Source organism: Macaca nemestrina, chromosome 1 (genome assembly GCF_043159975.1).
Source record: "Macaca nemestrina isolate mMacNem1 chromosome 1, mMacNem.hap1, whole genome shotgun sequence".
NCBI classification, from domain to species: domain Eukaryota; kingdom Metazoa; phylum Chordata; class Mammalia; order Primates; family Cercopithecidae; genus Macaca; species Macaca nemestrina.
In genome coordinates this window covers 154,782,357-154,854,445 of record NC_092125.1, presented here as the reverse complement: position 1 = coordinate 154,854,445, position 72,089 = coordinate 154,782,357, and the positions used below count along the sequence as shown (strand labels likewise).

The 72,089-nt window shown below is 36.9% G+C and overlaps 1 pseudogene; it reads left to right on the top strand.

Annotated features, from left to right (window-relative positions):
* The first annotated feature begins 11,866 nt into the window (after positions 1-11,866).
* On the top strand, positions 11,867-45,398 carry LOC105482844 (SNW domain-containing protein 1-like; annotated as a pseudogene).
* The last annotated feature ends 26,691 nt before the right edge of the window (positions 45,399-72,089 follow it).

The following is a 72,089-nucleotide window of genomic DNA, read 5'->3' as shown; positions in this document are numbered from 1 at the left end:
TTAAGTAGGGTATGGAGGCAATGTTACCTTATTATTATTTTAAATAATTCTACTCTTACACAGGGATTTACCAAAGGATTGGTTTGACCTTTAAAAGCAAGAATTTTACATATTTCTTAAAATGACTTGCCCCTACGGTAATGAGCTACCCTAAGGAAAGATGATCACAAGGCAAAAAGCAAGGAAGAGAAAAACATGCCAGTTAATATATTACCATATCAACCCATCTTAGCACTTTTAGGAGATGAGAAAAATAATATTTCGACAATAATGGTTTAAAGTAATAAGACTCTTGTTTTCAAGTATTTTCACATCATCTTATTTAATTCTCACAATGGCTTTCTGGGGCTGGACTCATTTGCTGATGTGGAAGTGTGGTTATATTTTCATTTAATATGCTGTGTCTCCTGGGACTGTTTCTTTAGCAGGGTTAGAAAATACAAGTATACATGTTGCTGAAGTTTCCTTGGAGAAAATCCTCCATCTTTTTACATATTTTTTTTTCTTAATTTTAAATTTTAAATTGTTAGATGGCATTGTACATTTCATGAGGCTTTGCCAGGTATATAGAAAGATATAGATATAGATATTTAGCTTTGCTCAAAGAATCAACACCAAAGGCTATTTAAGTTCACAAGAATACCATTCTTTCTTCTCTACTTTGTGTTTGCTCACAATATTAGCTTATACAATGGGGTGCTCCAGCTGAGCTTAAACCTAGATTCAGAGCTGCTGGTCAGCTGACATATTGGCCCAGGGCTCCGCAGCTCCATTTTGCCTGAATTGATGTAGGATAAATAAGGTACTTACACCTTACACAGCACTTATGAAACTTCTCAGAAGGAAGCTTCTACAAAGAAGCTTTATAAGAGCTGGGGGATAGAAGTAGGAGAGACAGGAAAATGGAATAGGATGAAGCAGTAAGATGAAAGGGATTAATTACAAGGTGCTGTGTCTATTACCCAGTCCTGCCCTTTTGAGTAGTTCTGAGCCTTAGAGAAAGAGAGCTGTCACTAAATAGTGGAAGGAGCTCTTGTCAGGAGGGACTTTATAAGATTCTGCTCCAGGTCTCAGGTGATAAAATATATGGAATGAGGAGAGGGTGTTCCCTCAGTATCTGCCTGTAGCAGCCTGGCTTTCTCTTAGACAACACTCAGAAGATGCAATTGTGAGCGCAGCTTAATAGTTTTCGTCGAAGTCCGTCCTGGGTTCAGCGTCTTGCCTAGTTATAGAGGCTGAAAAGGCTGTGAGGAAAAACAGGAAGAAAGGCTCATCATAGTTTCACAGAAAGGGAAGCAAGTCATTTTCTTTTCTTAAAAACTGAGTGGATCATTTGAGGTCAGGAGTTCGGACTAGCCTGGCCAACATGGTGAGATCCCGTCTTTACTAACAATCCAAAAAATATCCAGGCATGGTGGCAGGTGCCTGTAATCCCAGCTACTCAGGAGACTGAGGCAGGGAATCACTTGAACCCAGGAGGTGGAGGTGGCAGTGAGCCGATATCACGCCACTGCACTCCAGCCTGGGCAACAGAGCGAGACTCTGTCTCAAAACAAAAGAAAACAACAACAACAACAACAACAACAACAAAACTGTTGTTTAATAGAGCCTAGTTCAAATCCTGTCCCAACAGTATGTTAACCATATGACCTTAGTCATTAACCATGTGATCACTTTCTGTGACTCAATTAATAGTTATTTCTAAATTGTAATAAGGTAACTTCAGCAAGATGACTGACTAGAGGTGTCCAATGCACATCCCCTCCACAAAAGGTGACCAAAATAATGAATAAACAACTACATTTTGACTAGAGTAACTAAAGGAGACTGCTAGAGTACACCAAGGGAATGGAAGAAAGTCTTTGGAGCACAGAAACTCAGGATGGCTCTCCTGGTACCAGAGTTGCCGCTATGCACCAACAGTCAAATTGTAGCAGTGCCCCACTCTCCAAGGGACTGAGCCTCTGGAACACTCTTTCTTTCCTGGAACCTCGCCAGTGTTGTGCCCAGATTTCCAGGATTAAAATCATAGCTACAGCCCTGCCCTCTGGGTCTGAACTACTTACAAGTGCCTCAGAGTCACAGTCTTCAGACTTTTAGAGGGGCTGTCTCCACTCATGCCTCAGAGAGTTAGCCTGTGCTGATGTCAAAGGTGCCACAGTAGTTCACAAGACACTGAGCCCAGATCCAAAGCCACTCTGAGCACCTGTGTCCTGAAACACAGTACTGCTGTGGCTGCCTGGGCCTGTGTCAGACCCAACACCAACTGGGATCCCTTCAGCTATGTATTCCTACTGTGCGGAAAATGAGAACAGGAGGATTCTTAAAGCCCTTGCTACCAAGGACCCTAAGAACCTACTCTACCACCAATACTGCCATAAACTCCTGCGGCCTCGGCCACTGAGTCATTCAGAAATTGGAAATTTGGAAATTGAACAACATGCTCCCGAACAACCAATGGGTTGAATACAAAGTTACAGTTAGATAGGAGGAATAATTTCTAGCCTTCTATACCACTGTAGGATGACTATAGTCAACAATAATATATTACAGAGTTTCAAATAGCTAGGAGGAAGATATTGAATATTCTCAATGTAAAGAAATGATAAATGTTTAAGATTATCTATATGCTAATTATCATGATCTGATCACTACATGTATTGAAACATCACTACATATGCCATAAATACATGTTAATTAAAAATAAAAATATATTGAGATAAGCAACAATAAAAGCACAACATATTGAAAACTATGGAATGCAGCAAAAGCAGTTTTAAGAGGGACGTTTATAGCAATATGTGCTATAAAATTTGGAATGTTTCCATTTTAATGTATTTATAATATGTTATATTATAATGTGTTATATTATATAGTAATACATGATTATTATGTATTAGTATATTATTTATGTATTGATATAATTATATATTAATTAATATTCTATATCATTGATATATATTATCATACAATAAATATATAATACGTTAAAGAAGAAATATTCCAAATAGATAGAATAACAGTACATCTCAAGGGACTAAAATAAACCAAATTAAACACAAAGTTAGCAGAAGGAAGAATATAATGAAGATCAGAACATAAGTAAATCAAATAGAAAACTGAAAAAAAATCAAAAAAATCAGTAAAACCTATAGTTGGTGATTTGAAAAATTTAAAAACATCTACTAACCCCTAGCTAAAATAATCAAGAAAGAGAAAATACTCAAATAAATAAAATCAGAAATGAAAGTGGAAACATTACAAAGGATGCCCCAGAAATAAAAATTATTTTAAGAAACTATTATGAGAAATTCTATGCCAACAAATTGGATAACAGAGGAAATAGTTAAATTCTTAGAAAAATATAATGTATTATAGCATGAGTCATTAAGAAATAGAAAGCATGACCAAATCAATAACAAATAAAGAAATTGGAGGATTAATTATAAACCTCCCAACAAAGACAACGCAGGAGCAGATAGCATCATGGCTGAATTCTACCCATCATTCAGAGAATTATTACCAATACCTCTTAAACTCTTTTAGAAATTGGGATATAGGGAATACTATAAAACACATTTTATGAGGCCAGCATTGCCTTGATACCTAAACCAGACAAAACACCACAAGAAAACTACAAGCCAATATCTCTGATGACATTGGCAGAAAAATTCTCAAAATATTAGCAAACCAAATTCAATAGTACGTCGAAAAGATTATATATCATGACCAAGTAGGATTTATTCCTGACATGCAAGCCTGGTTTCCTATATGCAAATCAATCCATGTGACACATTACATTAACAGAAAGAAAGATAAAAACCATGCGATCATCTTAATTAACACAGAAAAAAGCATTTGACAAAGTTCAGCATTCTTTCTTGATAAAAATTCCTAATAGTTTATGTATAGAAGGAAAGTTCCATATAATACAAGCCATTTATGAAAAACCTACAGCTAGCATAATCAACAGGGAACAACTGAAAGCTTTTTCACTGAAATCTAGTACAAGGCAAGGCTGCCTACTTTCAACACTTCTATTCAACATAATACTGGAAGTGCTGGAAAGAGCAATTAGACCAGAAAAAGAAAAAGAAAAAAAGGCATCCAATTCAGAAAGAAAGTAAAATTATCTCTGTTTGTAAATGACGTGATCCTATATGTAGAATCCCCAACCCCCAAAGATTTCTTTAAAAACCTTAGAACTAGTGAATGAATTAAGTAAAGTTAAAGGATATGAAATCAATATCCAAAGAATTAGTAGCATTTCTATACATGAATAATGAACTAGCTAGAAGAGAAATCAAGAAAACTATTCATTTATAACACAATAAAAAAACTTAAATACTTGGGAATAAATTTAACCAAGGAAGTGAAAGATTTCTATACTGAAAACTATGAAACATTGATAAAAGAAATGGAAACAGATACAAATAAATGGAAAGATATGTTCATGGATGGAAATAATTAATGTTGCTAAAATGTGCATTCTACTCAAAGCAATATACAGAGTTAATGCACTGAATTTGTTGATCACTTTGGATATTATGGACATTTAATTCCAATGGTGTACTTCACAGAAATATAAAAACAATCCTAAATTTATATAGAACCATAAAAAACCCAAATAGTGAAAGCAATACTTACAAAGAAAAAGTTGGAGGAAATACATTTTTAACTTTATTAGAAAATGCAAAGCTATAGTAATCAAAACAATATGGTCCTGTATACAAACAGAAATACAGAGTAATGGAATATGTTAGAAAGTCCAGAAATGAATTCAAACATATATGCTCTACTACTTTTCAGCAGGGTCACCAAGAGAACACAATGCAGAAACTATAGTCTCTTAAATAATTTGTGTTGGTAAAACTGGATTTCTGTATGGAAAAAAATGAAATTGGCTACTTATCTTACACCCTAGACAAAAATCAACTCAAAAGGGATAGAAGACCTAAATGTATGACCTGTAATCACAAAACTCCTAGAAAAGAACACAGGAGAAAAGCTCCTTGACATTGGCCTTGGCAACAATTTTTCGAATATCACACCTAACCTCAGATTACAAAGACAAAATAAATAAATGGGACTACATGAAACTCAAAAGCAAAGCAAACAATTAATAAAATGAAAAGGCAACCCACAGACTGGGGAAAAGGTATTTTCAAATCACATACCTAGTAATGTGTTAATATTCAAAATTTGTAAGGAACTCCTAACAACTCAATAAAAGACAAATGACCCAATTTAAAAATGAGCCAAGAGCCTGAACAAATATTTCTCTAAATAAAACATAAAAATGGCCAACAGATGTGTGAAAAGGTGATCAACATCCTAATTATATGAGAAATGCAAATTAAAACCACTATGAGATATCACCCTACACCTGTTAAGATGACCATTATAAAAAAGACAAGATTGGTATAACCATTACAGAAAATAGTATGAAGTTTCATAAAAAAAAATTAAAAATAGACCTGCCATATGACCTAGCCATCCCTTTTCTGGGTATATATTCAAAGGAAATAAGATCACCACCTAGTAAGGATATCTGCACTCCCAAGTTCACTGCAGCATTATTCAGAATTATCCAAGGTAGGAAATTAATATAAGTGCCTGTTCATGGATGAATAGATAAGAAAAATGTAATACACACACACACACACACACACACACACACACACACACACACACGAAAATTAATCAGCCTTAAAAAAGAAGATCCTGCCATTTGCCACAACATAAATGGACCTGGAGGACATTATGCTAAGTTAAATAAGCCAGACACAGAAAGACAAATATTGCATTATCTCACTTATATGTGGACCTTTTTTATAAGGTCAAATATACAGACATAGAGAATAAAATAGTGGTTACCATGGACAGCAGGGAGTTTGGGTGGGAAGGAAATGGGAAGATGCTGGTCAAAGCTGTAAAGTAACTGGTACATGGGATGAACAAGTCTAAAGATCTAAATGAGGACCACAGTTAATTAAATTGTATTGTATTAGAGATTTTTGTTAACTAAGTGAATTTTAGCTGCTCTTGTCACACACAGAAAAACTATGTGAGATGACAAATATGTTAACTTGCTTCACTATAATTACTATTTTACCATCTCTATGTATCCCATAAGACCACGTTGTGGGCCAGGCATGGTGGCTCACACCTGTAATCCCAGCACTTTGGGAGGCCGAGGAAGGCGGATCATCTGAGATCGGGAGTTCAAGATCAGCCTGACCAACATGGAGAAACCCCGTCTCTACTAAAAATACAAAAAATTAGCTTGGCATGGTGGTGCATGGCTGTAATTCTAGCTACTTGGGAGGCTGAGGCAGGAGAATCGCTTGAACCTGGGAGGCGGAGGTTGCGGTGAGCTGAGATCGTGCCATTGCATTCCAGCCTGGGCAACAAGAGAGAAACTCTGTCTCAAAAATACATACATACATACATACATACATACATACATAAATTTAAAAAATCATGTTGTAGACCTCAAATATACACAATAAATTTTATTTTTTAAAATAGTGGTAAGAACACCCGCCTCATTGTTTAGTTAAGATTAAATGGGTAAATACAGGAAATAAACCAATTGTGAATTTAGGGAAAATACGGCATCATATGGCTGTGGGTATCAGGAGTTGGAACCATTTCCTTGCTTCCTTCCTTTCTTTATTCCTTCTTTACTTATTAAGCATTATCATCTTCCACAATTTTTTGATAAAATAAGATTGTTTTATGTTTTAATTGACCCAACATGCCCCCTCTTCAAATATTACTTATATTTCTCGATTTTTATTTCTCTATTTTAAAAATAAACTTTTCATTTTGGAATACTTTTAGATTTTCCGAAAAGGTGCAATGATTGTGAAGAGAATTTCCCAATGCCCTTTACCCAGTTTCCCCTAAAGTTAATGTCTTTCTTAATCATGGCACTTTTCTCAAAACTAAGAAAGAGAGACTAACGTTGGTACATTGCTGTCAGTTAAAGGAGAGACTCTATTTGGATTCCACCAGTGTTCCTCTAGTGTCATTTTTCTTTTCTAGGCTATCACATCACATCTGGTTATTTCCATTTTTAAATAAAAATATCTTCAGAAAATATAAGTCTTAGGAAAAATAAAAACAAACTCTGATATCAATTTATGTATAACACAATGATTTTCATAAATTAGGCAATTGAAATGACAAGAAATTAGAAAGTTTTGATTCCTAAATCCCGTTAATACAACTGTATACTATGTGTGTAATGTCTGAATCAGCTTTTATCTTTCTAAAATATTAGACAAAATAAGCAGAGCAAGTCCAGAAAATATACTTGTTTATTCAGCCAGGATTTTGTAAGGTAACCTTCAGAAGAGATATGGTGTGATTATAAATGCTATTTATTATGTAGAATCATTTAAGTGTTCGGATTTCACCTTAATTGGGATAAATGTTATTTTTTACTTTTAATTTATCTAACTAAATGAGTACTAAAAATAATATATACATTCTAATATTACATCATAATTTGGCTTTAATTTCATTTTTGGTACTTCAGTATTGGGTGACATTGGTAAAGTTACTTAACTACCTTTTGCTCAAATTTGCTTATATAAAAATTAAGAGATTGATATAGATAGTCTCAAAGGTCCAATTAATTTTAGAAATCTCCTGGATAGGTAAAGGCTACGGTCCAGTGGGGTTAAATGATGCATCTAGGTAACTCAGTGAGTAAGTGGCTGATTCTGAGACAAAATAAGGACTTAGGACTGCAAGACCAGTGTGTTTTCTATCCCATGGAGTCCTCCTTTGTGAAATACTCTAGGAATAGGAAACATACATGTAGCTCATTAGAGATGGAGAAACACACTTACTTGAAAAATCAAAATGAGCTTTGGATTACCTGCTCTATAGCAGCAATTTTACTTCATTTCCTCCAAGTTTTGAACTATTCTAATGGTTTTATTGTTGATAGTGTTATTTCTATGGCTTCTTTTATTCTGAAAAAAGCAAGCAAACTTCCATTAAACTCAAATAACTTTTGGCCATTTGTGGCCTACAAGAAGACACCATATGACTACCTTTTTGGAAGGGGAAATTGAATACTGGAGAAAGTTAAATGTGTGCATACCATCACCCAAGAGACTACTGCTTTGCGACTGATGGACGGCAAGTCTCTAAGTTTACTCCTGTGTAATTGCTAATGCCTCTCCGCTGAGAGCAGTTGTCTGGTCTCAGCACTCTAGTTGCAAAGCATTCCATGGTTAACTGCTTCTTATTTTTTTCCCTGAAAGTAACATATGCAATAGTGAGGCACTCCTATTACTGACAAAACAAGGAACTAGCTGTGTTTTCAAATGCCCATGGTCTTGACTCTCATTTTTCACAAAGGCAAATGAAGATCTAAATTCTGAGGTCTGTGGGGGATGCACTTGGGTTTCATTAGGGCTGATGTACAGAGGCATCTATGCAATCTGTCTTTCTTATAAAGATGTGCAGTCCATCACAGGGCAATGGCACTAATGAGCCTTCCAAACAATCAGGATCATACTTTTTAATAAGGATTGGAAAATGAGATCTGCTGTTTATTGCCTGTCAGAGAGGAAAAGGAATGTGAAAGATATACAAAGTCTTGCCTCATGTAAATTGGTACTTGCCTTTCTAAATGACATTTTTTTGCTAGCAAAGTATACAAAGATGCCTTAACAGGTACTGCAGAGAGCTTTATGGTCTGCGGGTTTGAAGCAAGTAATCATAAAATATCTGAACTTGGGGTGGGATAAAGTAGGGTCAGGAGAAAGTAAAAACTGCTGTTGTTTTGTCTTTTCACAGACTCCTTTATTGCCATAAGAAACTGTAATTTTGACTGAGAATGCTGCCAACATTTCAGGCATTCTGTAGAATCTGCCCACTATTTACTGGAATGAACTAGAGCCAACTTAACCTGATAATTAATTGTTTATCAACAGAATGGAGCTTGATAAATATGGAGGTAATGGGACACCCAGAAGTTAGGGGTCATTTGTCCAGATGAAAAATAACAGATCAGAGGGAACCACATTGCCAGTACCCAATTTCATCCTCATTATGAAGACAAGCTTTGATCTTAGCTTAAAAAATGCTCTGGGCAAACTGTGCTAGAGAAATGTGAATTGGATGTCTAACATCTCATACAGTGGGTATGAGTTGGTCAATCTGACAAATGGAGAAGAATATTAAAAGAAGCAAACACAGAGTCGAATTCCTTTAGAGATCAGGAACTAGAATTATGTCCATTTACTGATAATCAAAATACAGTTTTTGTAGCACAGAAAGTCCCTGAATGCTTCAGGGTAACTCTAACCAGTCCCAATTACTGATGGGCATTATACTTTAAGATTAGTTCCAGGGTTAGGAGTAAAAAGTTGGTATGTTTTTCTCTTCTATGCTGGGAAACATGAAAGAAAAAATGCAGTATTTTGAGTAGGCTAAGTATAAAATACTTCTTACAATGAAATATTAAGCTAATCATCTCTTGTTTCTTTTCATCTGAGTATGAGTTTAAAAGAGGATACTATGATTATATTTTTATATAGGAAACAGGTGAATTTCTCAATAATCTTATGCTCAACTTGATTGCTCTATTGATAAGAAAGGAGGACTTATGAATGTATATTTTATGAGTAATGCATTTGTTAAGCACAGGCTGTCCATAATGCATTAGGTTTTATGTGAATTGCACTGGATTTATCATTCTTTTAGAGCATATTAAAATATTTAAAATACTTTACTACCTCCATTATTACCCCTTTGTAGCTGGGGCATTACTCCATGGTAAAAGTGCCTTGGAATTGATCAACTTTTAAGATGCTGTGCAAGGGGGAAAATGGTCAGTATGGCATGCACAATCATTAATCAATGTTTCTAGCCTCCGTTTTCTATTTTTTTCCTTGAACAAGTTTTTTTTTTCATGTAGTCTTCTAGTCATTCAAGTTCAGTGACAGATATGTGAAGAAAGCAGGATGATTAGAAATTAACAGTAAAGGAAATAAACAGACCTAAAAATAGCTTGTAGAGGTAGAGTCAAATGTCTCCCAGACAAAAGTAGTATCAAGCTTGATAGGGTGACATGTTCCTTGAAAAAGTGAAGCACCCTCCTGATTGTTCTTTGATGAGCACAAACAAACTCCTACAGGCAACTGGAAATGGCTTCCACAGTCAACCTTAAAAAGGGGACCATTCTGGAAACGAAGCACCAGCCACCTGTTTTTCCTTAATAATTGCCTGCATATTAGCTAACATATTAGCTCTAATTTTGTTTTAAGTTTATTCCTACGGATAAACCCTTTGGAGTTTTTGAGAGTTTTATAAACTTCTAATTAAAATTTCCTATATATTTTCAAATCTGGCACCACATTTCTCAGTTTTAGCATTAAGTTGACTATGCGACTTTATTATCTGCAGCCTGAATAAGCCGTATCCTTTAATCTAAATGGAATAATATGATTAATCCTTCCAATAAAAAAATCTCAACTGTTTGGAGGTTTATCAAGGTGTAGAGAAGAGTATTAGAGCCTTCATTTAGATTACGTTTGCATAACTAGAATGTGCAAAGCTTCCCTGATATTTTTTCCTGGCTTTTCTATTTATGAGAAGCATATTGCATATGAAGAAAGCTTAAAACAATTTAAAACAATCCAAATTACACTACCAATTTGGGTCAAGACTCCCAGCATCATCTATTTGCGGAATTAAGTGATATTGATGTCATCGTAGAGTTACAATTTTCTGACTGATCTGACCGGAAGGTTTTGAAACATCATAAAATACCATATTACTCCAATATGATGTCTGTCATACACAACGTAATGTTGAGAAAGAGATGTCTAGAAAACATTGGTTCTCCTTGCCAGATCCTGAGTCATTTCATTCGCCTGCCTCTCTTCTCTTCTTCCCTTTATTGCAGATTTTGAACAAGGTTGGCATTGTGTCTTCCTGTGCACAGAAAGATTTGATTGCCAGGGGAGACATATCACTATGTCTCCATAAAAGAAAAGATGACAGCTCTTTCCATTACCATTTCCATATCAATGACTTTTATCTGAATTATTCTAATAATTGCCACTGTGATAGAATATCAGACTGTTTATAGGTCTGCCTATTATGAGCACATTCGAATGTTTTAAATTCCATGGGGGCCCGAACTGCCTGTTCTATTTACCATTATACAGCCATTGGAGGCATAGTTACCGGCACATCTATACACTTAAGAAGTGTTTGTGGAAATGTATGAATGAATGAATTATGTAGCTGTTCTTTGCCATATTTCCTCAATCAGAGTAATTGTGTGGAGTAGACATCTCTGTTTCAGTTGCTATGACTGCACCACAAACCTAAAGCTTAGTGATTTAAAACATCATGTATTTTGCTTACATCACAAAAACTGGCATTCTGGGCAGGGCTCTGTGAGGATATCTTACTTCCTTTTCACTCATCATGGCTGAGGGAGTTCATGGTTGAGTGCAAGAATCTTCTGAAAACTTCTGACTTACCTGTCTAGAGGTTTGACTCAAATGGCTGAGAGCTAGAACAACTAGGGCTCTCTGGGCATTTCTGTCTCAAAGTGGTCTCTGCTGCACCAAAACTTCATTATAGCTAGACTTCTTACAAAGTGGTTCAGAGCTTCAAAGGTGTGTATTTCAAGAAACAGATGGAAGCTGAATTGTATTTTGTATCTTTGCCTTGACAGTTATCACATCATTTAAATTCTGTACAATATTACACATAACATCATTTTAGCTCTGTACAGCAGTGCTATACTCGGCTGGTGGAGGCAGATACAAAAGTCCATGCAAGATAAAGCAGAAGACACAGAGATCCCACCACTCAGTGGAGGAGCATGACGTTACATGGTAAGCAGGGCCACATATGAATGAGCCATCTTTGGAAAAATGCAATCTGTTATAATTATCAACCTCATGTTGTTATTTTACTTGGAGATAATACAAGGATTCTTAGTCAGAATTCCAGAGATTCCTCCTTTTATTCTAGAAATGGAAAAGCATTAAAAGCTTAAGTGAATAATAATTTTATTTTCACAAGACCATTTTGGATACTAGCCAATGTGAATTTCTCACTTTGTATTTCTAGGGAGATGCAAGATCATTTACATTTTATTAAAACCTTCACATTTTAATTTTTGATAAATTTTAGCTTTTAGAAGAATAGAGAAAATGGAATAAAAGCATTCATATTCTATTTTACTATTATCTAAAGAACATATTATATAAGAACATGAAATAGAATAAATATCTGAAGAACATGACAATTTGATGGCAAACTTTGAAATCATTTTCTGCTATATTATTAGTCAAGTGCTCATCCAATCCTTTAAAATATGTCATAGTGCTGTGATAGTATGCATTGTTATTATACCCTTGGGCTTTAACACAGGTCGAATTGTACTCTACAGATAGTGCCTCTGGCCAGAAAAAATAATCTTCACCACAGTTGTAGGATATAGAATAGCATTTGTCAAACTGTATTTAAAAGAAATGTTTGGTAGCTCATGTCTGTAATCCCAGCACTTTGGGATGCGGAGGTAGGAGGATCACTTGAGCCTAGGAGTTTGAGACCAGCCTGTGCAACATAGGGAGAGACCTCATCTCTACAAAAAATAAAAAATTAGCCAGATATGTTGGTGTGTGCTTGTGGTTCCAGCTACTTGAGAGGCTGAAGTAGGAGGATCACTTGAACAGGGGAGGTCAAGGCTACAGTGAGTCATAATCAAACTGCTTCACTCCAGCCTGGATGACAGGGTAAGAACTTGTCTCAAAAGTAGATAAATGAATAAAATGAATAAAAAAGAGAAATGTTTGTTGAATTTATATGCTAGTCATACAAATTAGTGTGCCAGCTTATAATGGAAGAGTTCACTGACACTGATTGTAGTAAAATCAGAAAATAATTTTTAAAGGCTGCCTATCTATAGATTGTTAGCTTTTGCAACTTTAGAATTTTCATGTTTAATTGACTTTCCACATTTTAAATAAAATAATTAAATGTTCTTCAATTTAAATTTTAAGAAATAATAATGGAAGTGCAAGAATACTTGCATGATGGCAGAGAGTTAGCTTTACTTATGCCTCTACACCAAACTTCAAACTCTGCAATCAGGCAAATCACTTAACTTTTTATGTACTTGGGTTTTCAGAGTAACTGAATGAATGGATGAATGAATAAATGAAAGAAGAGTTAATGAGCAGTGTATTAGTACATTTCACTTTGCTATAAAGGAACACCTAATGCCGGGTAATTTATAAAAGAGGTTTATTTGGCTTATGGTTCTGCAGGTTGTACAAGAAACATGGAGCCAGTATCTGCCTCAGGCGAGGGCCTCAGGAAGCTTTCAATATTGGCAGAAGGAGAAGGGGGAGCAGGCATTCACATGGAGAGTGAGGGAGCAAGAGAGAGGAGAGGAGGTGCCAAGCTCTTTAAACAACCAGCTCTCCTGTGAACTAATACAGTAGAGAGCTCACTCATTAACACAGAGAACCCCAAGCCATTCATGACAGATCTGCCTTCATCTATGACCCAAAGACCTCCGACTAGGCCCCACCTCCAACATTCAGGGTCACATTTCAACATGAGATTCAGAGGGGGCAAATGTCCACACTATGTCAAACATGCCAGGGGGATCACAGATCTAATCCATAAGAGACTATCCAACATGGTTAGGGAATAGAACCTTAGTGGAAAAAAAAAAGAAAAATATGTTTTATTATTTTCAGGGAAAAATTGAATGTAAATGAAAGGAATGTACTCTGATCATTTCTTTTGGGTGGGGCATGAAATCCAACTAGACCTTGAAACCGAATTGTTTTCTAAGATGGCAGGGCCTTGGTTTCATACAGTAAAGGTGATGAGAAGGGACCAAAGTATTCAATTTTGGAGCACTTAATAGAAGAGAAGTGAAGCTCTCTACCATGTAAATTTCATTCTTTACTTTTCCTTCAGTGATGTTTGGTTTCCCCTGTCTCCCTCCCTACATCCTCCCTCCCTTTTCCCTTTCAGCTAACATTTCTTGGTCATTTACCTTGTGCCAGGCACTGTTATCAAAACTTTCCATAGAGTAACCCATTTATAAATAAACACTGGACACTTACTTAATGAATATTTGTTAGCCTGCATAGGCACTGCGCTGGAGCAGTTACATCTGTTACCTCATTTAGTAAGAAATTTTTACTTTTGTCTTGCTCCTGGTCTGGTCTCAGACTTACTAACATCTTGTGCTGAATGAACGGGAACTTCTCTTAGAGCTCAGCTTCCTCACTTCTTCAGGTTTTCCTTGACGACTCATCTTTTAGGCCCTTGACAGGCTAAATTTCCAACAAAAACACACAAACACATTCAGGTACCAATAGAAGAACAATGACAGATACCATTACCATCACCAATACAAGGAGGACATTAGTTTCTTTGCCAGCTAAGGCATTATGTAAGGTGAGATATAATACATGTTCTGGCATTATGGCCAGAACCATGACAAAAGATGAGACAAGTGAAACGTCAAAATCAAAGACAAAACTAGAGTGAAAAATGAGCTATTAATTGGTGCTGGGAAGTTAGGAAAGGAGTGGCAGAGATTAGGAACCAGAGCTAATGGGAACAAATTATTACCATAGTATGAATGAACATTTGTTAAGGAAAATACAATAAATATTTCAAAACTACACAGACTTTGGATAAATTGTTTTTAGACATATGTAAGTATAAAGTTGAAAGTTAAAATGATGTTCTTCATGTTTTTCAAGTGAAAAATATGTCTCTTGTTGAGACAGGAGCCTCTTCTCAGTTTTTCTTTATATTCCTAGCATCTAATGTATTCTTGGCATGCAGTGGAAGGTTAATAAATATTTGGGAAGGAATAAATGATGAAACTCATTTGTACAAGGATTAAGAATACATAGGATAACATTAAAATCAGGAATAATTAAAATTTAAAGTATTGTCTATTAAGATATCACTCTATTTCTCAGTAGTTGATACGTATGAGTAAAATATGGACAGTATTTTCTGATTCTTTTTGTATATTCATATTCCCCTTTTCATTCATTTATTTCAAACTCTCTATTTTAGCATTTGCCATTATCTCTGGCTAGAACAGTGATTGTTAACTGTGGGTTCACATCAGAATAACAGTATTTAAGTTTTATAAGGTCCATGCATCCTCTGTATTTTAAAAAGGATTATAGATCATTGTCATAATCGCTTCTTGTTAAAAACCACTAGGCTAACACATCTTTTCCCAGTTCAAACATATAGCTGAGTCCTACTTGTTTTTTTCTTTCTTTCTTTTTTTTTTTTGAGATTTAGCAGATGGCTAATATTCAATGTAATCAAAAATTTTAGATATTTTTCTGTTGGTGTTTATGAACAAACACAGATGAACAATACCAGTAATAATAGACATATTCAAAGCATAAAAGAAGCCTCAGGTGCATTAAAATTTTCAATGAACGCTATCTAGTATTAAAATTCAGGTAGATAGGGGCAGATACTGTCCTTTTATTGCACATTAACTCCAGCATATTAATGTGAAGCTTATGTGTCCTAAAGAAAAAAAAATTCTTAGTTTTACAGCATTAAATATTGCATTATACAGCATTAATATATTACAATACACTTGAAAGTAAACTATGATACTTTGATAGTGAACTTTCATTTTCAAGAGAAAATTATTTAAAAATGGAGAAGTCTATAATATTCTAAGAGATCTTACTACCTTACAAATTGTAGTCATATGTGGCTTAATTAACTAGTTTCAAGTTCCTTTTTTGTAGAAGACGATAAAGACAATCCACTTTCATATTCAGAATTACTTATCAATATCAGCATGATATCCAAAGTTAAATGGTAATTCAATGATGCAAAATATATTTTTTATTTTCTGGAACAGAAGAAGTAGTATAGTTGATAGTATTATTTCCAACAAACTAAATAGCTGTAATTATACTTTTGTTATCTGGAAACATTTTATAAACGCCTTTGAAGTAGAGAGTCTAATTTTATAGTCAGGACTCTGAATAAAATCAATATGCTTGATAAATGCACTCTACAGTTGTCAAGAAATGGTCCAGTTAAAGGCCAAATGGTATACAGCAGAAATTAATCCTTATGATCATTCATTCCAAAAAAAAAAAAAAAATGAATAAAGGGTTTTAGTTAACTAGTGAAAAACAACAGTCTCTAGCTTTTGAATAGTACAGTACAGTTGATTTGTATTTCTAATATTATATGTTATGGTTCCTATTGTGAATTTTGAAACTTTGATAATAGATGTAAGTTTATGGTCATGCACAGATATATTTTTAAACCATCATTAAACTAGCTTAATGTTTATGATGGATCAGTAAATAGGTACACTAGGTCTTCCAGTTTAAACCTAGTTGGTGTTCGTATATTGTTCCTTTTATTTACATTTTAATCTTTCATAAATGCATGAGTTCCTAAAATTGACATGCTCTCATGATAAAATATGAGAAAGTTGTGGATCTCCCCTTTAAGGAACCGAAGGACTGGTAGCTTGATGAGAGAATTTAAACAATAATTACAAAAGAATCCAATGGAAATATATAACAACCCTGCCATATGCTTTGCATGGTCTTGGTAGCCAGATGAAGGACATTTTGAGCAAGGGGCAGAGAAGATTCAAGTAGAGACACATCACAGATAAAAGTGCATGTGTGTAGTTACCTGCAGATCAGACCATCTGAACTATATGAAGCAACAAGATTGCCAAACTGAATTGTTAACTTTCTAGTCAAATCAAAGTATTTTTTTTAAGGATAAGGATAGAACATAGGCAGAGTACCAGTTCATCTGAGTTTTGATATTTTTGTACTAAAGGTCAGCTGTTCTCCTATCCACTGGCTCTTGAGTACAATATGAGTCATTGTGAAAGTGAGCACCTCTTGCATCTTCTTAAAGAATCAACTTGTTCACAAGCATTAATTTTCAACCAAGAATTAACTCAAACTTTGGTAGGAGAGGTCAGGCATTGGTGAATTTAAATATATCACAACAAATTAAATGATTTTAAATGTTCATTCTTTCCAAACTCCTTCCTTTGCCAAGTCAACTAATGGGAATGATGATGGGTTGGGGATGTGGGCAGAGAGCAATCTATGTTGCTCTTTCCTTGCCTAGCATCCATGCAGACTTCTGGTTTTGCTGTTTTTAAATAAACACTTTTTATCAAAATTACTTTTGGAAAGCCAATTTTCTTCCTCTTTTGTTATGCACAGCAATTCAGCTTTATTCAGCTCCTGAGATTAAATTTAGCTGCTCAAGTCTCCACATGGTGGTCAATGAAACACACAATTCTACTGGTTACCTGGACCCACCCTCCTAGGAGGCAGTTTAATCATCACTTTTTATTATGTGATCATTTCTTTGGTGGCACACTACAAATGATATTTATTTAAATAAACACATTTATTTAAAACAATTAAATGCCTGTTAATTTCCTTTAAATTTTAATGTTCTTCTTAAGAAGAATTTTGGTGCATGACATTTTGTCCATCTTATTGCTTACTGCATGCATCTCAAGGACCTACCTGTGTCCTCTCTTACTATATTCACATAGATCTAACGGTCCCCTAAGTTAGGAACTATTAATATGAGCAAATGAGCACTTCTGTTTCCAAAGGTACTTACAATCAATGCAATTAATTAAGTTACTAGTTTAAGTCAGATATTTCTGTGTGGCTAACATGTGTCAAACCTAACTTCCCCACCAAGAAAATAGATGTACAGTTCTCTTTGCAAAATCTGTGTTACATGCATGCTTATATGGTGTGGGTGTGTATTCTAGTAGAATTTATTTAAATAACGGAATGGAAGTAAAAGTATGAGACCTAGGATCTGATGTTGTACAGTATTAAACAGGACTGAGAGAATAACCCAGTGGGAAGAAATATGGGGAGCAAACTAAATTCCTCATAGAAAACTTTCTCAAGTTCCCTGACATTCTCTCTGTCCCTATCATATTCCAGATTACAAGGCTACTGGAAGGCATTTACTTTAGCTTGTTTGACACCAAAATCTCTGCTTTCCTAGAAACTCACCTTAGTGTTTAGTACATATAGCTACTCTGTATTTATTTACTGAGTGAAGGAAATATGGTTGAGATGGGAGAGGCAGGTAGGTAAAAAATGCCAGACTCTTGGAAGTAAAAGAGAGATGGGGACAGGCTAGGCAACAAGTGCCTGGAGTGGAGGTGGGATGGAAGACTGTGGGATGGAAGTGGAGCCAGAATTGCCATCTGTGGGCAAGGAGAAGGAGATTACAGGAGACTGCTCCATGCCTGGCTAATTTTTGTATTTTTAGTAGAGATGGAATTTTGCCATATTGGTCAGGCTGGTCTGGAACTCCTGACCTCAGGTGATCTGCCCACCTTAGCCTCCCAAAATGCTGGGATCACAGGCATGAGCCACTGTGCCTGACCAATATAAGCTCCTTTCTGATGAAAATTTTACATAGCTTTTATTAATCACTGAAATTGTAATTCTATTTTACTTCTTCTACAGAAATTAATTATAATGCAAATTTTATTCCTAAAATTTCTTAATGACCACTCAAATACACTCCTCTGCAGTAAGTATACATAAAAATAATTGTATTTGATTTTTAAATTCTTTTAACCAAAAACTTTAAATATTGAAACTTTCTGCAAATTGAGATTTTATAATTATTAATAGATAATGAATCAAAAGCATATATATAGAGGTTCAAATGTTGATGAACTATTATTAAGCATAAAAAGTAAAATACATCTCTTAATGAGATACGTAAGGCCTTCCTCCAATTATTTTAAGATGAGTGATGGATATGCTGTTTTATATAAAATGGGGAAGGACAATTGTGAAAGAGGAGGTAAGAAAGAAAAACTAGGGACAAAGAAACTCTTGGGCAAATGATTTGAGAGAGGAACATTATATATAGAAATTAAAGATCTGGAAATGAATTTCTTAAATCTTTCTGTAAAAATCACTCCTCGGACAATTTTTACATATTTCACTTTGAAAACATCTAGATCTCAAACTTACTGGTCATGGCACACAATCAAATGAGGCAAAAGACTCTGCAACCCACACATCTTGCCCTGTCCTAGTGGGGCTGTGGGTGTCTAAGTATGGGCACATACGCAGGCACATTAAGAGCTTACTTGAATTCCTTACTGAACTCTTAAAATAACAATGCTCAGAAAATGTTAGAGATACTTAATTTGGTATATAAATACCAAATTTAGAAGTAACATATTTACTGGGAAGTTTCTTTAATCATACAAAAAATGAATGTTTGGAATTGTATGTCTTTCACTATTAAGAATAAAAAATGGACTTGCATTTTTGAATTAATCTATGGCTCTGCAGGAGGACATCATCATAGCGAACAATGATCCTCAGGACAAACTTTGAAAATTACTGATCTATTATAATCGATGGACTGCATGGTTGCCAAACAATCCTTTGTAAATATCATATTTTTTCCCCTTTAAAACAGAGTTAAATAACAAGTTGACTCAAAGGTCTGGTCTCTAAGTATTTTCCTTTTTCTCTGATTCCTCACTAGTACACTAAAGGCATTCTAAGGCCATACCGAAGCAAAACAATGACTCAAAAAAGGATTTCCTGAGATCCAGAAACTTGCCAACAGAACTTATTTTGTCAGCTCTCATAAACCATATAAAACTTGAATTACTATAGACCCTAGACATAGACTTTTTTGGATTTTAATCCCAGCTCTTCCATTTATTAATTCTGTGTGACTTTGTGTTAAGTTATTTGTGACTCAATGTCTCTATCTGTAAAATGAGACTTAATTGAGTTCATATTTATTTAAAGACAAATGTGTAGAGTAGTTCTCAGTACATATTAAGTGGTATATAAGGGTTTATTTATTTTAAAATATGTATATGTTCATATAACACTCATCACATTTTATATTTTATTTACAAACCACTCTCACATTAAGTACATTATTTCATTATTTTATTTTACAACATAGAAATTTCAAGAAAGTACAGCTCATTTATTTGTCTTAAAACAAATAAGTACAAACTGACATATTTGAAACTTAAATCCAGATTTTCTAGTTCCATGTTAAGAGATCTTTCTACCAAATGTGTATCTGAATTCACTTTACTAATGGAGTTGTTTTGTTACTTTCAAATTGATTTTTGTATTTAAAGTTTTAGCTTACAGAGCACTTTCATGCGGGTAAAGCAGACATACTTGAATTGGAAATGTCTAGATCTCAAACTTATTGGTCGTGGTACACCTATGCAGGTTTTTCACCATCCTTGTAGCTAATTAGAGATTACACTTGGCTGAGTTTTCCTGGTTCCTAGTCCCACCTAGGTCACTTAAAAAGCCATTATCCAGAAAAGGAAAGATAATTTCAAGCAATACCTGGTGATACTTATATATGAAGTAAAAGGTCTCTTCCACACCTATTTCACTGTCCAGAAATACAATTTTCCAAGTTTCTAGATAAAACTTTTGGTTAATAGAAAACAATATACTCAAAAGCCATATATTCTCTTTCTGCCTCAAGTTTTTTCTAATATAAATTCCATTACAATTTGTCTGGTTGGTAACTATTTTCTCTAACTGTTTGAAGTAAATGATTTTGATAGGGACAGGAGGCAGGAAAATTCTGGACCAAAGAGAGCAGGTGCCCAGTTAGGGCCCCACCCTCAAGACTGGAACCAGGGCCCAAAGTGGAACAAACATTCCTCTTTTCCCTCTTGAATATTGCCTTTTCCAAAACTACCCATAGTCTGCCCTGCCCCCAACCCCCATCCTGTGCCCATAAAAACCCCAGGCCTCGCTGGCAGAGGGAGGAGAAGAAGGGAAGCAGCTGGACGTGGAAGACAGTGGTTGGACATTGGAGAGAAGCAGCTTGACTTCAGAGGGACGGCTTGACGGCAGATCTTTGAAGAGTCCTATGCCGGACTCTGGGAAGATTACCTTCCCGCTCCAGCACCTTTTCAGCTCCCCTTCCCACTGTGAGCCACTTTCATTGGCAATAAAATTCTTTGCATTTACCATCACCAGTCTGTTCATGTGACCTCATTCCTCCTGGATGCCCGATAATTACTCACGTGTGAGTACAAAAGGCCGTCACACTGATCCTCCACTGAGCTGTTAACACTTAAGCCATCTGCGGACGCAAAGCTAAAAGAGCACTGATTATAACACTCTTTTTGGGGCTCCAGGGGTCATGGGCACCCCCACAAATGCTGCCGAGTTTGTTCCTGCCGGTGTCCAAAAGTGCTCGCCCTGGCCCCCGCACCCACTCACCTGCGTGCTCCCTCCCACTAGGGGTTGAGTGCAGCAGGTTGGAGTGAGTGGAGTTCGTCCCTGTCAGCACCTGTGCACTCCAGTTCCTGCCCTCGAAGGGGTCAGGGAAACAAAATGACTCCTGGTCTAGAAAGATACTAACCTGTCTTTTAGAATCTTAAAGTTTCCTTTCTTAATTTCTGCTATGTTAATTTGGAAATTATCTATAAATGATCTCTCCACTCTAACTGGTTGGAATTCAAATGTCTCCCAGCCTTGTGTGAACTTTGAGTTTGCTCAGCTTATAGGACCCTGGTAGTTTTTGCCCAGCTTCGTGGAGTTCTATCTTCACGCCAAACTTCCTGCGTGGGATAGAATTCAGCAACAAACTCAAGGAGACTTACTGTGTTCTTTCTCTTCCTAGCTGCCTTCTTTCTAATACACTGCTCCATAAGTCACTTCAATCTCACTGAACTCTGGTCTCTGCCTCCTCAATATTGTGAGCCTGCCCTGCTCTGCTTGGGTTCTCCTTTTCTGTGCCATGCCTTGAGGCAAAAAGCTTGGGTGATAATAAGGCTGATCTTGTTTGTTTTCCTTCTTTTAGGGATCTAAGTCTGTAAGAGGACTTTGAGCTAAGGGATCAAAGTCCTGTGTTGCTTGTTGTCTCATGTTTGAAAATAACAGTTTCATATGTTTCTGGTGGGATGGCAAGTCTGCTACCTCTTACTCCACTGTGGTGTCTGTCGAAACAAATAATAAAACTTTGGCTTGTGCTTTGCCTGTCTTTGTTATTTTTTTAAGTTTCATTTTACTATTTGTTCTTATTCTACTTTAAAAATATATCAGTCTGTGAGAGAAGGAAAATAAAAAACTGCTTTTAAACACAATAGTTTAAATGTTAATGTGCATACAGATCACCTGGGAGATCTTGTTAAAATTCAGATTCGGATTTAGCAGGGGGCTGGAGTCTGAGAGTCTGACAACCTTCCTCGTGATGTCAATGCTGCCAGTCCAAGCACCACATTTCATGTAGCAATGCTCTATGCAGCAGGAAAACCAAGATTTGAATTCAGACCCATGATAAGCATTGATAACTGGTAGTTCATGTCACCAAAGCAGCCAAACGCATGAAGAAACATTAAGACAGCCCAGGTAAGGGAAGAGACACCTGTTTCTTTTTTCTCCCTTCTCCCTAAACCAACCTTGGAGGAGCCGATCTTAAAAGTGGGGAGTGGCTGGGGGTGGGGGATGGGAAGAGATGATTCAGGTGAAGATCATGTCTTACCTTTACTTGACTATGCCAAGGAGTCAGGGTCCCAGCTCAAGGCTGTACTGTGGCAATTCGCTGGCAGCACATGAAACCCTGATGGAATTCGACTCTATTAAACTTTTAAATACTGAAAGTGATAGAATTGCCCACAATACCATCAAAGCACAGGAAGATTATACAGAATATTACTAAAAACAGTGATTAGAAAAAAATTATTTCATATTTATGCTTCTCAATCTTAAAACTATTCAAAAATGTAGTTATATATATACATTTGCCTTGAGAAAAATTTTCAACTGCATTTCAAAGTTTGTATAAAAATGAAGTAAACTATAAAATTATTTTTAAATGTTACCAAAAAGCTGTGTTTTTGCAACTCAAAATTAAAAACATCCTGTTTAGAATAAAACACACACATGCACACACACACATTTTATAATGGAGTCAAATCAGCATTTTTATGATTGGCATCTCTTATCTGTTTAAGGTCGGTCACTTTGTTTATAATGTGTTTACTTTTTTAATACAAACTTATTCAGCTTGCAAGTTATTGGGAGATGTGGTGGTGAAATCTAGGTAATAGAAAACATACAATGTAAGGTTGATTAACTCTAAAGAGAAAAGTTATTTTGTGACAGTGCATAGGCAACAGGATTGGGTAATTTTGTGGATGCATAAATTGAATTACAATTATTGCCAAAGGCAAGCAGAACCATTAGAAAGCACATCAAAAAAGTAACCAAACCAGACACACTACCAGCGTTTTTAATGGGTGTGTCAATTGTCCGTGAAGATGTTGCTGAAAAACAACTTGGTGAGGATCTCTTTCTGCTGTGCTTCAGGAAAGGGAACTAGAAAGATATGTATTCCATTGACTTAGAAAACAGTGCATAATTTTGGAGGTTAAGTGAGCCAGCTCATGCAAACATGTAGAAGAGTATGTGCACACGTGTGTGCACACATAAAGAAAGCTTTGTTGTGCTTATTTTTTTGATATTCAGAGTGGAAATATTTGTTCATCAGCCTTCAGCCAGAAAGCTATATTCCCTAAAAAAATACCCGTAGAGAATATTGCTTTTCTCTCCTAATTCTGACATTCTAAACCCTTTTAAAACTTTCCTATATGAAAAAGAGAAAAGGTGACTACTGTTTTGTTGAGATAGATCTACTCCCATTCTTGCTCAACTTTAGTTCCATCTCTTCTGAGAGGTTTTTCGGGCCATTTCAGTATAAAGTGATCTATTTCTTTATCATTTTCACTCATTTATCCCTTATCTATCTATCATCTATCTATCAATCATCTATCACTTTCATTTAAACACTGCTGAGTATCAGTAATTATTACTCTTTGTGCTATTTTCCAAAATAGCTCTTCCAGGGTAAGGAATTAGTCATTTTGGGGTATCTTAGAGCACTTTCTGTGGTACCCAACATACAATAAGTACTTAATAACCATCATGTTGAGCTCTGAGTATATGCTAGATATTGCTACATTACTCACATTTCCATTAATTCTTATGGTAACAGTGAGGTAGCTATTTTCTCCATTTTCCATGAGAAAACTGAGGCTCAGAGAGGTTAAATGGCTTGCTAAACCCATCCATTGTGTTAGAATTTTAGTCTGACTCCAAAATTTTATCCCAATGATATCTGACTTTTCTGGTACCTCTATAGGCATTATCTAATAAATTAGGAGATCAAGTTGTAGATTCTCTAAATAGCTCACTGATTTTGCACTAGTCACTTTATTGCTATCAACTTTAGTTTACCTTGCTCTAAGACAAAAATAAATCCACAGAGCCTACATATGGGTGAACTTGAGAAATAATATTTATTGAACACCTTTTATGTACCACAAACTATACTAGTCAACCTGTTACATACATCTCCCTTAATTCTCCCAATGCCCCTAAAAAGCATGCATTAGTATTTTAAATATTAGATTCAGGAGGTGCCTGTGCAGAGTTCCATGGGTGTATTGCATAACGGTCAGGTTTGAGCCTCCGGTGTACCCATCACCCAAATAGGGAACATTGCAATCAACAGGTAATTCTCAACCCTCACTTCTCTCCCACTCTCCCCACTTTTGGAGTCCCTAGTGTCTATTATTTTCAAAAGGCATATATTATTCCTGTTTTATAGTTACCGAAAGTGAGATTCAAAGAAGTAAAGTAAATTTCTCAAATATTCAGCCTGAAAGTGATAAAGAGGCCAGGCGCGCTGGCTCACGCTTGTAATCCCAGAACTTTGGGATGTCGAGGAGGGTGGATCACAAGGTCAAGAGATCCAGACCATCTTGGCTAACACGGTGAAACCCCGTCTCTACTAAAAATACAAAAAATTAGCCAGGCGTGGTGGCGGGCTCCTGTAGTCCCAGCTACTCGGGAGGCTGAGGCAGAAGAATGGCCTGAACCCGGGAGGTGGAGCTGGCAGTGAGCCGAGATCGCGCCCCTGCACTCTAACCTGGGCAACAGAGCGAGACTCCGTCTCAAAAAAAAAAAAAAAAAAAAAAAAAAAAAAAAAAAAAGAGAGAGAGAGAGAGAGGAAAAAAGAAGGAAAGAAAGAAAGTGATAAAGAGTCCGGATTTCAGCCTAGGTCTATCTGGCCCTAAAATAATTGTCTTTCAATTCCTCCATGTCAACAACTGGAGGAAAAACTGCTGCCAAGCTAATATTGATGTAGATAAATCACTTCTTATTTAGAGAGAAATGATAGGTTTCCTTAATCCACTTATATTCCGTATCTCTGTTAGGGCTCAGATTAGCCTTACTTTAAAAAATATTATCACTGTTGAAAATGTGGTTTAAAGCGGAAGCTAATCAAGTCAGAGTGATTGTAATAAAAAAGATGCAAATTTACCAACATATCTGTCTCTAGATAAAATTGTAACTTGTGTTACTTTTGAGATTCAGCAAAGTGTAGGCAATATCTTACATATCTATTTCAGGGAAATCTGTGAATGCCTTTGACATCATTAAAAACCTTTAGTTTTCCAGTTTACAACTAATGTTAGTAGGTATCACTAAGGTGTTAACATGTTTTGTAAGCCCTACCAAAGACATGTAGTGAAGAAATCAAGCTTTCATTCTATAAGCAGACTTTTCACTTGCCCTCTAAATCTAACTTTTTCTTTTAACTGCAGAATTTTTTTCCAGCAACTAATTAGTCAGGGATGGATTTAGGTATTGTTATTACTTGTCTATTTTACTCACTCCAATCTGGCATATGACTTTCTTTTTCCATTTAATTATAGAGTATTACATCTGAATTCAGGGTAGTGAGCTGCATTTATGCTGCTGTTAAAATAGTGTAGACTCAGAAAACCAATTTCCTGTTTGGGGAAAAGAATGAACAAACCTATAACTATTTCTCTCAGGATGTCTCCTAGTGCAATTTTCACCTCGAATTAAACCTTTAAGTCAAAATCTGCAAACACTGCCAGAAATTTTTGGCTTAATATCATATAGCAGTTAAGATTATTTTCTTTTAAAAGATAAGTTAACAAATCTTTTAATTAACAGGAAGTTACTACTGCTTGCCTTTATGTGAATATGCTTTATTTAGCATTAAGGCGGTTCTACAAAAAGCCATCATAAAAATATACATTTTTCTTTATCACATGAAGGTCATCCTAGCTGCTAATCTAACTTTATTGAGAAGGTCTTTTGTGCAACTGATAAACAGAGAATGTGCTTATTTCAACTTCTCCCCACGTCCCGACAGAAAATTTTTCCTCAAGGCAATATTAAACACGTAAAGTGAAGAACTGATGCAAAATTGGCCTTTACATTGTGCAATCTAAATAACTTCTCTACAATAGTTTGCTAATGAATATAGCCCAGGAGTTCATTAAGATCTACATGGCAAGTAGTAGCAACAATCTGAATAGTGTACAGTTCTTAAGGACCACTAAAGACCCTTAGCAAGCCAGAGCCTGAGTTCCTCTGCCAAGCATGTTGAGAACATAGCTTTCATAACTGGAAGTGAGATAACTCCTGCTGCACTAGTTAAATCTGGAAAAAATGCCAAGGGTATGAACTATTCCTAGGCCAACCATCCAGTGCCTGCTTGTACCACACCTGACCATGAGCAATATTTTGGCTATAATTTATCTATTGTAAAAGCGGTTTACAGTCAATTTTATGAAAAGTTGAGCACAGTTTTGTTCTGCTCTACTGCTTCCAGGTAGATGTGTGAGACTACTGGAACATGTCAGCACTCATTGGTCTCCTATGGGTCTGTATCACCTTACCTGTACATTAAGGTAAGATTGGAGGATGTGACATTCTCGATATCACTTGCTAGACTGAATACACAATCTTCTAGCAATCTATTTTGCTAACTTGAAACAACTTTGTTGCTTACAGATAAAATTATACATTTCATATTTATTCTTGAAAGCATGGGATTCAATCTCTACCAAGGGTTAAGCCTAGTAAACAATGTTCAAGCTAAAGTTACCTGAGGGAGGCAGACATATCTCGAGTTAATATAGCTAATCCTTTAAAGAAGGCTCTTGGCAATTGCATTGATTTCATTTTACTGAGAGTGATTTTGAGACATTAAAAAGTAATTGAATATTTTACTCCCTTTACACACTCTGAAACATCTAAAAAGGACAAGGATATTTAGGAGCTATAGTACATAAAATGATACACACTCTATAGTCACAGTTGAATACTTTTGTACATTTTCATTCTGCTGTCTTTGCAGAAAATGCATTAACAATCAAAATGTGTCTTTTTTTTGTTTTCCCTTTTCTTCTTCTCTCTCTTTAGTTTTATAAAAGGATGCTAGCACCAGTAAGCAAACTCTGTGTATTGCATTCTTGGAGAATAAATTTCTAACTGTGGTCAATATATTTCCTGCTGTGTTAGGTTAATAGCTCCTTTCCATTGTTTACTGCAGAAAATGCATTTCACTAAGATCGTTCCTGTTTCATTAACTTACTTAAAAAATGAAAAAGCAGTAACTTCATATGTTAAAAAAAAGTATATTTAAGATGCACATTCCAGTTTTTTTTTTTTTGAGATGGAGTCTTGCTCTGTCGCCCAGGCTGGAGTGCAGTGGTGCGATCCCAGCTCACTGCAAGCTCCACCTCCCGGGTTCACACCATTCTCCTGCCTCAGCCTCTCGAGTAGCTGGGATTACAGGCGCCCACCACCAAACCCAGCTATTTTTTTTTTTTTTTGTATTTTTAGTAGAGATGGGGTTTCACCATGTTAGCCAGGATTGTCTCCATCTCCTGACCTCGTGATCCACCCACCTTGGCCTCCCAAAGTGTTGGGATTACAGGCGTAAGCCACCGTGCCCGGCCGCACATTCCAGTTTCTACATGAAGAAAGTAGTCTGAATGAACATCGCCGGTCCAAAGTTTTTCTGGAGACTTGTGTTATAGCAGAGGGGAGAGAAGTCTCTCTTCCCTGGTGTGAAAAATATTATGGTCACTATTTGCAATACATGATCTGAACTCCCAGGGCAATAGCTCCTTAGAGACAAAACTATATCAGTTTATACACACACACACACACACACACACACACACACACACACACACACATACACACACACTCATTGAGTCGGGGCAGTTTCTGTTTTCGCCATGTGAAGTCCCTAAGATCTCAGCAGACAATTACATCTTGCATGAACGTGAACTCAGAACAAGAACTCCTTATTATCAGGAGGATGGCACCATTCATTCATTAATTCATTCAAGAAATACTGAGTGTCTTTTATGTGCTGCACATCATTCTAGGTATTACAGATAGAGTGATGAAAGACAAAGTTCCTGTATTCTAATGAGGGCCACAAATAATAAATAAGTAAAATTCAACAATAGAACTTCCGGTTATATCCTACCTAAAAAGCAGAGTAATGGGGAAGAGAGTGGCATCTAGCTTGGAGGCATGGCCAAAGACTACCCCAAAGAGGTGACATTTGGGCAACTGTGGGCAAAATGAAGGAGTCAGTGATGTGACTATTTGGGACAAGCATATTTCATGCATAGGATACCCCCCAGTAATAAAGGTGTAGAAAAAGAGCTTGTTTTGTGTGTTTGAGGACCAGCCAAAGGCAAGAATGGCTGGGGTGCAGTGGCTAATGTGTGAAGACTAGAGAGTAAGTTGCAGGACACAGTGACAGCAAAGAGAATGGTGGGAGGATCTTTTAATACTCCAGGAGAAAGTACGTCACTTGGACACCGGTGCTAATCATGGGTGCAGTAAGAAATCATGCTGATTTAGAAAATATTTTCAAGTAGAGTCAAAAAAGTCTTATAAAGTGTGAAAAGAGAAAGAGGAGCAGTGGTGCCATTAATTGAGATTAGGAAGACCATGGATGTATTAGACCACTCTTGTGTTACTGTAAAGGAATACCTAAGACGAGGTAATTTATAAAGAAAAGGGGTTTAATTGGATCACAGTTCTGCAGGCTGTACAAGCATGGCATTAATATCTGCTTGGCTTCCTGGCAAATTTGAAGGTATTTCCTGAGGCCCAGGCAGATAATGAAGCAGGAGCAGGCACATCACACGGTGAGAGGGGGAGCGAGAGAGAGAGAGGGTGAGGAGGTGCCACACTCTTAAACAGCCAGATCTTGCCTGAACGTGAATTCAGAGCAGGAACTCCTCATTATCACGAGGATGGCACCAAGCCATTCATGAGGAATCCATTCCCATGACCCAAATATCTCCCACCAGGCCTTACCTCCAGCATCGAGGATTACATTTCAACATGGGATTTGGGGAAGACAAACATCCAAACCATATCAGTGGGTGAGGCTCTTTTGTTGTTTCCAGTGGACAGCAGAAGTCTTATGTTGACCATGCCAAGTTTGGGAAGTTCAGTCGACATAAAAGTGGAGATGCCAAGTAGGTATTGGCTATTTGTGTTTGGAATTCTGGGGGAAGGTTGGGGCTGGGGATATAAACGTAGGAGTCACCTGCCTATTGGTAGTATTTAGCTCCTTGCGACTGATGTGATCAGGGGAGGCAGTGAGACGGAAGAGGTCTGGAAACTGAACAGATATGCTGACTTGGGAGGTCTGGAAGAAGAAGAGAAACCCTGAAGGAGGTTTCACATTGTGAGGACTGATGTCTAATCATGCTGCTGGCCATTCAGATCATACAGTGCATCAGAAAACTATTTTACCTAGTCTTTGAACTATCATGGTTGGAGGGAAAGAATTCTCCATAACTACTAATTCAAGCAATTATAGAGGGAAGAAACTCTTCAAGTCAGACAGGGTGAATGCCAGAAGATGCACAATCAAAACAACCCTCCTTCTGCACCTCCTTCAAATTAAAGACTGAGACTTCACTTTGTACCATATTCTATAAATTAGTTCCAGAAAAAATATTACTTGAAACTTGTATACATAAGAATTTCTAAGCTAAATCCTAAGATAACTGAATATAGTTTTTAATTTTTACTTCAAATTTAGTCATTTTTAGTGAATCCTTGTATTATTTCTGAAATACCAACGTAGGAGAGTTCCCTTAAGAAGTTATAATCGATTGAATTCAATATTCTATTTCTGATGTTTACAATAGGCAAAATCAGTTGACTTGGTCCTTTATCAGGATAATATCTTACTGTAACTTTTTCTTCTGGGGGTGCACTAAACATTTTACGTGCTCCAAGCAAATTGTCTAAGGAGACGTATCTCTTTGTCAGGATCCTTTGTTAAGATTGCTTTAAGAACAGGAAAAAGAGCACTTAAAAAATATAAAAGAAACCCTGTAGTTACACTAAATGGAGTTATTTTCTTACCACTGAGTTTGCCCTTCATTTGTCTAAGAGTTTTTTACAAGGGTTGAGAAAGCTGACATCTCTCTCTGTTCTTTAATTCTTTGTTTATGAGCTAGTGTAATCAAACAAGAATGTACACAGCATGGCGAGTGGTCAACAACCATTGCTTTGTTATCATAGCTTATAAAATTACAGAATTTCTCAGGAGGTTCACATCATTGTTTGGCACAGAGCATTTTCCCATTAATTAAGAAAAAGATTCACTTACAGAGATTCAGTAAGCACATTTTAATTATTTCTTCAACATTGTCTAAAACCAAATGAATAAGAAGGTTATGTATTCCAAATTCATTTTAAAGACTTTTAAGTCCACATATCTTTTGGCCCACATTGTTTACATTAGCCTCATTTTTATTATCCATTTGTGGCAGTAAATTCTTAGCAACTAAAGCTGTTGCTATCCCTGCAATGTTCTGTAGAGATGCTACATTTGAAGCATAGCTGACTTTGGAAGCCAAGTGAACGATCTAGTCCAAATAAAGCTCATCTCCACTCTTAAAGATGATCAGTGTGTTTGACACCTGTCTCAGGAACTCTGCAAAGAACCGTCTATGACTTGGATTTGACTCTATGGAAACAGTGGATACTCCTATGGAAACTAAGAAACTAAAAATTTACTGGACAGTCTTTAAAACTTGGGTGCTAGATTTGATATCCTGGAACTGCTATTCAAGCTGCTACATATTTGATTCCAAAGGAGAATTCTACTCATGTATTTGCCCACAACATCTCCTGCTATTTAAATATTGAAACACCAGACTAAGTATTCTTACTGTTACAAAGGACAAGACTGATGAAAAAAATACATGCATATACAGCCCTTATCTGATAAAATTCCTGTTTCCATGTTTAACCCATGAATATCTTTCTCAATTTTGTTTTATACTGGGGAATTTAAGATAATGCTAACTGCAGAAATTGATTGACTAGGAAATGTTCACTACTAGTATGGTTTGGCTGTGTCCCCACTCAAATCTCATCTTGAATTGTAACTACCACAATTCCCATGTGTCATGAAAGGAATCCGGTGGGAGGTAATTGAATCACAGGGGTGGGTTTTCCTGTGCTGTTCTCATGATAGTGAAAAAGTCTCAGGATATCTGATGGTTTTAAAAATAGGAGTTTCCCTGCATAAGCTCTCTCTCTCTTTGCCTGCTACCATACATGTAAGACGTGACTTCCTCTTCCTTTCCTTGCACCATGATTGTGAGACTTCCCCAGCAATGTGGAACTATAAGTCCATTAAATCTCTTTCTTTTGTAAATTGCTCAGTCTTAGGTGTGTCTTTATCAGCAGCATGAAAACAGACTAACACAATAAATTGGTACTGGGAGTGGGGCACTGCTGAAAAGATAGCCGAAAATGTGGAAACCACTTTGGAACTGGGTAACAGGTAGAGGTTGGAACAGTCTGGAAGGCTCAGAAGAAGATAGGAAAATGTAGGAAAGTTTGGAACTTCCTAGAGACTTGTTGAATGACTTTGCCCAAAATGCTGATAACCATATGGACACTAAAGTCCAGGCTGAAGTGGTCTCAGATGGAAATGAGGAACTTGTTAGGAACTGGAGAATATGTGACTCTTGCTATGTTTTAGCAAGGAGACTGGTGGCATTTTACCCCACCCTAGAGATTTGTGGAACTTTGAACTTGACAGAGATGATTTAGGGTATCTGGAGGAGGAAATGTCTTTCTTTCTTTTCTCTTTTTCTTTTCTGAGATGAAGTCTTGCTCTGTTGCCTAGGCTGGAGTGCAGTGGCATGATCTTGGCTCATTGCAATGTCCGCTTCCCGGGTTCAAGCAATTCTCCCACCTCAGCCTCCCGAATAGCTGGGATTACAGGTGCATACCACCATGCCTGGCTCATTTTTGTGTTTTTAGTAGAGACAGGGTTTCATCATGTTGGCCAGGCTGATCTCGAATTCCTGACCTGGTGATCCTCCCACCTCAGCCTCCCAAAGTTCTGGGATTACAGGCATGAGCCACCACACCTGGCCACTGGAGGAAGAAATTCCTAAGCAGCAAAGTATTCAAGGGGTGACTTGGGTGCTGTTAACAACATTCAGTTTTATAAGGGAAGCAGAGCACAAAAGTTTGGAAAATTTGAAGCCTGACAATGCAATAGAAAAGAAAATCCCATTTTCTGAGGAGAAATTCAAACTGGCTGCAGAAATTTGTATAAGTAACGAGGAGCTGAATGTTAATCCTCAAAACAATGGGGAAAGTATCTCCAGGGTATGTCAGAGGTCTTCATGGAAACCCCTCCCATCACAGGCCCAGAAGTTTAGGAGGAAAAAATGGTTTCATGGGCTGAGCCCAGCATCCTTCTGCAGTTTGCAGTCTAGAAACTTGATGCCCTACATCCTAGCTGCTCCAGCCATGGCTAAAAGGGGCCAAGGTATAGCTCAGGTTATTGCTTCAGAAGGTGCAAGCCCCACGTCTTGGCAGCTTCTATGTGGTGTTGAGTCTGTGGGTACACAAAAGTCAAGAATTGAGGTTTGGGAACCTCTGCCTAGATTTCAGAGGATGTATGGAAATGCCTGGGTGTCCAGGCAGAAGTTTGCTATAAGGGTGGGGCTTTCATGGAGAACCTCTGCTAGGGAAGTGTGGAAGGGAAATGTGGGGTCACATGGCCCATGCAGAATCTCTACCGAGGACTGCCTAGTGGAGCTGGGAGAAGAGGGCCACTGTCCTCCAGACTCCAGAATGGTCTGTCTCCAGACCCCAGCTTACACTGTATGCCTAGAAAAGTCACAGACACTCAATGCCGACCTATGCAAGCAGCTGGGAGGGAGGTTGTACCCTGCAAAGCCACAGAGGTGGAGCTGCCAAAGCCCATGGGAACCTACCTCTTGCATCAGTGTGTCCTGGATGTGAGACATAGAGTCAAAGGAGATCATTTTGGAGCTTTAAGATTTGACTGTCAGGCCAGGTGTGGTGGCTCATGCCTGTAATCCCAGCACTTTGGGAGGCCGAGGCGGGTGGATCATGAGGTCAGGAGATCGAGAACATCCTGGCTAACATGGTGAAACCCTGTCTCTACTAAAAATACAAAAATTAGCCAGGCATGGTGGTGCATACCTGTAGTCCCAGCTACTTGGGAGGCTGAGGCAGGAGAATGGTGTGAACCTGGAAGGCAGAACTTGCAGTGAGCCGAGATTGTGCCACTGCACTCCAACCTGGGCGACAGAGTGAGACTCTGTCTCAAAAAAAAAAAAAAAAATTTTGACTGTCCAACTGGATTTTGGAATTGCATGGGGCCTGTAGTCCCTTTGGTTTGGTCAATTTCTCCCATTTGGAATGGCTGTATTTACCCAATGCCTGTACCCCCATTGTATCCAGGAAGTAACTAGCTTGCTTTTGATTTTACAGGCTCATGGGTGGAAGGGACTTGCCTTGTCTCAGATGAGACATTGAACCGTAAACTTTTGAGTTAATGCTGAAGTGAGTTAAGACTTTGGGGGACCTTTGGGAAGGCATGATTGGTTCTGAAATGTGAGGACATGAGATTTGGGAAGGGTCAGGGGTTGAATGATATGGTTTGACTGTGTCCCTACCCAAATCTTATCTTGAATTGTAACTCCCACAATTCTTATATGTTGTGGGAGGAACCTGGTGGGGAGGTAATTGAATGATTGGGGCAAGTCTTTCCCGTGCTGTTCTCGTTACAGTGAATACGTCTCAGGAGATCTGACAGTTTTAAAAATGGGAGTTTCCCTGCACAAGCTCTCTTTTTGTCTGTTGCCATTCATGTAAGATGTGACCTGCTCTTCCTTGCCTTCCACCCTGATAGTGAGGCTTCTCCAGCCACATGGAACTGTAAGTCCATTAAACCTCTTTCTTTTGTAAATTGCCCAGTTGTCTTGGGTATGTATTTATCTGCAGCATGAAAATGCATTAATACAACTACTTAGTAAAATCAATGTTGATTTCTGTCACATAAAATCCAAATGGGATGTTCTTGATTGGCAGGTAGCCTTCTATAATAAGGACCCAACCTCCTTCCACCTTGGGGCTCTGTCCTTCTTTAGATCCATGGATTTTCTTTTGAATTTTGTTCATGGAGAGGCAAGGAGAAGGTGGAGAAGGCTCACTTGCTTCTTTATCAATTTACCTGGGAAGTGTTACTCCTTACTTCTGCCAACACCTTCATTAAGTACCAGTCACATGGTTCCAGTGATCTGCCAAGGAGAATGGGAAATGCAGCCCATTATTTGGCTGTTTCCAAGTAAAATCTCCACACAGTGCAACAGAATTATGAATCTATGATTTTCCCTGACTTATCTGTCTCAAACATCCTTTACAATCGAGACCATCCTGGTTAACATGGTGAAACCCCATCTCTACTAAAAATACAAAAAACTAGCTGGGTGTGGTGGCGGGTGCCTGTAGCCCCAGCTACTCAGGAGGCTGAGGCAGGAGAATGATGTGAACCCAGGAGGCGGATGTTGCAGTGAGCCAAGATTGCGCTGCTGCACTTCAGCCTGGGAGACAGAGCGAAACTCTATCTCAAAAACAGACAAACAAACAAACAAACAAAAACAAAAACAAAAAAGCATCCTTTACACATACTGAAGTGAGGGTATTTCGTTCAAAGCAAATTTGGTTGGTTTTTATGTTTAAGGACATCAAAAACTAATTGTTACTTACTATGCTCATTACCTGGGTGATGGGATCATCATTCATATCCCAAACCTCAGCATCACACAATATACCCATAAAACAAACCTGCACGTGTATCTCCAAATCTAAAAGAAAAGTGGAAGTTAAAATAAAAAATTAAAATGTTACTCCATTAAAAAAGGAAAAAGAATGTGTGCTTTATATTTTGTTTTCTTTTTTTTTAAATTAGCAGACCAAGAGTCCATTAATTTATTCATTCTGGTTTCTGATTAAAACAACTCCCATGTGCTTTGTAAACTCTCCAATATAATTGCCCATGTGCATTAGACTTCACCAGTCTTCAACATTGGTTTTTCCCAGAAATATGAAGTAATCTTTTTTAGTATCTGAGTCACATTTAATGGCTTTCTCTTCTGCAAAAAAACAGAATCTGTGTAGTTAGGGTACGCTGTGCATTAAAGACATTATTCAGACACCTTGATAGATAATTAAAAAATGTGTTTTTTAAAAGGATTTTTTTAAAATTTAAAATAGTTTTTTTTTCCTTTTTTAAGGAAATATTTAGAGTTAGTGCAGCATTAATTTCCGGATGATTTAACCTATACAAATATTCAGCAGAGGAAAAAAGTCACATTAATCAAGAGACAGTATCTTGTAATTTGTGGCTTTAATTGATTGGTGGTGGTGGGGAAGTATGTGCTCTTTTCTCAGACATTTATTCTCAGCTTCCATTTGAAATTCTAGCTTTTAGGGATTTACTACATTGATCTTGGAACTTTACAAGAGCCACACAATAAAATGCAATATAAATATTCCTGTACAATAAATATTACTATCATTTAAGATTTACCCTATGAAAAGGCTCCTGGAAGCATAGGCCCCAGTGTAGAGGCCTGAGGAAGAAAATGATCTGAAGGAGCTGCGTAGGATGCTGGAGATGGAAGGATGGTGCCAGTGGCGACTTTCCTCTGTTCTCTAATTGCACTTTAAGTGGGGCTGATTGATTTGGAGTACAGTGAACAAGTGTCAGTGAGAAAAGCAAAGCTACTACTTAATTTTCTCCAAATACATTTCTCCAAATACATTTTCTAAATGCCCACTATTTGCTAGACATTTTGCTAGAATATGAAATAATGAATATGAAATAATGAAGAAGAACATAATAATTCTTGTACTTCTGGAGCTTATCGTTTAGGGTAATTAAAATGGAAATACCTATCCCGGTAAATTGAATCAATAATAACAACAAATAATAGTGAAAATGGGATGATAATACTAGTAGTTTCAGTTTCATTTGAACTGTTTTTGTCTTCCAGTAATGCATTTTAATTTACATATGTAACATTTATATATACATACATATATATATATATATATGTACTGCTCATTGATACATTTGTATACAGTTAGCAATAGGATGAAAGGCAGGGCAGTGTTATTCACAGGATCCAGAATAATACTTGGTATATAACAGGCACTCAATCAATGACACTGTATGGATAAAAAACATAGTCTTGGATGGAAAATCAGAAGACTACAGTTTCTACAGAGATTCTACCAGTTTTTTCTTTGTGACATAATAAGTGACTCCCAGTTTTAGTTTTGTAATCTATATAATGGAATAAAAATACCCATTCTCCACACCTTACAAAGTAGCAGTTCCTTAGGTGGGAAAAAGATAGCAGATATGTAAGACTTGTGAGTGTTATTATAGCCAGTAAACAGTCAAACTGGAGTATTTTCTTACTTAACTAAGATATTTCTCTTTTTTGAAATAAGCTTTCTGATGGACACATTTCAGTGAAGTGAAAATAATTTCATTTTAGAAAATTTAATCGCATTACCATCAGACAAGTATTTTCTTGAAATTTCTAAGAACCTAGCATCTTTTAGAAATTTAGCCTAATAGAGGTGACTTGGGGCTCTATAAGAATCTCAGTGCATCTTTCCCACTCCTTTCCCATTTATGGACAGATGTTTCCCAAGGAAATCCTTGGTTCACCCTTCTACTGTCTGGAATGCATAAAAGAATCAACTATCACTTGAAGGCAATCTGACAACAGACTAAGAGACAGGAGCACACTCAGAAATTTGAGATTAAGATAGAAGAGGCATGTTTTATTCAAAGTTCAACATCCATTTATTTTGAGGATAAGGGTGTCTGTGTTGTGACTCATGCATGCTGTGAAAAAATGCCAAGTGTCTTGATAACTAATGTTAGTAAGGAAAGATTCACCAAGAGGGGGCAGAAGCTCATGAAATGCTAATAGTTGAATTCAAGAGTGAGAATCAATTTCAGATTTTCATGTTTTTGGAACATTTCAAATGACTTAATATTTTAGTGAAAAATCCATATATTCTGAGAGTAATGATAAACATATTTCTTTGCTTCGATTCATCTCTGAGGTTTCCTTCCTTTCTTACTGCTTTGGCTTTCCCATTTTGCTTTTGTCTTCTTGCTGCCTCTCATCTTCCCTCTAAGCATTCAGATTAAAATTCCGTTCCTTTACCTTCTTTAAAAAATATGATTATAAATGTGCTCCTTTTATCATAAATGATGAAAAAGCATAAACTTTAAGCCAGAAAGACAGTACTTCCTTTGAAGCCCCTCCTTTAACAAATGATTTTTCAGAGTTTTGAAAAACCCATAAAGAGAGTGTGTTTTCTCCAGCCATTGAAGATACGACAAATGGTACATCCTGAGAGTGAACGGAAGAGTCATTTTAGAAAGTTTGAAGAACAAATACTCAGGCTTAGTTAGGGACTGCACACTAACAAGAGGTGCAAGGCAGTTAGGTGAATGACAATGGATCAAATTAATCCTATAAAATGACAAGGACAAACACTGGGGACCTTCATTGTGAAATGTCTTGGAGTAAAGGCTTAGCAAGAAGTCAGTCTTGCATAAACATAAAAGCCAAACTCTTAAAAAATACTTTACCAAAGATGATTTATTTTTATGCAAGAATGGTTCTTTAGAAATTATTTTAGATCTTTTTCTTGAATATCAATATTGATTTAGCTAATAGGACATGTCTTTTTTTCATCTTTATAAAACAATGACTTCAAAAGAGGAGAAGGGTACTCAGAAGGAGCAATCACAGACTGTGAGCACAGAATGATTTCAAAAACTTCTGCATTTGAACACAAAAGTGAGTCAATAAAACCATAGCCTCCTTCAACTTGTAATTCAAACACATAAAATAATTTGACTTCAATAGGCAAGGCAAATTCTCACTTAATTGGAAATTTCTCAGGTACTACAGAAAGTCAAGGAGAGGACTTAAAGGGAAGAAAACGTTTGACTAATGATTAATAAAACTGTTGTTGCTCCAAAGTATTGTTGAAAGTGGAATCTTTCCAACATCTGAAATATATCTTGATACAAAATGCAATCCTGTTGAATAACTGCAGAAGAAGTGTTGGCTCTGTATTAATAAATCTGTATTTAATGCATAAATAGATGGATTTAATATCTTTGTATTAGACAGTTTTGAAAGAAACTTGGTATAGTCAAATTAAATTCATATATTGTTTCATTTGCATCTTGAGTCTGGTAAATGTAGCTATAGAGAAAACATTTTTTTTTAAAAAAGCAACTGTGCCACTTGCTCTTTTTAAATTGCTTTGCTGCATTTTTAAGAGTTTTAAAAATGGGCACTTGATGTGCATAAAACAGCAACTGTTGCTCATTCTGTCTTTACCTCTACTCCAGCAAAGATATGTTTTGAAAAGGAATACATTAGAAATACATCAAAATACATAATGCAATGGAAATGAGCTTTACTATTTTTTAATCCTCCATTCCAAGCATTTTGTTTGCCCTGCAGAAGAAAATGCCTCTCACAAAATCCTCACAGCCACCTATCACTGTGGCCACATTCATGGCTCCATCTAGGCAATTGGCATGGAACAGGAAATATGATAGAACTCTAAAGAACAGGCTATCCATCATTCTAATAATAGCAACGTTTTGATTGAGAATAAACACAGTTGAATTATTTGTAAGGACGTGGAATAGATGAGCTGGTTAGAAAGAACACTTCTTCAGATGACTTTTTCCTTCTTCCTCTTTCCTCTATGCCACAATAATTCAAGAAGGTCATTTCAGCTAATAAAAAGAGCAAAGTGAAACACTAAAAATAAAACACTTGGATTGCAAAGATGTACTGAGACTTCTTAAAGAAGTTTGAAAGATCAAAACTTTAAATAGAATATATTACAAACCACAGAATTTGGGATTAATCAATGATCAAAAGATCTCTGAGAATTTTGAAAAGGAAGCTGATGAACAATTGTTCCACATCAGTAATATACTCCAACTTATTTTTAAAGAAAGCGAAACAGTGCTATGAGATTTTGCAATTCCTTTTCCCTTTGTTATTTTTTGTTCAAATATACAAATATTTAAATATTTTTAAAAATATAAAAATTATATTTGATATATTTACAATGTGTGTATATATCTATAATATATGTTAGAAAAAGAAATAATAAACATTGGTGAACCAATCAACCAACTCACGAACTAAAACGTTAACATGACTTTCATCTACTCATATACACTTTGCATGCCCATCCTCCTACCTTTCCACCAGAGAAAATGACTGTAGTTATTTATTTACATACACACACACACACAAACACACACACACACGCTCATAGACACACAAACACATATATGTAGCTTTTTTGACATATGCATGTAAGTCAAAGTCAAATATAACCTAATATTATTTCTGTTGAGATTTATAAAAATAGTTTCATATCTTCCGTAGTCTTATAGGACTTTTCTGTTTAACATCCTAAGATGGATCCATATTTTTACAAATAGTTGTGTTTCATTCACTTTAACTGCTTTCTCATATTTAATTGAGTAAATATAACACTATTAACTTATTTATTCCTTTGTCATTGTACATCTTTGTAGCTTCCATATTTTATTATTAATCATACTGTTAGGAATATTCTTGCATGTATCTTAAGCACATATATAAGTTTTTCTAGGGTTACTACATAAAGGTAGAATTATCGGTTTGCAAGGCACATGAATGTGTAACTTTACAAAATAATATCAACAGGTTTTCCAAAAAAATGTGCAAATTTGCAATCTTGGCAGCAATTTGTATGAATTTCTGATGATTCACATTCTCCCCAGATTGTTATATTTCTTAATTTTTTTCCACTCTAGGGGGTATACATAATAATTACAAAATGATTTTATTAGTAATCCCTGTCTCATTATAGTCTAAATTACATTTCATTTATTGCACATTTAACAAATATTCTTTGAATGCCTACTATCTCGACCTGCCAGACCTGTATTGATTCTAATAAGAAGGTGCTGTGTCTGAGAGACTGAAGAAGAGCCCCAGAGCCAGAGAATGAGACATAAGGTTTATCAAAGGAACTTACATATAAGGCAGTCCAGTGGTGACAGCCTAGACAGGAGAACCGTTTGTAAAAAGATGCAGTTTTGTACCACTTGTAAAAAGTCTAAAGTTTATATAGTTTAGATACATCTACATTCTCAGGGGATGCTTAAGTTATGGCTATCAGGTATCTCTAAAATGCAGAGTCATTCTCAGTATCCTTCATTTAAGTTATTGCTGTCAGGTATGTCTGCCATGCATATGTTCCAGGAACTGCTAATTATGCTGTAGATATAACAGTAATAAAAAAAATCCCTGCCCTCATGAAGATTAAGTTCAAATAGGGCAGAGACTGAAAATAAACATAATAAATAAGTGAATTATATAGTACATAAGAAGGTAACAAATGTCATTGAGAAAAATAAAGTGAGATAGGACTCCCACAGCAGAGAACCAGTTGAAATTTTAAATATAATAGGGTTGACTTTTATAGTAAGCCATTCTTGCATTGCTATAAAGAAATACCTGAGATTGAGTAATTTATAAAGAAAGCCAGTTTAATTGGTCCATGGTTCTGCAGGCTGTACAGTAATCACAGTACTGACATCTGTTTTGGGGGAGGCCTAAGGAAGCTTCTAAGCATGGCAGAAGGTAAAGCGGGAACAGGCATATCACATGGCCAGAGCAGGAGCTCTTGTGAGGAAGAAAGTGGAGTGGGCGAGGTTGGGGGTAGATGCCACATACTTTTTAACGACCAGATCTCTTGTGAACTCAGAGTGAGAGCTCACTTAACACCAAGGGGATGCCCAAGCCATTCACGGGCGATCCACCAGATGACCCAAACACTTCCCACCAAGTCCCACTTCCAACACTGGGGATTACATTTCAACATGAGATTTGGGTAAGGACAAATATCTAAACTACATCAACTTTTCTGAGAAATAATTTTAGCAAGGACATGAAGTAGATGAAGGCTTTAGCGATGTAGAGGAAACAGCTAGAGCAGGAAGGATACTGGTGTGTTTGAGGAATAGCTAGGAAGTCATTATGTTAGGAGCAAAGTGAATGAGAAGAGAGTGACAGGAGATGTGATTGATAGGTAATTGTGGGGCCAGTTCCTCTAGCATCTTGCAGGCAATTTTAAGGATTTTAGCATTTATTTGGTGAAACGTGAATCTACTGAGGAATTTTGAGCACAATATTGACATGTTCCGAGGCTATGGGTAGAAGTATGGAGACCAGCTGGGAGAAAATTAGAAAAAATGTGAAAGATGCTGGTGGATTAGGCTAGGGTAATAAAAGGGGCAGTGGTAGAAACTGAGAAGAGTATATATATATACACACACCTATATACACACGCATACACATATACACACTTTTAACATATTGGGTCTTTATATTCTTGAACACAGAATACCCCTGTTTCTTTAGATCTTTAATATCTTTCAATAAGGTTTACATTTTCTATACTCATATTTCTACACACTTTGTTTCCATTATTGTAAATAGTCTCTTGCTCTCCCTCTTTTCTTTCACCCTCTGCTTTAACCATTGTTTGTTTATTCCTTATGTGTTGAGATACCACTTGTTTTTGAATAGGAATCTTATGGCAAGCCACCATACTGAATTCTCATTATTTCTATAAATTTGTCTGTAGATAATTTTGGATATTTTATGTGGTCAGTCATGTCATTTATGAATAGTAACCATTTTCTTCTTTTAAATATTCTTCAAAAATGTATGCCTTTAATTTAATTTGTTTTTCTTACTATATTGGAAAGGATCCTCAATAAAAGTAGCAGTTGTTTGCAATCCTTAATTTATTTCAGATTTTGAAGGGAACACATTTAATGTTTTGCTACTAAGAGGATATTTGTGATATACTTTGTTTTTTTTTTTTTTTTTTTTTTTTTTTTTTTTTTTTTTTTTTTTTGAGACGGAGTCTCACGCTGTTGCCCAGGCTGGAGTGCAGTGGCGCGATCTCGGCTCACTGCAAGCTCCGCCTCCCGGGTTCCCGCCATTCTCCTGCCTCAGCCTCCTGAGTAGCTGGGACTACAGGCGCCCGCCACCGCGCCCGGCTCATTTTTTGTATTTTTAGTAGAGACGGGGTTTCACTGTGGTCTCGATCTCCTGACCTTGTGATCCGCCCGCCTCGGCCTCCCAAAGTGCTGGGATTACAGGCTTGAGCCACCGCGCCCGGCCTTGTGATATACTTTGATACCTGTCTTTTTTCAGGCTAAGCAGGTGCCTCTCTTCTTAGTTTCCTATTGTTACCGCACACAAGAGATGTTGAATTTTATAACATTTCCGCATTTCTTAGATGACCTTGTGGATTTTTTCCTTTAATCTAGTCATGTAATTTTAATATATTTTCAATGCTAAAAGGGTATTTGTATTCCCAAGATAAGCCCAACTTGGGCATGGTATATTTTTGAATATTATTTTGGATTCAGTTTGTAAATCTATTGTTTATAATTTATATCTACTTTTATAAATGAAATAAAGCTATGAGTTTCCTTGCTAAAACTGTCCTTTTCTCATTTATAAATGATTTCAGTATTACTACTTCTTGGCTGTCAAATCCAGTATATGGAATTTGTCCATACTAAACTTGTGAACAGTATCCTAATTACTCCTGTGGGTTTTCTACACACTGACATAGCATTCAGAAGCTTTGTGTTTGGGCCACTAGGGTCTTTTAAGATACCAAATACTTGATTAATCTAATGAAATCAGCACCCAGTCAATATATGTTGGGTCCCCTGCGCTTTTGTAATTCATAAATGACTATTATTAATATTTTATGCTTATAGATGAGCAGCATAAGAATGATTTTTCTATGGAGCTGAGATGTAACAAGTTCAATATTGTAGGAAGGTGGCATTTTGAACATTTGATTGTTAAGTCGGCATCACTGTGTAAAGTTTCTACTATTTTGTTTGTGTTTTTTTCTTGGTAACGATTTTGCATATGCACCTTTCCTAGACCCCTGCCCTAGCCATCTGGGCATCTGTTGTTATGTCTGCTTGCTTTTAGATTATCTTTTCTAAGTTAACAGTCTTATTAGTAGTAACTACTTGACTAGTTTACCCTAAGGTCAGAGATTTAAGTTGAAAGGTGCTTCAGATTATTGTCATTTCTAGCTTTCACCAGAGCACAGGATTTGTCAAATAAATATGAATAATTAGGCCCAGAAAACTTTAAAATAACAACTTAGAAGAAAATTTAAACCACCAGCTTCATAATGTTAAGAAGTTGTTTAAATGGATTAATTATGCTCTTCACAATGTGGACTTAAACAGTTGCTCTAGACAAGTGGCACTGGGTTTGAAAACTTCAAAAATGTGTTTCTTTGACAAATTGAAGTGCTTCTTATATAGCGTTGCCAGATAAAAGCCCCTGCACCTTCTCAGTTATTTCAGGACCAGCTTGAGGCTGAAGAAAAGGCAAGATCCCAGAGATCATGGCAGACTTCATTTGTCTCTTCCAGAAGAGAACCTTCCCCCTACGGATACCGGAAAGGCTGGATACCTCGGTTATTAGAGGATTTTGGAGATGGAGGTGCTTTTCCAGGGATTCATGTGGCTCAGTATCCACTGGATATGGGACGAAAGACAAAAAATGTCTAATGCGCTGGCCATTCAGGTGGATTCTGAAGGAAAAATTAAACATGATGTAATCACTAGACAAGGACAGTCAAAAGACGAGGTCATTTACAGCAAATACACTGTCCTGGTTTCAAAGGATGTTATGAATGCAAATGATCCAGACTTGCAAAGGCCCGATGAAGAAGCTATAAAAGACATAACAGAAAAGACAAGAGTAGCCTTATAAAAAGCTGTATCACAGAAGGTCGCTGCTATCATGCCAGTTCGGGCAGCTGACAAACTGACTCCTGCTCAGTATATCCGATACACACCATCTCAGCAAGGAGTGGCTTCCAACTCTGGAGCTAAACAGAGGGTTAGTCAGATGGTAGAAGTGCAGAAAGATCCAACGGAGCCTCCAAGGTTCAAGATTAATAAGAAAATTCCCGGAGGACCACCTTCTTCTCCTGTACCTGTCATGCATTCTCCTAGCTGAAAGATGACTGTAAAGGAACAACAAGAGTGCAAGTTTCCTCCTTGTATTTCTAACTGGAAAAATGCAAAAGGTTATACAATTCCATTAGACAAACGTCTGGCTGCCGATGGAAGAGGACTACAGACAGTACACATAAATGAAAATGTTGCCAAACTGGCCGAAGCCCTCTACATTGCTGATCAGAAAGTTTGTGAAGCTGTGGAAATGCGTGCCCAAGTAGAGAGAAAAATGGTCTAGAAAGAAAAGGGAAAACATGAAGAGAAACTTAGAGAAATGGCTCAGAAAGCCAGGGAACGAAGAGCTGGGATCAAAACTCATGTGGAAAAAGAGGATAGGGAGGCACGTGAGAGGGATGAAATCCGGCATGACAGGCGACAAGAGAGACAGCATGGCAGGAATCTTTCCAGGGCAGCTCCTGATAAAAGGTCGAAACTTCAGAGAAGTGAAAATGGGGATATCAGCGAAGTCATTGCTCTCGGTGTTCCTAATCCTTGAACTTCCAATGAAGGTCAGTACGACCAAAGACTCATCAACCAATCCAAGGGTATGGACCGTGGATTTGCAGGTGGAGAAGACGAAATTTATAATGTTTGTGATCAAGCCTGGAGAGGTGGTAAAGATATGGCCCACAGTATTTATAGGCCCAGTAAAAATCTGGACAAGGACATGTATGGCGATGACCTAGAAGCAAGAATAAAGACCAACAGATTTGTTCCCAACAAGGAGTTTTCTGGTTCAGGTTGTAGGCAGAGAGGCTGAGAAGGATCAGTTTAGTTTGGGGAAGATCCTTTTGGTTTGGACGAATGTTTGGAAGAAGAGAAACAGCACGGTGGCTCTAAAAGACCCTGAGATAGCCGCCGCCCCATGGAATATGAGTATGATGGCAAGAAGAGGAGGAAGGACTAGACACAATTTTCTTCGAAGTGAATGAACTATTATTATCCATAACCCTAATGATGCAAGTCATATGGGGGAACACTTTGTAAATGGTCAGGACAAAAACTGAATCTGGGTGCCAGATCCTAGCACTACTTTTTTGCTGGAGAACGGAGGGAATAGAAAATTCTACTTTGAAGTATATTTTTTAAAAAGTGGATTGTGTTTGTGCTTCTCCCACCTTTCAGCATTTATAGAACATGCTGCTCCACATACAGAATCAAGACCACTTCCTTTTATGCAACATTAATAGTTTGGGGTTAATATTTTGTGTGAGAACAGCTGCATACGAGTAAAGTTACCTCAACCACAGTGAGTAGGAGGGTGTTCACATATTGTAACGGTCCTGCCAAATAAATTTTGTCCCTATTGTGCTCTGTTTTAATTTGGAGTGGGCAAAGTAAGCTCTTGCTTGGTGCTACTATTTGTTTTAAATAAAAATATTTAGACAACAAAAATGAGATATACAATATTTGGGACATATAAAAAATATTTATTTGTCTGAAATTCAAATTTATCTTGGTGTCCTATATTTTTGTTTACTAAATCTGGCAACCTTATTTCTATGTAGATTAAAAACAAAAATAAGCTTTCATAAAAGCAATGTGCAATTCTGAAGCAGCGCTTAACTCATCTGACTTAGTATATTATGTAATTACTTCAATTGGTTAGAATCTAATTAGTAACAAGAAAGCAACACAAGTCAATTTGGGATATTTTGTTCATGTGCATTCTTTATGAATATTTAACTAGAATGCTAGACAACTTTGGTGTATGGAATATCTTTTACACATAAAATGGAAGTAAGTAAGACAATAAAAACAAGTTAGAAGAAAAGGAGTTGCTGGTATTAGGTCAGGATCTTCTCACTTAACAAGGATCAGGAAGTGAGAACTTATTTCAGTTGTCTGGGTCTAAATTCACTTTGAGCAACTAACTCAAGATGATTATGATGTAGATGTATTAAAGATGGATATTAGTGGAGGAAGAGGACAGAACTCCACAACACAGCAATTACCTGAAAAATAGACTCAGGAGTTCAAGACCAGAGAAAACTTGATTAAAAGCAGGTGAAACAGCTGATATTTTCAACTATTCCCTATCGTCATCAGTGCAGGCCCAGCTCACTTAATTTCCATTTCTATCATCTGATAAGAATTCCTGGAATATTTCAAAGTGGGAGTGATGATAAATACTCTGTTTCTGTCAATAAATTAATTCTCAGTTTCTGAGAAGTTTATTTTCTAAATAAAAATTTTTAAATTCCCTTTTCTATAAACAAACTCACAATTATGTTGTAAAGAACAATTCCTAGTAATTTTAAAGCTGCCTTTGGAATTTGTGTTAAAACAAATGGAAAAGTCACATAATGACTGAAATAGCTTTTTAAATAGCCATGGGCTGAATATGCAAATGATATCATACAGTTAATTATCTCAGGTAATAGTATAGTTTGAGAATAGACGAGAGAACCTTTACTAAATTTCAGTGATTAGGTAGGTTTTTTATTATGATTTGGTAAAAGCCATCCTCCACCTCCCAGTAAGACTCTTCCACCCTGGGTTTAACTTTCGTTTCTGAAAGTCAGAGCAAAACAAAAAATAAAACAAAAACAATATGTAAAAATAATCAATATCAAGTTTCTCATTTTATGTTAATTTTTAAAAGAATAAGATAAAATGCACAGTGCATTTATTATAATATTTGATCTTCTAATGTGCTTTAATTAGAAATGGAAGGCTATTACCAGGAAGTTGAATTCCAGTCTGTTTTCAACAATTTCTCATGTTGGTAGAAGATTAAACATCAACATATTGAATAGCAGAATATTCTTAAACCCTATGATATTAATGTTAACTCTAACTATAAAGCACTCTTGCTAATGAACAGCAAACGTCTCACTGTCCAAACTCATTCATGTATTTTGGAAATAATGTTTTTCGTTATGTAACATATGTATCTTTTTATTTATTTATTTATATTTTTGACATTTTTTTCCAATTTTATAATAATTTTTTATTTGTCTTCAATGGTCTCATATGTGAATATACTAAAATACTTTATGGCAAATTATCTGTTAACAGGGTTTATAAGTATCATTGTGGAAAACTTCAGTTAAATATTGCTCATTATATATTAATAGACATACTTATTACCTAATACACATTACTTTTACTATAACAAACTTGTCTCTAAAGAGTATTGTTGAGCAGGAAGCACTTGTTTCATATTTTGATTCTGGCAGTGCTATGGTCAATCACAATGCAAAAAAGTCTAGGAATCTAGAAGTGTTTTTTGTTAACACCTTTGAATTAGGGGTGGAAAAAACTTTTCAATCTGCTATTTAATTTTCCAGAGGGAAAATTTAAGGATCTTCATTTGGCCCATGAATTGATTACTAATTACTTATTTGACATTTAATAAATTCTAACTGCTATGTTGGATAATTTACAATATGGTCTATATCCTCAAAGGACTTTCCTATTTATTTGGAAAACAAGACAAAGATTTGTGGCCAAGTCAGGTGTACATTTAACTGTGTTAAATAGGACAGTATTATCTTATGAAGTGATAAAATCCTAATTTAATTATAATTAAAGAATAAGGTGCTTATAACTTACTAGCTGGGAAGTAGAGACAACCAGGTCAAAAGGAATTAGACAAAGTCATCAAAGGAGGCTTCACAGAGAAGGTAGGACTTGAGCTATGTCAGACAGAATATTTAAATATGAAGTAGGGAGGAAAGCACAGTTTATTGAATAAGTATTTCTCTAGCCAAGCAGCCTCAGAACCTTGGAATCATCTTTAAATTCTTTTTTTTCCTTTGCCTTCTCATATGGTTTGGCTGTGTCCCCACCCAAATCTCATCTTGAATTGTAGCTCCCATAGTCCCCACATGTTGTGGAAGGTACCCAGTGGGAAGTAATTGAATCATGGGGGTGGGTTTTTCCCGTGCTGTTCTCATGATAGTGAATATGTCTCATGAGATCTGATGGTTTTATGAAGGGGAGTTCCCCTGCACATGCTCTCTTGCCTGCCACCATGTAAGACATGACTTTGCTCCTCATTGGCCTTCTGCTACAATTATGAGGCTTCCCCAGTCATGTGGAACCATGAGTCAATTAAACCTCTTTCCTTTATAAATTACCCAGTCTCAAGTTTGTCTTTATTAGCAGTGTGAGAACAGACTAATACAGTAAATTGGTATCAGGAGTGGGGGACTGCTGTAAAGATACCTCAAAATGTGGAGGCGACTTTGGAACTGGGTAATATAGGCAGAGGGTAGAACAGTTTGGAGGGCTCAGAAGAAGACAGGAAAATAGGGAAAGTTTGGAACTTCCTAGAGATCTGGAGGGCTCAGAAGACAGGAATATGTGGGAAAATTTGGAACTTCCCACCTAGAGACTTGTTGAATGGCTTTGACCAAAATGCTGCCAGTGGTATGGACAATATGGCCCAGGCTGAGGTGGTCTCAAATGGAGATGAGGAACCTGTTGGGAACTGGAGTAAGGGTCACTCTTGCTATGCAAAGAGACTGGTGGCATTTTGCCCTTGCCCTAGATATATGTGGAACTTTGAACTTGAGAGAGATGATTTAAGGTATATGGGGGAAGAAATTTCTAAGCAGCAAAGCATTCGAAAGGAAACAGAGCATAAAAGTTTGAAAAATTTGAAGCCTAATGATGAAATTAAAAACAAAATCCCATTTTCTGGGGAGAAATTCGAGCTGGCTGCAGATATTTGGATAAGTAATAAGGAGCTGAATAATAATCACCAAGACAATGGGGAAAATATCCCCAGGGCATGCCAGAGACCTTGTGGCAGTCGCTCCCATCCAGGCCCAGGGGCCTAGGAGAAAAAATGGTTTCGTGGGACAGGTCCAGGGCCCCCCTGCTCTGTGCAGCCTAGGGGCTTGGTGTCCTGTGTCCCAGCCACTCCAGCCATGGCTAAAACGGGCCAAGATACATCTCGGCCCATGGCTTCAGAGGGTGCAAACCCTAATCCTTGGCAGCTTCCATATGGTATTGAGCCTGCGGGTGCACAGAAGTCAAAAATTGAGGTTTGTGAACCTCCACCTAGTTTACAGAGGACGTATGGAAATGCCTGAATGTCCAGGTAGGAGTTTGCTGCAGGGGTGCAACCCACATGGAGTGCCTCTGCTAGGGCAGTGAGGAAGGGAAATGTGGGGTTGGAGCACCTACACAGAGTCCCCACTGGGGCACTGCCTAGTGGAGCTGTGAGAAGAGGGCCACCATTCTCTAGACCCCAGAATTGTAGATCCACTGACAGCTTGCACTGCACACCTAGAAAGGTCTAAGACACTTAATGCCAGCCCATGAAGGCAGCCGGGAGGGAGGCTGTACCTTACAAAGCCACAGGAGTGGAGTTCCCAAGGCCTTGGGAGCCCACCTCTTGCATCAGTGTGACCTGGATGTGAGACATGGAGTCAAAAGAGATCATTTCTGAGATTTGAGGTTTGACTGCCCTGCTGGATTTTAGACTTGCATGGGGCCTGTAGCTCATTAATTTTGGCCAATTTCTTCCATTTGGAAAGGCTGTATTTACCTAATGCCTATACCTCCATTGTATTTAGGAAGTAACTAACTTGCTTTTGATTTTACAGGCTCATAGGTGGAAAGAACTTGTCTCAAATGAGACTTTAGACTGTGGACTTTTGAGTTAATGCTGAAATGAGTTAAGACTTTGGGGGACTGTTGGAAAGGCATGACTGGTTTTCAAAACTGAGGACAAGAGATTTGGGTGGGGTCAGGGTAGAATCACATTGTTTGGCTGTGGTCCTACCCAAATCTCATCTTGAATTATAGCTCCCATAATTCCCACTTGCCATGGGAAGGGCCCAGTCAGAGGTAACTGTGTCATGCGGGTGGGATTTTCCTGTGCTGTTTTCATGATAGTAAATGAATCTCACAAAATCTGATGGTTATATAAAGGGGAGCTCCCCTATACATGCTCTCTTGCCTGCTGCCATGTAAGATGTGACTTTGCTCCTCATTAGTTTTCCACCATGATTGTGATACCTCCCCAGTCATGTAGAACCACAAGTGAATTAAATCTCTTTCCTTTATAAATTACCCAGTCTCAGGTATGTTTTTATTAGTGGCATGAGAACAGACTAATACACCCTCACATTTAATCATTTGTCAAGCTTGTTGGGTTCCACCTCCCCAGTGTCACATCCATCTAGTTCTTCCCATTCTCATGATCTCTAGGCTAAGCCCTGTTATCTCAGTTAGAGCTCTGAAAGAAGCTTCTAACTCGACTCCTTGGCTCTACCATGTGGTTTGTGCTCCTGGTTCTCCTTTCAACATTGCTGGCTCATGCTCTTACAACACAGTAGAGCTATGTCTCTCCATGCTATGTCACAAATTAAGTGCAGTCTCAACTCTGGAATTTTGTAGTCACTATAGCAGGATCACAGCCTCTTTCAAGGTCTACAGGCCGTTGTTTTCCTGCACATATATTTCATACTTGTGATTCATTCAACTCAGTTGCTGTGCTATGTGCAGTCCGCAAATGTTAAGACAGAGTTCTTAACTTTAAGAAGAAACCTAGTATGTGACGTAATTACTTGACACAATTATAGTCCAGTGGGGTTAGTGGAATAACACAGATATAAACATGGCAGCACAGGAAGGTAAACATCACCTAGCTGGGGTTAGAGGAGTTGGTTTACAAGAAAAACTTCTAGAAGGAAGTCTTTTTGTTATTAGCTAAAAAGAATAGCCATGTTTTTTCAATGCTCATCATCATGTGTCAAGTATTTTATGTGAATTGAATCATTTAATTATCACAACAATTTTGTGAGGAAGTTACCGTTGTTATCCACCATTTACAGATGAGAAAAAAAGCAAAATCCCAAAAACAAACAAAAAGAGCAAGACACAAAAATGTTAGGCAACTTGCTCACAGCCCTAGAAGTAGAGGTTGATGCTACAGGATTTGAACTTCAGCAGGCTGGTCCCAGAGTCTGCAGGTTTAATCAGTTTGTTATGCCTCTTTCTTACCTGATTAGCACTATTCTACTTCTGACCTGTTCATATTGTTCCTCTTTGTGATGCTTCCCCCCACCATCCAGACTTGTCTCCTTACTGAATTCCTACTTATCTTTTATGGTTAATTGCCAAGGTTACCTTTACTTATGACCACACAAATGTACGTTTTCTACCCTTCTACTCTATAGCTCTTTAACACGCTTCAGCTATTTATCAGATTCTAACATATATTGTGTTAGTCCGTTCTTCTGTTACAGGAGCAAGAGAGAGATAAAGGAGGTCCCAGATTCTTTAAAACAACCTTATTTCTCCTGCAGTAACTGAGTGAAGACTCACTACCATCAAGGAGATAGTGTTAAGCCACTCATGATAGACCCATGATCCAAACAACCCATGATCCAAGCACCTCCCACCAGGCCCCACCTCCAACATTGGAAATCACATTTCCAGTTGATATTTGGAGGGGACAAACATTCAAACCACATCTTACTGTTATGATCTCTACACTTATCTGCTTTTTATGATATTATAAACTTCTTGACTACATCTTTATTCACTCATTTATTCAGCTGAATTCATTCATTCAACTCAGTTACTGTGCTACATACAGTCTGCACAACATGTTAAGTAAAGATAGAGTTCTTAATGTTAAGAAAAACCCTAGCATGGGATGTAATTACATTAAACATTTATAACCCAGTGGGTTAGTGGAATGACATAGATACAAACATGGCAGCACAAGAAGGTGAATTTCACCTAGCTGGGAGTAGAGGAGTTGATCAACAAGAAAAACTTCCAGAGGGAGTTAATGTTGAGTCGAGGTTTTAGTATTGAATTGACAGGTGAAGAGATGGATAATGTAATCAGCAGTGCTACTAGACCATGTTCCTGCATATAGTAGGTTCTTAACAAATATGCATAGAATATAATCAAATTAAAATTGTTACATGAGTTGTTTTGTTTGTCATTCATATATTCTGCTGCCATGCAGACACGGTGAGAAGGACTTTAAAGCCATTGATCAGAAAAGACTTTATAAAAATGAAAAGTTTCATTTTTTTTTTAAATCTTCTGTTAAGCAGTCTCACAATTGCACATCATGTTTAATAGTTTGGCAAATATTATGGGCTTTGTAGCTTTTATTTTCTTTAAAAGCTCTGTATTTTTTTAGAGATTCCTAGATAAATACGTGATAGCACTCCATGCAGAGTGCACAGAACAGAACATTCAAGGATAAATCCTAACAAGCTGAGGGGATAAAAGATTTTTAAAAAATCAACTTGCATTTCAGGTTTGTCTGGACAAAAAAAGAAAAAGAAGAAAAAGAATAGAAATGACTTTTATTTAGTCCATTCAATAATTCAAATTACTGGAGAACAGTAGGTAGTCCCCAGGCAGAAAATTCTCCCATTTATTTTTAAAAATAATTTTTTATGCCAATGGTCTGTTTCTACCACTTAATGAAAGCTGAAGATCGATGCTTCCCTGGTGAGCACAAAGAGTTGGCCAAATATGACTGTAACACAGGTGACACATGTCAATACCTGTGGAATTATACAGCATAATAAAAATAGACAGCTAGAGTTGGCTCTGGTGTTTTAACATAAAAAATATATTGTAAAGATATGAGAGACTGTCTGCTCCAAAAGATTTTTGCACCAGGAAAAGTATTGTAGATACTTCCAGTATAAATGTACTTATATACTTTTAAAAAAATAATATTGTCAAAAAGTGTCTATAATATTGAATGTATGCATAAGATTTCTACATGAAATTTATTTAAATAACTTTTTGTTAACATAGTATTAAAGAAAAGAACAGTACTTTCCATGGCATATGCCCACATTTGTACTTTAATCATAGCAACCTCATTTTCCAAAGGTTTATTTACGTAAGTGCTTTCTTTGTAAATGTTACGTTAGAAAAAAATATACACATTCACATAACCTTTTAAATCAACGACTGCTGGCAAAATGAATGGAGGAGTCCAAAGAAATGTGCCAAAGTGGTTTGTAAACGTAGTTAGCCTTAGTACTGTTTATAAAATTTATTTTAACTTTGATGCCTGATTACATTGCAACACTTTTTCAAGAATCCATCTGGTGCTATAAGTATAGTGGGTAATCTGTGCTGAAAAGGGAATTTGGAAGGTGTTAAGTACATTGCCTCATGCAGATCTTTGACTAGGCTTTTCAGGCAGATGTACTTCTGAGTGATTAAAATCTGGTGAACTTGACCTTTTCTCTTCATCTTGTGCACTGGAGGCCAACTTTTCCACACCAGGACCTTTTTAGTGGATATAAATGAGAACAAAGAAACCTCCTTCTAACATGGTGAAAGGTCTTGTCATCAGACAGATTATTTTTCACTTTCCAGATGCATTATTTAAGGGAGCTGATGAAATTGACCAATTGTTTTGATCTTGGATGAACAAAGTCTGCAAAGATAATGCTGGAAAAAAACAGCGAGAGCAGTCATAAACTTCCTAATGACTAAGGTAAACTTTTAATTAGTCATTCAAATTATTTTTAAATTATCAAACTCACTTTTATCATCCAGATGTCATATTTTCGTAATTCACTTGGTAAATCTTTACTTCGGTTTGGCTTGTTAATACGAACTTAAATGTTGTAATTGAGTATGAAAAAATAGTTATTTTCACTACTTAAGTTCTGGATTATCTTTATAGATGCTTTACTTTAGAAATACAATTATATTTAAAACTGAGAGAGATACCAGCAAAACCAATTTCAATCACTTTTCATGTTGACTTTCTGAGGGCAAATAAATAAAATTCTTCCTCTATTACATTCTTTTTTTTTTTTAACCCCCTGGGCCAAATTCTTTGTCTAGATTACACTACCATCTGTTTTCATTTGTTTGGTATTTAGTTACAATTGTTTCACAGGGTATATTTTTGAATAATAATTAATAGAAGTAAATCAAACCTTTCAGAGAAATAATTCTTATATGTGGAATAGCAAAACCAGATGAATATATGTCTGGAAATATCAAGTTAATTTTCAAAGTAAGGACTAGGGATTTTTGCCTTGTGGCCTTGATCAAGGTCAATAGGACTCATGTGGTCAAGTCTTGGCATAGTGTTCTGAAAATGCTATCTCCTACCAAAAGTTAAGGTAACTGGAACCAGGTAAAAGACATCAAGAAAACACAGGGGCATAAAAGGAAGAAAACCTAGTAACCCATATTTTGTAAAACTAGAATAAGATGTTGTGTTAAATCATTTAGTATTTTTGGCAGTATATTGGAGGTAAAATGTTATACTCCAAAGCAACCATGACTAATTCTTCTACCTGCTGTTCCCTGGGTTTCTATATTATTTCACTGCTGTTTTCTTTCCTTGGCTCTGCAGAGGGCAGCTTTCCTCTTGGGAAAAAGTGATGAGGAGTCCAATTTTTCATTTTTCAATATGGTCTAAAAATTTCATCTGCATACCGATCTCACTTTGAAACCGGTGGAGTCTCTGACCCCGGAAGAAGTATTTAACTAAATGAGAAACAGCTTGTGGGAAAATGACAGGAGAATCATTTTATCATGCTAATGTACATTTCAAATCCAAATGCAAAACATGATGGTCAATAGAGGCAAAATCATCTGGCAAAGGCCATAATGCCAGGAAATATTGTCAAAAACTCATTCCGTTCGTTGTAGCCAGTGTCTCCATTAGACATAGAGGGTAATAAAAAAAGCAAATGTTAATGTCATTAAATTAACCAAATTAATGTTGAGTTACTATTATTTAGCATAATTCAATACTTGTTTGAACTCTTAATGAACAGTTTAACAGGATCTATAATTTTTTATTGCTTATGGCTAGAAATAGCTTTGCAGAATTACAAATAGTGCATCTTATTACATTATATTATAGAAGGTTATCTACCTTACTTATATGTTATTATAGAATGATAATTATTTGCAGGCATAGTCAGAAACATGGTCATCCCCTGAGAACATTATTTTCCTTACAGATCTGTCCAGCGGAAGGCTCACTCCCTAAGGTTTTTCCCTTTTTTTTGAAATAGGAAGTGTTACCATTTTCCCGGACTTACATTTTACTTTAAAATTTACAAAAACTTTCACAACATGAATCTGAAACCATTTGCTACCCTTCTGTATCTTCTTTGTCATTTGCCTTTCATTAACATTGATGTAAAGTAAGTTTACATAAACAAAAAATGCAAATTCTCACGTACATTTCAGAGATTTATTGAGGATGTTGATTCCTATCTCACAGTCTTTCGTATCCCTCTACTTTATATTATGCTGTGTGATTTCACCATATAAATCTCCCCCAAATATTCAGACTCTTATCACTCCTTATTTCCTCTATGCCGTGACTCATATCACCATGAACTTTTTCCTCCCCTGAAACTGAGCATCCACACATTAGGATTAGAAAGCTTAAGCTCCATTACCTTCTTTTCTGAGTACAGCATCATTTCTTTTCAGACACACCTGCACACCTATTCTTTGATCTTATTGAAACTTTCAGTCCTTTGACACCCAACTATTTCTTCTAGCCTCTGGGTTTATTTTAGGCATTCCTTCCTTTTCAAAACACTTAGTTAATCGCTTCAAGAGTCCTTTAGCTACCAGCCTCAATTCCTTTGTCTCCTTGCCTTTCTGTGTCCTTCCCTGTAATCTTGCAAACTTTTAAAGCTTGTCTTCTTCTTCCTGTGTACAAGGACAGGCAATCACAAAATGTAACAGGTACTGTCATTTATTTCAACAGTTACATTCATCCTTCCTTGAACATATAAAGCACCTAAGTCTGCAAGCTCCCCTGCAGACTTAGACCACTGCAATCTTGATTCCTATTTCAAAGAGACAAGTAGAAGCCGCCAGGTAAGAACTTAAAGCACATTAAAAGCACACAGAAAAAAAAAATACCACATGTTAAAACACATTGAAAACACATAGATAAATGCACAAGAAATAAAAAATGTATCTCAAGATTACACATTACATTGTATGTCATCAGTTTATCTTTACAATAACCTTGTGTGTGTCCGTGTTTAAGCCTTAGCTTTACCAGTGAAATTCAGGCTCAACAATATTGAGGGTTTTGTCTAATGCCACACTCCTAGTGGTAGAGATCAAGCAATTTCAAGTTTTTAGGTTAATTCCACCATATTTTGTTAATGATCTTTTCACATGCAAATTTTCAAATGAAAAGGTATGCTCCTTATTCATTGTATTTATCACAATGCTTAGCCTAAAACCTTATAAATAATTATGTATTCTATATATCTTACAACAAAGCAGTATATAAAAGCCATCTGCTTTACAGCAACCATATCCATTTCTTGACTAATCATGAAAATTCTAATTGGACACTACTGCTCTTAAAATAAAGTGAAGAAGTGACACTTATTGGATTGTCTGCCCTTATTCTTAATTTTTTTCTTCAGTTTGCAGTTATGTACAACTACAATCTTGCCATCTAGATGGACTAAACGGATAAAACAATCTCTACAGGAAAGATACACATGTGGAAATCATTAGGATCATGTGGAAATTATTTAAGATTTTGAGCTCAGGTAAGAGGCACATACGTTATTTATTGTACGTGATTTGTTTTAGTCCTGCCTTTTAGACACAACTTGGTGTTGCTAGCAAATAAGCTGACTAATCTAAAATGTGAAAATTCTATAGTGGAATCTGGGTTTTAACCATGACACAATGATCTGGTACTTTAAATGCTTCACACACAACATAAAATCACGCAAACTACACTAACAAAATTCAACTTACACAAGTATAACAGAAACCCCTTTCTAATGGCAGCCAATGAAGGTTGGCATGATCTTTTTAATGTTTAAAATGAGTAATGGCTTACATTACTGAACTGCAAAACTATACTGCTGACTCTTAATGACTTTCTTGACTGTTAAAAGATTTCCCTCACATTCTCCAAATGCCTGAAATTATAGAAAAAGAAACATCTAAAATACTAAGATTATATTAAAAACTACACCTGGAGAAAACGTTTTCAGTAGTCCTAAAACCACTATGCTATGCAAATGAAACAATTTTATTTTTAAAAAAATCTCAGGCCGGGCACAGTGGCTTGGGCCTGTAATCCCAGCACTTTAAGAGGCCAAGGCGGGCAGATCAGGAGGTCAAGAGATTGAGACAATCCTGGCCAACACAGTGAAATCCCATCTCTACTAAAAATGCAAAAATTAGCTGGTCATGGTGGTGCACACCTGTAGTCCCACTACTTGGGAAGCTGAAGCAGGAGAATTGCTTGAACCCAGGATGCAGAGGTTACAGTGAGCCAAGATTGCGCCACTGCATGCCAGCAACCTGGGGGGGGGGGGGGGAATCTCATGAAGAGAACTTATTTCATGAACCAAAGTATCTAAATGGAGATATAAAAAATGCTGTAATTTTTTAAAGTTTCTCTATTAAATGAAAGATTTTTTTCCAAATTACTTTTCTTATACAGTTGTGAAATTATTATTTGCAGGTATTGCTTTTCAGTCCTATTGTGGATATTTCTTTTCCATGAAACAACAATGTAATAACATTACTCTCTTGCCTGAAGTATTAACAGCTCAAAAGTAATTTTTCTGCTTTAATTTTTTTCTGCTAGTTTTTGGGGTGTCATTGCTCTTCCATTCTCAGTAAGTGTCATGTTTGATTGAATGCATTTTCATAAACTCTTTTAGCCTTTGTTAAGTTTGCATCTTTATTTTAGAGGCTAAATTACACCAAAAAGATTTAATACACATTTTAAATCCAGGGCACTATTAAGAGAAATACTTTGATGCCAAGATAGTAGCATTCTGATTGAAAATTGATACTTACGTTATTTACCGAGTAAGTACTCAAGAACATTTTCTTTCATAAGATGTAAAAAGAAAAGGAAACCACATTAGCAAAAGTGTGCCTGAATTTTAAAACCACCCTGTACAGTGTGAATCAAGTTACTAATTGCCTAATATGATATACAGTCTGATACGAGAAATGCTGGCAATCTCAACCATAAAACTGATGTCATTAAACCATTATAAGCAGAACACTGTGCATCTTTGTCCTATTAACATACATAATTAGAGTCCTTTTGTTCATTTCATGGCAATTATAATATTTTTTCAATTGCACCAGCCAGATCATTTGCATTTCTTTACATTCTGTAGTATCAGTTCACTAGATGTGTTAATAAAGAATAGTTAAATATGAGGTGACAAGAGGATCAACAAATGCAACAAATGACTGTATTTTGCTATCATTTGGGGAAAACTGTTCAAGGTATTAGAAAGAACTAGGCCAGATGGTGAAGTGCTTTATCAGAGTTTAAATTACATTGATGTAGTTTGATATATGGAGTAATACCTGCTAAAATGTTAGAAACAAAAATCACAACAAAATCACATCTAACCTCAGAAATATTTGCCTGTCCTAGGGTTGAGTATTGTTCCAAATGTATTGCTTTCTGCTGTGATAATTTTGGGAAAGAGATAGAGGTTTACATGTCATCATTTCACTTTGAATTAGATTGATAGCTTGTTCCATCAGGATTTGCAGCAGCAGCAGAATTTGCCAGTATTATATTCTAAGATTTAAAAAATAACTCTAGAGAGATTATGAGGCAGATACAGAATTATACATCTTAGAGTGAATGACTCCTCTGCTAAATTTTTACTGGAAATATCTTTTTGACTGGTATGCTCTTAGGTCCATCTGACTTTCATCTAATAACTCTATTAATTGTTTATATGATTTTTTTTCATCTAATAAGCAGATAGAAATTCGATTTTGAGAAAATCTCACCCACCTCAAAATCCTTACTCTTCCTCCAATTATATTTTACTGGATTGAACTTCAAAGAGGAGTCTTGGATGCATCATAGTGAATATGTATAATATCAAGAAAATGGATTTAATTAGGCAGAACAAGTAAAAAGTAAACATGGAGATTTTCAAATTGATAAAATTTGCCTGATGTTGATTGATTGATTTTTTATGGTTAAACAGTACGCCATTGTGCACATAAATAACACATTTTCCATATTCATTCTTCTGTTGATAGACACTTGGATTGCCTCAAAATCTTAGCTATTATAAACAATGCTGCAACAAACATAGGAATGCAGATATCTTTTTGATATACTAATTTTCTTTCTTTTGGATATATACCCACAGGGAGATTGCTGGATCATATGGTAGCTCAGTTTTTAGTTATCTGAGCAACCTCCAAACTGTTCTCCACAGTGGTTGTACTAATTTACATTCCCACCAACAGTGTACAAGGGTTCCCTTTTCTCCACATCGTTGCCAACATTTGTTATTGCCTGTCTTTTGGATATAAACCATTTTAGCTGGGGTGAGATGTTATCTCATTTTAGCTTTCATTTGCATTGTTCTGATGATTAATGATGTTGAGCGCATTTTCATATGCCTGCTTGCCATTTATATGCTGTCTTTTCAGAAATATCTAGTCAAGGTTAGCTCTTGGATGAAATGTTTTGTAAATATTTATTAGATCCATTTGTTCTATAGTACTGATGAAGTCAAACTTTTCTTTGCTGATTTTCTGTACGGAAGATCTGTCCAATGCTGAAAGTGGCATGTTGAAGTCTACAGTTACTATTGTATTGGGGCCTATCTCTCTCTTTAGCTGTAACAATATTTCCTTTATATATCTGGGTGCTCTAATATATATATCTGGGTGTGTCTACATTTAAAATTGTTATATCTTCTTGCTGAATTGACCTCTTTATAATTATAAATATAGAATGACCTTCTTTGTCTCTTATAGTTTTTGTCTTAAAATCTATTTTGTCTGATATAAGTACAGCTTTTTTGTTTGTTTGTTTCCATTGGCATGGAATGTCTTTTTCCATCCCTTTATTTTCAGTCTATGTGTGTCTTTATAGGTGAAGTGGGCTTCTTGTAGGCAAAAAATCCATGGGTCTTGTTTTTTCATCCACTCAGCCAGTCTATGTCTTTTTATTGGAGAGTTTAGTCCGTGTACATTCACTGTTGTTATTGAGAGGAAAACACTCCTGTTATTTTGTCATTTGTTTCTGGTTGTCTTATAGTCTTTTCTTCATTCTTTCCTTTCTTCCTGTCTTCCTCTAGTGAAGGTGATTTTCTCTGGTTTTATGATTTAGTTTCTTGCTTTTTGTTTTTTGTATATCCATTGTATGTTTTTTTGTTTTGATGGCATCATGAGGCTTGCAAATACTATTTTATAACTCATCATTTTAATCTGATAGCAACTTAACACTATTTGCATAAACAAACTAATCAGCAAAAATAAAACTAATAAAAACTCTATGCCTTAACTTCATCCCCCTGCTTTTTAACTTTTTGTTGTTTCTACTTATGTGTTATTGTACTGACTATGTCTTGAATAGTTGTTGTAGTTATTATTTTGATTGGTTTATCATTTAGTCTTTCTACTTAAGAGTGGTTTACACATCAGAGTTACAGTGTTATAATATTCTGTGTTTCTCTGTGGACTTATGATTACTAGTGAGTTTTATACCTTCAGGTGATTATTTATTGCTCATCAATGTCCTTTTCTTTCTTGTAGCACAGTTCTAGTGTTAATGAAATCTCTCAGCTTTTGTTTGCCTGGGAAAGTCTTTATTTCTCTTTCATGTTTGAAGGAAATTTTTGTCAGATATACTACTCTAGGGTAAAACTTTTTTCCTTCAGCACTTTAAATATGTCATGCCACTCTGTCCTGGCCTGTAACAATTTCTGCTTGGTTCTTTTGTTTTTTTTTCCATGCTACAGTGAACACTTGGAGATGCATTTTATTTTTTTATTTTTATTTTTGACTTATAATGCCATAGGTTAGTTTTATTTATGTTTGGGCTACATGTAATTAGAATCATACATTATTTATTCTTTCAGGTATGGCTTTCTTCTTTATTTTTTTTAAAATTATTTCTTTATTTTATTTTTTATTTTCTGTCCCAGGATGTGCAGGTTTGCTACATAGGTAACCATGTGCCATGGTGGTTTGCTGTACCTACTGAGGTTCTTTCTTAATCATTTCAATATCTTTGTTGAATTTATCTCATAGAATTCTTAATTTCTTCTCTGTGTTATTCTGAATTCATTTGAGTTTCCCCAACACATCTCTTTTGAATTCCTTGTCTGAATGGTCACATATCTCTGTTTCTCCAGGACTGGTCCCTGATGCCTTATTTAGTTCATGTGGTGAGGTCTTATTTTCCTGGATGATGTTGATGCTAGTAGATATTCTTCAGTGTCTGGGGATTAAAGAGTTAGGTATTGAGAAAAGAGGCAAGATGTCCAATTAAAGGCAGTTATTGTGTGTGGCACTCATGGAGAGAAACAAAAGGGATGAGTGAATATAACACCTTTAACTGAAATATTCAGGTACTTGTGTTGGGAATAATGAGGAAAACTCGACTCGTGGAGAATGAAGAAACGCAGGGCAGGGTGATGGCACACCTGGGAGCAATACGAAGCCAAGAGAATCCCCACCCCTAGACAAGCGAAGCAGTGAGTGAATGTGCGATCCTGGGAAACCACACTACTCTCATGGATCTTTGCAACTCTTGGATTGGGAGATGCCCTCATAAGCCCACGCCACCAGGAACTTGGGTCCAACATACAGAGCTGTGTGAGAACCAGGAACTTTATATACTCTGGCCCCAAGATCCCCAACAGAGGTGACTAAAACTTAGGCAAGGTGGGAGGTCTATACATATCCTTGGGAAGGGGGCTGAATCCAGGGGGCTGAGCAGTGTCTGTCTGCAGGCCCCAATTCCATGGCATCTCACAAGATAAGACCTGCTGGCTTGGAATGCTAACCAGTCACTGGCAACAGGGCAGAGCCTACCTGAGATGGGATGGGGCCCCTGGGGTCAGGGGCAGCCTTGTCAGCTTGGCTGTTTGGTTGATTCAGACAATCCAGCCTATGGGCTTTGGAGAGTCCAAACAGTCCAGATGAGGAAGGGTCCTCTCAGCACAACACAGTTGCTTTGCCAGACTATAGCTAGACTGCTTCACTGAGCTGGATCTCGATTCACTCCTCCTCACTGGGTGGGACCTCCCAGCTGGGGCCTCCAGCTACCTCCACCCACATGTATTCTATGGACAGAACTCTGATAGAGTGCCCAGGGAGAGGGGTGAGCTGCCATCTTGGCTGTTTGAATGACTCAGCCATTCCAGCTTGTGGTCTTTGGAGAGTCCAAGCTGATCAGGGCAGAGGTGGTTCACTAGCATGGCACAGCTGTTTTGTCAAGGTGTGGCCAGACTGCTTCTATAAATGGGACCCAGATTCATTCCTCCTCACTGGGTGAATCCTTCAAGCTGGGGCCTCAGGCCACTACTGCCCATGTTCTATGGCCAACAGAGTTCTAATTTCTTCCTGGGATGAAGTCCCTGGGGAGGAGAGCAGGCCACCACCTTTACTGTTTGGGCATCTCAGCTGGTCCCACCTTTGGGCCTTGGAGAACCCAAGCCAACTGGGGGCTGAAGGGATCCCCAACACAGCAGAGCCTCTCTACCAAAATGCAACCCAACTGCTTCTTTAAGCAAGTCCCTGATCCTGTTCCCCTTGATTGAGTGAGACCTCCCAACTGAGATCTCCAGCTACCTCCTACAGGCACATTCAGGCGGGCAAGAGGTCAGTACCCCTTGGGACAGAGCTCCTAGAGGAAGAGGTAGCCTGCCATCTTTGCTTTTTTGCAGCCTTCACTGATGATATCTCCAGATACTGGAGAAACCAAGGCAACTAGGTACTGGAGAAACCAAGGCAACTAGGTACTGGAGTGCACCCTCAGCAAAATGCAGCAGCCCCACAGAAGAGTGGCTAGACTGTTAAAAGAAAAACAAACAAACAACAACAACAACAACACACACACACACACTCCATCCAGAGGTCAGCACCCTCAATGATTGAAGGTAGATAAACCCATAAATATGAGAAAGAATCACCTCAAAAATGCTGAAAACTAAAACAGCCAGAGTGCCCCCTTGCTCTAAGTAACTGCAACACATCTCCAGCAAGGGTTCAGAATTGGGCTCAGGCTGAGATGGCTGACATGACAGAAGTAAGCTTCAGAATGTGGATAAAAATGAAATTCGCTGAGCTAAAAAAGTACATTGTAACACAATGCAAAGAAGCTAAAAATAATGATAAAACAATGCAGGAACTGACAGCCAAAATAGCCAGTATGGAAAGGAACATAACCAGTCTGATAGAGCTGAAAAACATACTACAAGAACTTCACAATGCAATCACAAGTATTAATAGCAGAATAGAGTAAGTGAAGGAAAGAATCTCAGAGCTTGAAGATTGTCTTTCTGAAAGAAGAGAGTCAGACAAGAATAGAAAAACAAAGAATAAAAAGGAAGAAACAAAGTCTCTGAAAAATATGGGATTACATAAAAAGACCAGCTCTACAACTGATTGGGGTACCTGAAAGAGATGGAGAGAATGAAACCTATATAGAAAACGTGTTTCAGGATGTCATCCAGAAGAACTTCTCCAATCTTGCTAGACAGGGCAAGATTCAAATTCAGGAAATGTAGAGAACCCCAGAAAGATACTCCATGAGAAGATCATCCTGAAGACAAATAATTATCAGATTCTCCAAGGTCAAAATGAAAGAAAAAAAAGGTTAAGGGCAGTCAGAGAGAAAGGCCAGGTCACCTATAAAGTGAAGCCAATCAGACTAACAGTGGATCTCTCAGCAGAAACCCAACAAGCCAGAAGAGATTGGGAGCTAATATTCAACATTCTTAAATACAAGAATTTCCAACCCAGAATTTCATATTTGGCTAAACTAAGCCTCATAAGCGAAGGTGAACTAAGATCATTTTCAAACAAGCAAATGCTGAGGAAATTCATTAAAGCTAGACTTGCTTTGCAAGAGCTCCTAAAGGACACACTAAATATGGAAAGAAAAAACTGTTACCAGCAACTATAAAAACACACTGAAGTAAACAGGCCATTGACACTATGAAGCAACCACATAAACCAAGTCCATAAAATAATCAGCTAGCATCATGACTATAGGATTAAATCCACACATAACATACTAACCTTAAATGTAAATGGGCTAAATGCCCCAATTAAAAGACACAGAACGGAAGCTGGATAAAGAACCAAGACCCATCAGTACACTGTCTTCAAGATACCCATCTCACATGCAAAGACACACATAGGCTGAAAATAAAGGGATGAAGAAAAGTTTACCAAGCAAATGGAAAACAGAAAAATGTGGAGATTGCAATCCTAGTTTCTGACAAAACAGACTTTAAATCAGCAAAGATTGAAAAAGACAAAGAAGGGCATTACGTAATGGTAAACAGTTCAATTCAAAAAGAAGAGCTAAGTGTCCTAAATATCTGTGCACCCAACACAGTCACTCTCAGGTTCAGAGAGCAAGTTCTCAGAGACCTTCAAAGAGACTTAGACTCAAACACATTAATAATGGGAAACTTTAACACCCTACTGCTAATATTATACAGATCTCTGAGACAGAAAATTAACAGATATTCAGGAGCTGAACTCAGCTTTGGATCAAGTGGACCTGATAGATATCTACAGAGCTTTCTACCCCAAAACAACAGAATATAAGTTCTTCTCATTACCATCCAGCACTTGCTGTAAAATTGATCACATAATTGGAAGTAAAACATTTCTCAGCAAATGCAAAATTACTGAAATCATAAGAAACATTCCCTTGGACCACAGTGCAATCAAATTAGAACTCAAGATTAAGAAATTAACTCAAAACCATACAACTACATGGAAATTAAATAAGCTTCTCCTGAATTACTTTTGGGTAAATAAGGAAATTAAGGCAGAAATAAAGAGATTCTTCAAAACTAGTGAGAACAAAAATACAATGTACTAGAATCCTGGGATACAGTTAACACAGTGTTAAGAAAGAAATTTATAGCACTAAATGCCCACATCAAAAAGTTAATAAAATTTCAAGTTAACAAAATAACATTCCAAATAATAGAACTAGAGAACCAAGAGCAAAGAAACCCCAAAGCTAGCAGAAGACAAGGAATAACCAAGATCACAGCTAAGCTGAAGGAGATAGAGACACTAAAAACCCTTTAAAGAAGTCGAGAAATCAAGGACCTGGTTTTTTGAAGAAAACAATAAAATAGATCACTAGCTAGACTAATAAAAAATAAAAGAGAGAATATTCAAATCAACAGACTCAGAAATGATAGGGGGGATATTACCACTGACCCCATAAAAATACAAACAACCACCAGAGAATACTATAAACACCTCTATGTAAATAAGCTAGAAAATCTAAAAGAAATAGATAAATTCCTAGACACATATACCCTCCCGAAGACTGAATCAGGAAGAAATTGAATCCCTGAATAGACCAGTAATGAGTTCTGAAATTGAGGTAGTAATAAATAGCCTACTAGGCCAAAAAAAAAAAAAATGCAGAACCAGACAGATAAACATCTGAATTCTACCAGAGGTACAAAGAAGAGCTGGTATCATTTCTACTGAAACTATTCCAAACAATTGAAAAAGAGGGACTCATCTCTAACTCATTCTCAGCATAACCTTGATACCAAAACCTGGCAGAGATATAACCAAAAAAAAAGAAAAAAGAAGCTTTAGGCCAATATTCTTGATGAACATTGATGCAAAAATCCTCAATCAAATCCTGGGAAACTGAATACAGCAGCCCATCAAAAAGCTTCTCGACCTACAAGTAGGCTTCACTCCTGGAATGCAAGACTGGTTCAACATATACAAGTCAATAAATGTGATTTGTCACATTAATAGAACTAAAGACAAAAACCACATAATTATCTCAATAGATGCAGAAAAAAACCTTCAATAAAATTCAGCATCCCTTCATGTTAAAAATTCTCAATATACTGGTTGTTAAAGGAATATATCTCAAAATAATAAGAGCTATATATGACAAACCCACATCCAATATCATACTGAATGGGCAAAAGCTAGAAGCATTCCCCTTGAAAACCGACACAAGACAAAGTTGCTCTCTCACTAATCCTATTCAATATAGTATTGGAAGTTCTGCCACGGATAATCAGGCAAAAGAAATAAATAAACAAGTCTCAAATAAAAAGAGAGAAGGTCAAACTATTCCTGTTTCCAGAAGACAAGATTCTGTATCTAGAAAATCCCATTGTCTGAGCCCAAAAAGTCTCAGGATACAAAATCAATGTGCAAAAATCACTAGCATTTCTATACACCAGCAACAGGCAAGCCAAGGGTCAAATCACACATGAACTCCCGTTCACAACTGAAACAACAAGAATAAAATTCCTAGGGATACAGCTAACAAGGGAAGTGAAGGAATTCCTCAAGGAGAATGCAAACCACTGCTCAAAGAAATCAGAAATGACACCAAAAAATGGAAAAACATTCCATGCTCATGGATAGTAAGAATTAATATCATGAAAATGGCCATACTGCCCCAAGCAATTTATAGATTCAATGTTATTCCTATTAAACTACCATTGGCATTCTTCACAGATTTAGGAAAAAACTATTTTAAAATTTGTATAGAACCAAAAAAGAGGCCTAATACCCAAGACAATTATAAGCAAAAAGAATAAAGCTGGAGGCATTACACTACCTGACTTCAAACTATACTTCAGGGCTACAGTAACTAAAACAGTGTGACACTGGTATAAGAATAGACACATAAATCAATGGAACAGAATAGAGAACCCAGAAATAAGACTGCACACCAACAACCAACAACCCTCTGATGTTTGACACACCTGACAGAAACAAGCAGTGGGGAAAGGATTTCCTATTTAATAAATGGTGCTGGGAGAACTGGCCAGCCATATGCAGAAAATTGAAACTGAACCCCTTTCTTACACTATATATTACACAAAAATCAACTCAAGATGGATTAAAGACTTAAATGTAAAACCCAAAAACACAAAAACCCTAGAAAAAAACCTAGGCAATACCATTTGGGACATAGGTGTGGGCAAAAGTTACATGACAAAGACACCAAAAGCAATTGCAACAAAAGCAAAAATTGATAAATGGGATCTAATTAAAGAGCTTCTGCACAGCAAAATAAACTATCAACAGAGTAAGTAGACAACCTACAGAATGGGAGAAAACATTTGCAATCTGTCCATCTGACAAAGGTCTAATATCCAGCATCTATAAGGAAATTAAATTTCTAAGAAAAAAATAACATTAAAAATGTAAGAGGCCGGGCGCGGTGGCTCAAGCCTGTAATCCCAGCACTTTGGGAGGCCGAGATGGGTGGATCACGAGGTCAGGAGATCGAGACCATCCTGGCGAACACAGTGAAACCCCGTCTCTACTAAAAAATACAAAAAACTAGCCGGGCGAGATGGCGGGCGCCTGTAGTCCCAGCTACTCGGGAGGCTGAGGCAGGAGAATGGCGTAAACCCCGGAGGCGGAGCTTGCAGTGAGCTGAGATCCGGCCACTGCACTCCAGCCCGGGCGACAGAGCGAGACTCCGTCTCAAAAAAAAAAAAAAAAAAAAGTAAGAAAAGGACGTGAACAGACCTGCTTCTCAAAAGGAGTGAAGACATCACTCCCTTGGCTGCCCCAGCTTGTGTCTCAGAATGTCACGTGACCCCTAAGTACACTGTCTCTGGGCCTAGTTCAGCATTAGGACTCGCCTAAGTCTTGCAGTCCTTATGGCCTAGACTGCCTTTCAAGTTTACTTGGAGACACAGCATTGTAGCCCTTTGTGGTGAAGTTTGTGAGCACTCAAGTTCGGGCCTCTGGGATTCGTGATTCCCTTCTGGCTAGGGCTGATTTAAATGCTCCCTCTGTGGGCAGGTGTCAGCTGAGTTTGGTCTGGTTTTCCTTTCTGCTCTAACAGAACAGCACTGAGTTCAACGCCTCACAATTGCTGTGTTCTCCCTACCCTGGCACCCAGTGAGGCTCTCTGCACTTTGCTGCCACTTCTGGGGGTTGGGGAGAGGTGGCATCAGTGATTCAGGACTGTTTTTTCTATCTCTTCTGTGCCTGTTTCAGTGATATGCAGTTGAAACTAAGTACTTTGAGTGTTCATCTGATGTTTGTTTTTTATGAAAGTGTTTTTTTTTTTTTTTTTCTATGTAGATAGTTGTTAACTTTGTGTCCTTGCAGGGGGAACAATTGGTGAAGCTTTCTATCCCACCATCTTGATCCCTGCCTGGTATTGACTTACATCAAAATGTTTTTCTTTACATTTGTTTCTACCTCAGACACCTCAATGTTTCTTAGAGTGACCAGTAAGCATTCTCTCCTCCTCAACACCACCACTGGGGTTTAACATTATCAATGTTATTCCAGTATTTATTGGTACAGGAGCAAATTAATCTGATAATATATTTATACTGAGTTATAAAGGACTGGATATGTTATACTTGCCAAAATTGTAATTAAATAATAGATTTTCAAAAGACCTAGAGAGAAGACTAATTAAAAGGAGAAAAAGATTACTAACAGTAGAGGAATTCTGTGGACCTTGGGAGCCAAATAGCAGTCATTTAATTCCATTATGCAGTCAGCATTACTCTGCTTATGCATAAAACTTGTGTTGATATATCCTCTCTTTGAAAAAGTTTGATCAGTATATATAGTTATTGGTATTTTCAGTAATAACACATAAACTTGAGTTTAAACGTAATTATTGCATTGCCACATCATTATTTCTTCTGAATCTTTACAAATTAGTTCCCAGAATAATGAACTTTTTCTTTTCATGTATGTTCTTTTCTCTCCTATAATCCAAATGCAAATTTCTTTCTTTCTGTTTATAAGCTGTAGTTAATTTCCTCAAGGCATTGGGTAGAATACATAGTAAATTATCCGTGTATGGGGGACAGTAAGGGAAGAGAAAAAGAGACACTGCTTGGTAATCCAGGGAATTCTGGATCTTACCCAAGACTACCAAGACGTTACCTCTACAAGTTTGCAAGAGTCATAGCATTGCTGGGCTTGGGCTTCCTCCTAATGCAGACTCAGTTGTAGTGACCAAAGACTTAGATCACAACACTCATTTTTCATTGAATATTTGGGAAGCCTTCTCAAAAGATCAGTCACAAACAAGCCCAGACTGTGAAGATTACAAAAAACACCTAACTCTTCAATGCCTAGATATTGATAAACATCCACAAGCATCAAGGCCATTTAGGAAAACATGACCTCAACAAATAAGCTAATTAAAGCTCCAGCGACTAATTTTACAGTGACAGAGATATGTGACTTTTCATACAGATAATTCAAAATAAGGAATTTTTTGTTTCTGTTTTAAGGAAGCGCAACAAAATTCAAAATAACAGAGAAAGAATTCCGAATCCTATCAGATAAATTTAACAAACATTGAAATATTTTTTTAAAAATCAAGCAGAAATTCTAGAACTGAAAAATGGAACTGACATACTGAATAATGCATCAGAATCTTAACAGCAGAATCGATCAGCAGAAGAAAGAATTAGTGAGCTTGAAGATAGGCTATTTGAAAATTCAAAGAGGAGACAAAAGAAAGAATAAAAAGAATGAAGCACACCAACTTGTCAATAAATGTGCAAATAAATTGTGTTCAATGGAGGGTCAGTTGGTTTCCCTCACTCCCATCCTCCATGTACTCCCACGGAATAAAGCCGGTTTTGAGTTATTTTATTTTAACATTCTTTTATTTCATGTACATTTCTGGGTCTTTGATTTCTCCTTTGAACTGGTTGTGACATCTTACCAGTTTACCTTATTCTACACTTTTGACATGTATGCATTTGGTATTTGTATAATGGACATGCAGCATGTTTGTTTTTTTTGTTTGTTGTTGTTTGTTTTTTGAGACACAGTGTTACTCTGTCACCCAGGCTGGGATGCAGTGGCATAACCTCATCTCACTGCAACCTCTGCTTCCCAGGCTCCAGTGATCCTCCCACCTTAGCCTCCAGAGTAGCTGGGATTATACGTGTACGCAATGATGCCCAGCTAACTTTTGAGTATTTGTAGAGATGGGGTCTTGTCATGTTTCCCAGGCTGGTCTCGAACTCCTGAGCTCAAGCCATCTGCCCGCCTCGGCCTCCCTAAGTGCTGGGATTACAGGTGTGAGCAACTGTGCCTGGCCAGACATGCAGGTCTTTTAAGATGTGTCACTTATTGCAAAAGCACACAGAGCATCTTTTTGTGTAAGAAATAGTAACAGTCTCATGTTGGTTGGGCCACGTTACAAAAACAGGTATAAATTGAGTAAATTATAGTAAATTACATTACTTGTAATAGATCTCTCTTCATATTTCTTGTTTTGTACTTCATAAGGTGAGTATTCCCTGGTTTTAAGAATAAAAACTAAATACTAAACTAAGAAGGAGTTTTTTTTTTTAATTACCATGATATCTGATGAAGTAATGTGTTCTCACTGTATCTTATATTTTTGTATGAAGAAATAAGATATTCAATTTAATTCAAATAAACTGAATTCAACTCAAATCAACATTCCTCTGCTGGTGTTCTACAGGTGTTGCAAAGATGCTTTAAATTTAAAAAAATAAAATTATTCTTTTCATCCACATTAGGTATGTTTTGTGTAGTTTTTAGAGATTTTTATGAAAAATTATTTCAGAATTGCAATGGACTTTTCAGACTTGTATATAGGCAATAACCAGTAACCAATTATTAGCATTTCTCCTGGGCAGTGTCTTCTTATAAAAAAGAGAATAGTTTTTTTAACCTCTGGTCTTACTCAGACATAGATACTTTTCAGCTATTTATGCCAGTCCCTTAGCCTTCATTAGCACCAAATTGTTATTCACAATGAAGAGAAAATATCTACCAATGGAAAACATGTTGACATAGTGAAATGATCCATTCTAGCTATTAAATTCTGGAAGATAAGACTAAATATACAGGTATCTAATTTGAGGGGATATTTTCATGCTCAATTGCAACTGTTTGAAAATGTTTTAAGGAAGTACTTATATTTGTAATTACCTTGAGTGAATATAAATGAACAAATACTTTCAAAAGACTTACGCCATTAGACAATTTCCGATGACTTTTTGTTTTAAGAAAAGCGTATGGTTTTGCATATCTAATGCTCTGGCACCTTGAAATGGAAGGGATCAAATATTAGTCACCTCTAGTTGCTGTAATGAAATACCACATGAATTTCTTGTAAAAAATAGAAATTTATTTTCTTGTTCTGGAGGCTGGTTACAGGAGGAAGTTCTTCAGTTGTGTTTTGTGAGATTTTGGTGCACCCATTACCCAAGCAGTATACACTGCACCATATTCGTGTATATTTATCCCTAGTCCCCCTCCCACCTTTCCCCCCAAGTCCCAAAAAGTCCATTGTATCTTTTTTTTTTTTTTTTTTTTTTTGGAGGCAGAGTCTCACTCTGTGGCCGGGCTGGAATGCAGTAGCACGATATCTGCTCATTGCAACCTCTACCTCCCAGGTTCAAGCGATTCTCCTGCCTCAGCCTCCCGAGTAGCTGGGACTATAGGCGTGCACCACCATGCCTAGATAATTTTTGTATTTTTAGTGGGGGCGGGATATCACCATGTTGGCCAGGATGGTCTCGATATCTAGACCTCGTGATCTGCCCGCCTTGGCCTCTCAAAGTGTTGAGATTACAGGCCGTGAGCCACCGCGCCCGGCCCATTGTATCTTTCTTACGCCTTTGCATCCTCATAGCTTA